The sequence below is a fragment of the Rhipicephalus microplus genome, chromosome 1 (genome assembly GCF_043290135.1).
Source record: "Rhipicephalus microplus isolate Deutch F79 chromosome 1, USDA_Rmic, whole genome shotgun sequence".
Classification (NCBI taxonomy): domain Eukaryota; kingdom Metazoa; phylum Arthropoda; class Arachnida; order Ixodida; family Ixodidae; genus Rhipicephalus; species Rhipicephalus microplus.
The window spans coordinates 271,357,572-271,414,456 of record NC_134700.1 but is presented as its reverse complement, the minus strand read 5'-3'; the positions used below and the strand labels follow the sequence as shown (position 1 = coordinate 271,414,456).

Sequence of the window (56,885 nt, the reverse complement as noted above, 5' to 3'; positions counted from 1 at the left end):
GCCAGGCAATAAACTATGCAGGCTAACATCTTACAATGTTATCATTGCTATTTTTGCGGGAGTTCTATAGGGGCAGACAGTCAATAAATGTCCAATGATTCACAAAAATTTGGTGGGTCTCCTATGAACCCATTATCGGCCTATGCTCTTCCGGTAAGCAAGCCAATTTATCAAGGAATTCTAAAAGTAACTTGTGCAACATGTATTTGCCCAATTCACGAGGGGGTGCAGCCAGAATGAAATTTTAGGGGGGGGGGGGGGACAACTGCACATTAAGTATGTTTGTGCATATGCATGCATATATATACATAATCAAATGCAAAATTGAGTTTTCCTGGGGAGGAGGAGGAAGGGAGGAGGGATGTTAAATGGAACTTCCAACACACTACCTGGCTACCCTAGCACAGGTCACGTGACCGTTTTGAAATGGTGATAATTATTGTATATGCCACAGCGAGCGATCTGAATTTCGTAAGCATAGTGGAAGAAGTTGTGCACACAGGATCTGGCTTGGGGAGACATTTGCACATCAAAGAACCCACCTGAAACCAAACACACTGGGCCGAACCAACTGAGCGCAGGTTCAAGACTTGGACATAATTTATGTTTCCAGTTGTCAAAGGTCTCCGCAGCAGCAGTGATGGTTTACACCGTATAGGACACTACGAAATCCCACAAGCGAGGTCGAAAGTGAGCTCTGCATGCTGCTTAGTTGCTGTGACAAAGGCACTATCGGGAACAAATTCATTCAGATCTGGTGACCCTCAACATAAACAAACCTTTTGTAAGAGTTTGACACTGTGTCAAAAAGATATTGTGACAAACAATGTCATGTGTAGCTACTTAATTCAGAGAGTCGGGCGAGTTTTCTTGTGCCCCCACTTTTTCTGACACAGTGCAATAGCATTGATAGAGTGCACGTAAGAGCAGCACTGTTTCTACAGCCTTCCTGTGACACCGAGTTAATCACCGAGGAGAATATGGGAAACAGAGGATGTCAATGTTTTGCTTGTTGCAACCAGTCACTTACGTAAACAATTATGTGTAGTTGATTGCTTACAACCAACCACACGTCGGCAGTATTGTAGCCATCAATTTTTTAGTTGGGAACAGTCACTGTAACTTAGTTACATTGTTGAGTAACGTAACCGACTACATGTAATGTGTACCTTACCGACCAGGCAATGTGGTTCTGTTTAGTAGAACTTGGAAGGAACGACGGAAGACCAGTACCTGCAGAGCCATGAGCAGCTTTGTTTTTGCAACTGCATGCTGGAATAGGCGAACCCGGGTTCTCATTATTCGCTTTCTCACCCACCATCACCACTAGACATTGAACAAATAATTGCACCAGTGCTAATGTGACCAAACAGCAATGTTCACTTCACATTTTATATATATAATTATTTATATCCATTGGCACCTACAGAAAGCACCTACTCAGATGGAGTTCGATCACAAGCAAATGCAACGCACAGCACCTCGCAGAGGACCAGGACAAATCGTGGCAGTGTAGCCCCAATCTTGTACACTGCATTTTTATATGCATCATAACACAGCCCTTTCCTTGGGCTACATTTTACATTCTGTAAAATTTAGAATTTAAATATTTTATCTTTGTGCACTATTTTTTAATTTTATTTATTTTGTTGGATGGACACGGCACATTGGATACGGCTGCCTCTTGGATCCCCAGTCTTAGCAGTCATTTTCTTTTTTTTTTTTTTGAGCCTTTATTTTGCACATCTTTCATTTTAGATAGGAAATGATTCTCTATGAATTTTTACGGTTTGAATTTCATTGACAGTTCACAAATTTCCTAGTCTGTTACAGCACATATAAATCTTTCACATCACATTACTGTGGATGCCTTGCGGAAACGAGTGCTAAACCACAGAAACATTTGCTTCACTTGATATTGGATATTAAACTTACGTCTTCATGGGTTTATATGGTCTATCTGTTTACAGATGTCTATATTGTATGAACAAAATGCTCCTTTTAGCCTACGTTCCTGCTAAAGAAGTGGTGAGCACACTGAAGATAAAACAAGTAAACTCTAGGCCTGCAGGGCCGGTGGAAGAATGTCTGTGCAAGTTACCTCAAGCCAAAGGGCAAAAACCATTCTAGCGAACATTAAAGCGTCGTGTACCAGGTCATAATATTGAAGCTGCCAATGAAACATAAGAGAGGTTTGAGAGGTAATTTATCTTTCCAACACGAATTCTAGCGCTCATCTTACACACCGAACCACTTTTATAAAATGGCAACTCTTCTATGTGGATATATATGATATCGTTTCTTGCAGAGATATTCACCGGTGTTTTGGTCTTACTAGTATGCAGTATTCTCCACCGCCCATACATGCCTTGAACAACATGCATGAGAATCGGCAAGTCACATAAAAAGCACACATCACGCTGTAAGACATTAATAGGATGCTCTGCACAAGACAGTTTATTGCATACCTGTGGACAATGTCAAGGTAGAGGTGCAACACGCAATTCCAAAATTTCTCGTTGTACACCAGAGTTCGTGGTGAAAACAACCCGTGACCTGAAAAATCCATCTACAGCCAAAGCGTCTTCGAACAATCTTGTGCCACCTCCAACTCCAAAGTAGCAAGTCTTTGCAGCAACAAGACTTTGTGTTTTGTTAAGGATTACATTGATTGATAAGTGGGATTTGACATCCCAAAAGCACCATAGAAACGCCGTAGTGGAGGACTCCAGAAATTCCGACCACCTGGGGTTCTTTAACGTGCACCCAAATCTGAGCACATGAGCCACAACATTTTCGCCTCCATCAAAAATGCAGCCACTGCAGCCAGGATTCGATTCCGCGATTTGCGGGTCATCAGCCGAGTACTTTAGCCACTAGACCAAGGCGGCGGGGCACAGGATTACATTGAAGGCACTCCCAAATAATGTCAGGAAATCTGCTCCACTGTCACGGAAGTGAAAAGTATACGATCACTGCGTACTGCCGATTATAACATATGGGGCAGGACGTGGAGGATAACAGAGCAACTCGAGAAAAAGTTGATGACTATGCACCGTGCAATAGAACATAAAATGATAGAAGTAACAGTTAGGAGAAACAATAAGAGATCACTGAGCTATTACTTGATGGTGCTGGCAAGAAGGGTAACTTTTGAATTGCATGTGTTTGATTCTTTCAACGTACCCTGTGTCCTAAAATATAAAGGCCTTTTGGCCTTTATATTTTAGCCATAACCAACCAGAAAAGGGTCATGCTTTCAACATTACTTCTATGCTCAATTACCTGATGACAGTGATTGTTTACTGCTGTTGCTTATAACACACAGTAAATTTTGAATGGACCATATTCTTGGTGAGGCCTCATAATGCAGCACCTAATTTAAGGTAGAGAAGCCCTTCGACACAACAAGAAATTCTATGAGAACACAAAACTTATTATTCAGACACTGTTTTTTATGTCTGATGCAAAGCAATGCAGAGAGCAACAAAGACTGATTAGAAAGTAATGTAGCAATTAGAAAAAAATCATTACACAAGCCAATGGGGACAGTAATATAATAATATACAAACATAGCAGCATGCATCAGCATTAGCTATGATTCCAGCTCAATAAAAATATTCTCATTACTTTAGAGTCACTCCTCGTATGTTCTCAATCCACATCTTTGTGTAACTTGTGCTCAATGTTATATGACGCATTTACCTACAGGGCTTACTGCGCTACCCTACGCCTCTTCTTATATGTCTCTATAAACATCAAAATACTGGGATTATAGATATGCATTGTAAAAATTGGGAGGACACTTGCACTTTATCTTCAAGGGCACATCCCTATAGCGAAATCACGCTTCATGTGCATTGTCTTTGAAACTGCTAGCCTGCTTCGATTCTCGGAGCATACCTCAACCGTGCTGTAAGGAAACGGAACTACTGTGCGCGCAGCGCTGGCCATTCCAAAGTATCATTGAATGCCTGTTGCAACCACAGGCATTTTTTAAGGCATTTGTTAGGAGCTCACTACCCCAAAATTATTCCTTTTTTGAATCAGCAAAGGGCCCACTATGCGTTCGTGGGGCGCAACAGGCAAACCAATGCAACTGTTCACTTTGTTGATGGTTATGCTGCTGCTGCTGATTAAATATGTCCGAGTGCTATGTAATGGTTGGGCCTTTAAAACACCCACTCGCTGCTCAATTCACGTGTTTTGATACCTGGTGCAATTCTAAACTTCACCCACGCAATATAGAATGTCTTGGGGAGACTCTTTGTACAACATGACATTAATATATAGTAGTATGTTTTTCAAGAGCAGTATCAGAAAATCACGTGACACTGGTAGAACGCCTGCTTGCCATGCATGTGGCCTGTGTTTGATCCTCACTCAGACCCAAGAATTCTAGCTATTTAATATTTCCTTCGCATCTCTCGATTTTTCAGCCATGGACAAGATGATGATTTTTCACTCAGGACCAACAAAGCTGACAACAATGCAGAAATTTCTGTGAAACGTGCTTTTTAATGCTATTATGTTAAAACAAATCAGTCGTATTAAAGGGGCCCTGCAACATTTTCTCAGCTGCTCAAAAAACGCTGCAGATCAAAACAGTCGAGGCTTCCAAGATCACACATTATGGCAATGCAAGCATCCTGGAATTCACAATTAATACTCAATGTGAACTAGAAATTGTTACCTCTTCTTTTGACAAATGATGCCATGTACTCAAATTCACAGCCACTGGCTGATTTGAGCATTACGACCTGCCTAGTTATTTATTGCAGACGCTTTGGGAGGCAGCCATATGTCCACATCAGCACTCAGGACCCCACTGAAAGTAAGCAGCACATTCAAAGAGAAAAAAAAAAACTGAAAAAGTGCAGAAGGTCACGACGCACGCTTGACCTAACTTCTTCTCTAGTGCCATCTTTCACAGCTTAGCTTCTAGTGCTCGCTGAGATGACAGAAGCATGCGACAAATCTCAGTAACTCCACATTTGCTAGATTTTTCCAAATTCGGCAGATCCCAAGTATTACGGGAATCGATGTTTTGTCAAGCATGAGGATGTTGGGTAAATTTTTATTGAGCAAGACATTACAAAACTACGTTCAAGCTATGTACAAATGTTTTACAGCAACTGATTTGTGAAGCAACAAACTCTTTTAATGATGGACTTCAATGGTTTCTTGGAGAATTGCTGCAGGGCTCCTTTAAAGTCTTTTGATATGTTTCTCTTATGTTTCTTTGATGTTTATACTGTGTAATGCCAGTCCCATTTCAGGCAGTTGTTATCAGACGTTATAATTTCCTGAACTGTGCATTCTTTTTCTGCTGCCCATTAGAAAATGTAACCAAGAAGTTATAGTGTGTGCACTATTAAAAGCTACCAACATTCTTGCCAGGCAAAATATTTCACGTGAGCTAGACAAAGCAGCAAAGGATACACAACACCAGTGTGCTTGATTGCCTTCTTCAGCACTGCAATCAAGGATGGGTAACTGGTGGTGTTGTAAATTGTTTCACTTGTCAAGATGAAATCATATCTGTGAAAGAAAAGAAGAGTTAATACATTTCACTACCTCACTTACACAGAAAGCTCTCAGAATAATGCAAAAATGCTATTACTGAAAAAACTTACATTCAGAAGATTCATGCAGGCCTTGCAACCAGACTAAACATGAAAAAAGATGCCCTCAACCACAATGCACAAAATACCACCTCTCTGGATCTAACAAACTTGAAGTCTGAAGTCTGTTGCTAGGTGCATGGCGTAACTGGCAAAGTTATTATTTTGCAGTAGCACAATCTACTTTGCGGCAGCAACTTGCAACCAATGAATGCTGAGTTCTCCCATTTTGACAGACAGCAAGAGTGTAATGCACGCGAAAAATGTTTGCCTGTTGAGCATAACATAGAAGACAAGGCCACTTTTACCTCACAGGTTGTTGTTGACTTAGTGGTCAAGCACAATGACATGTTGATTAGGCTAAACCGAGTATAACTGAATAGAATATAAGATCAAAGCAAGCTTCACAGCAATTCAGGCTCTGTAACTGGCAATTTTTTAAGCTTTCATTAGCTCTAACAAGCTTCTTAGCAAAAGACATGTAGAGATGTAGCTAGAACCGCGGACGTGTAAAGATGAAAACGTGCAAGATGAGTACTTGGGTATTATTAACCTTATCCAAAAAAGGACCCCGATGTATGCACACATTAAACTCTTGGCTTCTATGCACGAAAATCATTATATGATATTTAGGGCTGCAGTAGTATGGAAATGTCTGACCAAATTTGACCACATTGAATTCCTCGAATGGCCCCTAAACAACCCAGAGGTTGAAATGTAGAGGTGGTGAGGAAGTTGCGTAGAAGTCTAGAACAGACAAGTAGCCGTAAGAATTTTTTGAATTTATGTCATAATAGTGGAGTTAGACATGTTCGATGATAGAAACGCAGCAGTCGCTCCTTTCGCTCTTTCCTTCGCTACTCTCCGCCGGTCTCCTTTCCAAAAGCCTCTTTGCCCTCCTCACTTCTCCCAATCTCGCGCGGCATATGTCAGCGCTGATGTGCTGTTTGAAACACAATCTACTTCTAGTTGTTGCGAGTTCGTCAAAGCCATGCTTGTTGATTAAATATCGTTGCCACACCGGCCTGTGCTCCTACAAATTATGTCGGTATGGGACCTGTGTTAAGCTCAAACCTTCAAGGGACCACCAACATGATGGATCCGCACAGTGACACGCAGCGCCAGAGCACCTGCGCGCAAGATGAGGAGCCCCCTGCCACTGTAACACGGCGAACAACAAAGCATGCGGGCAGCTGCTTGTAGCCTAACCGGAAGTCATAGGTTCTCATTTAAACAATCGCAGCATCACGTGCACTCCGCATCGCAAATTACACTTCACTACATCACACGGAGGCAGGAAGGGCCTGAAGAGGAGGAGGGATTGTTTCATGGAATTAGAGGAGCGCCCACAGCTCACAGCTCTGCCTCTTCAATTGTGATGGCATTCTGCGTACAATGTACATGTTTATAATTGAAATGCTTGAAAAAATATCAGAAGTTGCTTAGGGGCCCTTGTGAACCGAATGCATAGTGCATAAGCATTTTAGCATCTTATTCTCACTGCAATGCAGCTGCATTATGTTTGGAATGCTCCCTCAACAATGAAAGCTGAGCAGTTAATGTCAGTGGCCCGTGCTCTTAAGCGCAGGCTAGCCCCCTTCCGCGGCTTGCTTAACCACTTGCACAGTAACAGTAATAGCACTCTACGTCTCCGACATGCTGCCATGCCATTTACTCCTCACCTTATTCAATTGCTCTCATGTGACACCAAATGTTGACTAAAAATACATTCAAAAGAATAAGTTTTAAAAAATGGAACATAATCTATGTCCTCAAACTCTGCAGGATAATGTGCATCTGTGCAGAGGTACTATGGCAAGTAAACATGCATGCTGTCATGCCCATATGCACAAGCAGGTGATTTTAGTTCACACATACTGTTTCCAATGAGTGGTAATCGTAACTTCTGTACCCTCAGATTCTGCTGCAGAACAGAATGAAGGAGTCATTGATGTCATCTACAGTCTTCTGACCATACATGGTACGTCATGAAAGGAATGTGCATTATCTGGGAAAAATATATTGATAGGACCTGTATAAATTGTTGAAATTCTTGAAAATACTGTACCCCTGCAACAGAAGATTAACGGAGACGAGATTTACATGCCTGGAAGGCACACTAAAAGACCTCTACGAGAATGTCTCTAAGGAACGTTGTAAAATACTTTTGAATGCTTTCACGCTCTCCCATATGCCTTCTTTTCAGCTGTGTCTTCAGTCATAGAGACAAAGAAGAAGTCATGTGGAACCAAACTGCGAAGGGAAAGGCCTGCGAAAGGAAAGGACACTGGGGTATTGCGCCGAGAGAGGAAGTTGGTAACGATAAGGACATGTAGCTGGGGGTATTGTCATAGCGTGGCTTGACGTGGCTTTGGCGTCGGTTCTCAAGTGCATGACCCGGTGTTCCAATTTTGAGTGCCTCCAGTAAAAGGCAGTGTTGACAGTTTTTTCACGCGGTACGAACTCAATTTGCTGGACTGAGATCAGTCGATAATCGAAATGCAAAACTTGGTGCACAGGATCCATATTTTCATTGTTTCTTGTCATTGTTCTGCATCCATAACAGCATTCAGCAGTGACCTCCTCCTGGCCCTCCTTGAACACTTTGAGGCACCTGCCAGACTGTGACCTTGAATTTCAGCGATCCTTGCGGACCTCTTGAAGCATCTGGAATGTTACAGTATCATTCTTTCCTAACTTCACGCAAGATTTGATAGCGTATTGCTGTTTAAGTGGAGGCTCCATCGCGCCATTTTAGTAGAAAGAAAGTAGAAAGAAGCGTTTCATGCAGAGGCATGCCTTTTTGCTCGCACTGCTAGGAGTAAACTATAGACTGGCTGCGTTGGAACAGAAAGTTCCCGAATACATCGCCCGATGTGTTTCGCCACGCTGCCATGGATTGTTCCATCGCAATAAAATCACGCGCACTGCTTTCATTACGGACCCTTTATTACAATGTGCCCAAAGTCCCCCATTCCCCAACATTTCCACTGGCATATACTCACTGTTTATTCGCATGAGGAATTTAGGTGCAAAGATAAGGAAAGTTGGCTAATCATTAGCAGAGTGTATTCCAATGCTTCAAATGCAAGACTGCATGACAAGAATAGAGAGAATGACTGATTGGGCAAGTTGGCAATTCACAATAATGGAAATATAAGCAAATAATCTATGCAGGAACACAGGGACAAGCATTAGTATCAGAAATAGAGAGATACGTATTTTCCCCGCTCCATTTCTCTCCCTTTGCATTCTTGTCAATGTAATGCTGCATCTTTGATTAGCAATAATGCCCTTTTGCCCCTGTTACTATAAGTTTCATCCCTTTTTCTTCCCCACCTTTTGATTTTACATTGGCTTGGTTAGTTTGTGGTAACAACATCCATTAATGCTCTTACTTGGAAGGTGCAATGTTGTCTGCTAATGCACTCCAATCGCCCGCATAGAAATGACACCTTTTCTTCACCCGAATGCCAATGTTGGAAAAGGCGTTAGGTATAGTGATCAGTTCCAGCACCTGCTTGTTCTGAAGTAATAAAAAGAAAATAAGGCACTTTACAGAGCATCATGATGCAATTTGTAGTAGTAATACACCACACATTTCTTGCACTCTGTTAAATAGCTTACAAGAAATGATATTGCTCTCGTTTGTTGTGCCGAATATTAGCCTTGTTTGAGTCGTAATACTACAACAGGCCTCCGCAAATGCCAGCAGCAGCTTCTTGTTGAGGACACCAACTCTCACTTCTTCACACTAAAATTTTGAAAATACGTTACACTGGAAGTAATGAATATTGACTTTTCCCAAGTTACGTATTACTGAAAGTAAAACTAGGTACCTTTATCTTTCAGATTTTTTTTTTGTTTCCTACCACAGTCCTATTTTTTATTGATCAGGAAGCTTGAAAATTCGCTCCAATAGAACTTCGTTCTATTAAAACAACTGCCATAGACAAGAACAGAATCTATAAAAGTGACCTCAGCAGAAAAATGTCATGGCAACTGATCCACTGTGATAGTCTTTCCTCATCAAGCCAGGGAACTAACATGATTAGCACTGCAAACAGTAGATTCTTGTATGTCCAGAGAAGTCAATATTATTTTCAGCAATTTCAAACAATACATCATCAGAAACAATGCTTTCTCATAGAATTTAGAAACTGTATTATTATTGTATTATTAAGAAGCAACTGGCAGTGTTGTGGAACTACCAATGCTGAGGTGAACCTGTTCTTACATGAAAAGCTTGGCCTAAGTTTATTTTTCGCTGTCTATTTTTTAAATTGTTATGGAAGCGCTTGGACACTTTTTTTGCTGTGTAAACAGGAGAGATCCTAGACAGTGTAACAGTAAATTTGGCTGATCTTATAGCAAGCACATCTGATGGTCATATGGATAACTTTTTGTGGTCTTTGAGGTCATGCTGGCAAAGCATGGTTAAGGCTAAGGAAGCAACATCATTGTGGAGGTGTGCGATATCTACTGATATCATATGACCCAAAGGTGTTCCCAAATTAAAACTGCTTCAATCAGAGGCACATTCACGGTACTGCAAAACATGTTGTTTAACAGTCACTGACACAATACAGCAAAGTCAAACAAAGATAGTCTGCAAGACGAGAAAAATTACAATAATTTCTTTGATGTTGTGAAATAAACTGCAGACATCATATCCATTTAAAAAGCATTTAATTATAATAATCCAAGACAATCTGGTGTACATTTCAAAAGCTGCGTTGGATCTATATGATGTTTATGAATGCATAAAATAAATAGAAGCGGTTACAAGACAACTGTCATGCCTGACTCACATAGTCTTGGAAGTCTACAAAAGCTCCTTTGAGGCAGGCCAAGAGGCCTGGAAGGCCAGCACCACAACCAAGCTGGAAAAATATTGCACAAACAGGCAATTAAATCAAAGGCTGTTATTATTTTTAATATAATAAACACAGTGCCATTCACACCATAAGCACTTGAAGTCTCATTTATTGTTGGTTGCAAGATGCGACATTTACCGTTATCCTTAGTTCCACTACCGACTCTTAAATAATAAGACAACACACTACGACAGCATTACGAAAGTTGCAACCAGAAAAAAAATATTTTTCATGAAGCATCTGCGCAGCGTGCACTACTACAGCATATATACACTGATATATAAAATTATACGAGGAAGACGTAGGCACTACGGTGCGTAATTGATCGCTGTTTTGCATTTTTGCACCCTGACCTTACTAGCTAGGCATAACAAAAAGCACTAGAGCACTAGGGCATATTTCAGAAACCTACCTCAAGTACTTTGCTTTCATCATCAATGCTGAGATGATTTTCAATGTATTCCGTCAAATCAATGGAGCATTCCCAAACCTTCATACCACCTTGAACAAGAAATAGTTGCTCATTAGCAGGGCGAAACATTCAAACAGAACCTCATAATAATGCACTTACCTTCGTAAACACTGGGGATTATGTCAAGATTTCCTTCAGCCGCCTCAAGAACATCACCTTTGAGGAGACTTTCCATTTGGCCACCAACTATGAATGTAACCTTGATAGATGTCAAGTCCAACACGCTTTTCTCCAAACTTTCATGGAGCTGAAATTTCAAAGCATACATTGAGCCTCGTGCAGGCGCACAGCGCAAGGTCCACGTCTCACGTTTTCAAGCTCGTGGCTCGGCACGACCTCCTCAAAAGGTGCAACAGGCTTGGTCAAGTGTTTGCACTCTGATTCAGTCGGCTCGCTTTGTTCAAGGTCCGCGTCTTCAGCATCTGGTATATCAAACTTAAACGAGAAAGACATATCGAGGAGCGATTTTCTTCGTCTTACGACGTCGGGAGCTCAGACGCAAACTAAGTTCCGATACGCTATTTACAGTTGACAGCATTAGAATGCGACCCTTATAACATTTGTACGATAACTCGGTGTTGGCGCAAGAGTCTTAAAACAAGGTATCATCGAATAAATAGCGTTAATCTAACAAATGTGTGTTCAAGAAAACGGCACGCCATCACTTATGGAGCGCGCCATGTTTGTACTAGTTGGTAAATTCGCCACATTGCGGCGCGACCAGTAACTGATCAGTTTCGGTTTCGTTGTACAAGAAATTAAGTTTCGGATTCTTCGAGATGCTGAAGTCTGCTGAAGTCATGGTACTCAAGTATAAAAAAAAAATGATAACGACAGACGAATTACTGAGATGAAGTTAACTTTTCGAAAGAGACATGCCTAGTATGGTTTCGAGGTCAGCACCAACATAGTGGAGTGAAATTATTGGCGTAGACTGTGTGCAAGAAAGAGAGGGTAATCTTGGGCTTCTCAGCACGCATTCACCTTTTTAACTTCATCCGCAGACACGCAAGACACTACCAAGCGTTGTACCAAGAAGGGGAAAAAATGCATTAGCAGCTGGATTTTCGAACATGACTCCTAGGGGCAAAGCTCCTAAAGCCGTGGGTTTGTCCCTCATAGCTCGTAGTTGACCGCCTAGTTTGATGACTCATTCAGCAGGTGCGGACGGACAAATGAATGGACAGACAGACAGACAGACAGACAGACAGACAGACAGACAGATAGACAGACAGATAGACAGATAGATAGATAGATAGATAGATAGATAGATAGATAGATAGATAGATAGATAGATAGATAGATAGATAGATAGATAGATAGATAGATAGATAGATAGATAGATAGATAGATAGATAGATAGATTCACACTGTACCGATAAAACCCTCTGAAGCTTCGCCCCACTTATCATATCATTTACTCCGTGGATATGCTGTGATTTTTTTTGGAGCTGCAGACTTTCGGTTACTCAATAGAGCTCGAAGTTGACGTGCATCCACAAGAATTCCGTCAGTTCCCGGCTGGAGGTTCATCCATTTCGAGCTGTATTTCCAGCTGGAAAGATTTATGGTTCAATAATCCAGCTGGAAATGAAATCTTTTTTTGCATCTATGTAGGTTTATTGGGTACAACTAAAATTCTTGGTGTGACGTCCATTCTGCGCACCGTTTACTAATTATGTGCGTGGCCACACATGTGCACGACGGATGTCCGTCGAGCAAGCGGAGTAAAAAAAAGAACGATAACACGCGCGGCTCAAAAAATAAGAGAGTGCGGAAGGCCGAGCATCTGCAAGCGAGCGTGCAATGTACGCCAGCTTGATCTGTTGCCAAGCGCGGCTTGTGTTACGTGGTTGTCCCGCGCGTCGCGCTCCTTTCCGCGTCTTTTCATTGAACGTCCCCGCAATAAACAACCAGACGAGGAAACCAGGCGGACGCCTCGATCGTTTGGCTTGCATACGCGCATTCATGTACACGTCTGGGAAGGCCGGCAGCGACCTGGCTTCAACACTGCCTTTGTTTATTTTCAAAAGTGACCGGGTTATCTGACTGACTTGCGGGCGACGCACTATCAGCTGCGGAGCTGAAAAAGGCCCGACACCTCCTTGTCCAAGGGTCGACAGGCGCCGCTTGAAGGCACTTCTCGGACTTTCTATCTGCGCGTTTCGAGCGTGCCGCCGAGCACGTGAAAGCGCGCGCTCTGTTCCTAAATTGCCGCCCAGCTGGACGACGCGATGTTGAGCGGACGTTTAGCGCTCGTGACCGGTGGCGGCAGCGGAATAGGCCGCGCCGTTTGCCTCGGTCTGGCCCAGGAAGGTTCTCGAGTTGTCATCGCCGACGTCAACAAGGATGCCGCCCGGGACACTCTCCGGATGATGCCCAGTGAGTACCGACTCCGAACCATCTGGCACTGCGGGCCCTCGTCGAAATAACATTCGCACTACTTTCTCGTTGCGTGCACTTATTTGAAATGTGACACATTGATTGCCGCTGAACGCTGTACTAAGGGTCGTAAATTTTTTGTAAAGTTTAGACGTGCGTGCTTTTTGTGTAATTAGGAAACACTGTAATGAGGCCTTCAGTGGGCTGGAGCTCGTACTGCAAATGCAGGCTACAGTGCGCGAGTATAAGGTCATAGTCATATCTATCTATGGCTGTAACGATAAGCAGTCTTCTGCTGAGGTGGATGGTCATGCAAGTGTGAAAATGGAGTAAGAAAACTATAGGTACGTTCAGTGACATGAAAAAAAAATTAAAATCTAAGCATATGATTTATTTCCGCTTTACTAATATGTTTTATAAACATTTTTCAAGGATGCATCTTACTTTGCGAGTGTTTAACCAAGGCACAGTGTTTTTAACACGAAAAAAACCATTTGGCCCATTTTGAGGACACTTCCGGCAAGCGATAAACTTTGCAAATGACACTGCGTGCGTCGAACGTTATAATTTATAGGTCTGAACGTTAAACAGAAAGACGCACTGTCACTTTGAGTGACAGGAACCGTCATATGCGCGTCTGTGGTTTAGATTCTGCCTATTAGACTTCACTCGACTACAGATTGTCCGCAATAGCATGTGCAAGAAAACGAAACGGGGGCAATCTAAAGCACAGGATGAACCTGGCTCTTCCAAAGATAAACGTCAACGACTCTCCGACCTCATGATACCGATTCGCGCTGCCTTGCCTGTTCAGGCAACAAAAGCTTCATATCTAACCAACCCTACACGAATCGTAGATCTTTTTTTATTATTCTTTTTTTTTCACCGCTATTCCCGTTTCATTTTCTCTCCACTTCAAATGAACTACTAAGCTAGATAACGAGGATAAGTGATGAGCCATGATAAGACCATGACCTTCGAGGGTGCGCTGGGGAACACTATAGAATTATATGAAGTAGTTTAATTGCGGGATAAAAAAAACGAAAACAAGAAAACGTTCATAGTACACTATCTTATAATACCAGCCGTGTTGCAAGTTGTCACCATTGCGCATATTTATTCTGAAAGACGTATTGATCAGTACAGGCCCACACTCAGCATTGAATTCCAGATGATTAAGTCAAATAGTATTAGGACAATAAATGAATTCAATAATTAAATTCAAGGCTGCGTCAATAAGATTTGCTCTGGTTTCATGTAGGACTTTTTTTCTTCATTACACATGAAATATCTACGTATGAATGCATTTTAATTAGTGCGCTCCAAAGTTTCCTCCATTTGTAACATGCTTTCGTGATACATGAACCTCTCGTTTTCCAACTTTGACGCCACCCCCGATAATTGAATGCGAACAGAGAGCAAAATGAGCGTCTAACTTGGCGCAGTTGCTAGGGAGAAAAACATTTATTGAACGAAGCTTGTGAGTGAAGGTGGGAGTCAGTGAGTCTGAATGAGCTCTACAAGTATTGCTGACGTGTGGTCACGAGGGGCATCTTCAGAGCGTGTGTTCTAAAGTAGTTCGTCCATAGCTCGGACAGCCTGAAAGTTTGGATTCGATGTCCTGCGTGTAGCGTGCGCAGTTCTTTTTTTTTCTTATTCTGCTTACTTCGTGTGCAACACTGTCTGTCACGCACGAGGTGGAGGTGCTACGTGTCCAAATATTGTACTCCTGTCGTTGCAGACGAGGCGGACCACCAAGCCCTGCAGGTGGACGTGGGCGAGGGCCATTCGGTTCGTGACCTGTTCTCGGCCATCCGGCGGCTGTACAGCTGCGCGCCCACCGTGGTGGTCAACTCGGCCGGATGCCTCACGCACAGCTTTCTCCTCAACACCGACGAGCGGGCCTTCGACGAGATGGTGCGCGTCAACCTCAAGGTACACACGTGGATAGAGAGGCAGCCCATCACCAGCTATACAAATGTGTCCAGGCGTGCATTGCATCACTAATGCCGTCGCTAATGGCTTAATGGGCTCTTCGAAAGTCCCAGCCCCTATAGGGCTGGAGGGAAATGCTTTCGAATACGCGTGAAATTACTGTACGATGTGACCATACCTTAAGAGAGAAGCGATTACAGCCTCTTTAGGAGAACGGTTTTCTTCTCTGTATTTTTGTTTGTTATCTATAGCTTTGGAAAGTAAACGCGGAAATAGCTAGTTCTGTAAGGAGAAGCTGGGAACTTCCTCCAGTCACGGCCGTTACCTTTGAACGCCGATGGAGGCGTACGGCAGCGTGCAACTAACAACATAATCTGTGCTGGGTACTCACGCCTTTGATTTTAGGCGTAATTTTCTGTGATTTCAAGATGAAGTAATCCCATTTTACCGGCTCCACGTCTGAGGTCCGACAACAGTTGGTATAGATGCATGTGTGCGGTATACTTGTTTTACAGCGAAAGCTGTTAATCATGACATCAAAACTCGGGTCACGCGTGGCGCCGTAGTTGTCCACCGCCGCCGCCGCCAGTGGTGTTCGTAACCTCTTTTGCAAACTAAGAAAAAAATGACCGCAGTTTCCCGAGTGGGAACACTGGTTAGCATGCGGAGCATATATGTTGAACTGCGATAAATGTGGTTTGTAATTTGCGACATGCGTGTGTGTTATGAGTGAACAGGAATGAACACGCACGCACGTATGCTGCGAAAGACGATGCGTATTGATGAGACACTTTGCGTATTTTGAGCAAGATGGCTTTATGGTCCGTAAAGTGAAGGGCGAGTTAGCATACATTTTCACCAGCGACATCGGACGTGGAGCGACCGCACAAACCAACCGACGAAGGGCGGTGTGCCCTGGCACTCGGTTATTTATTGCGAGCGCCGGCCCCGGCCTTCGCCTGGGCGCGTTAGCATACAGCTGGCGTACGTAAAACTAAAGGTCGCGCGGCGCGCGGAGGGGAGAAGCGAGCGCAGCGCGCGTTGAGAGGAGGAGGGGAGGCTGCGGACGGCGACGGCGCATGAATAGCCCCTAGTATAACTTGCTCCGAGTGTAGAAGAAAAACTTTGTACGAACAATGCAGAGAGGCTCGAACTCGGGTCCGCTGTGTGCCAGCCCAGAATTCTAACACTGAGCCACGACGGTGCTTAGGACTGACTTGTTCGTAAACTTGCCTTAGGCAGGCTTGATGTCGGGAAATTAATTGCGTTAGTATGTGTAATGAATGGTTTTAAAACAGCAAAAGAACAACGAGGCGTCACACAATGCGAATAGCGTAACGTGTGGGTAGTCCAATGCTTCAACCCATTACAAAATCTTTTTTTTTTGATCATCTATTGACTGTGGCGCATACCCACTTCAGGCACAAATCCTCATCGTCATCAGCCACTGCATGAAGAATATTCACAAAATTCCTTGTAAGTGTTTAGCGGATGCAATGCTTCTCAGAAGAATGATGAAAAATAGCATAGCGAATGCTGCTCTACTATTGAGAAATAATAATAATAATAATAATAATAATAATAATAATAATAATAATAATAATAATAATAATAATAATAATAATAATAATAATAATAATAATAATAATAATTATTATTATTATTATTATTATCAGTAGTAGTAGTAGTAGTAGTAGTAGTATTGCCGTTGTAGGTACCCAGCGAGTGTGCTTGCAGCAGTTACCCAAAGAGTGTTTAGAAAAGGCTCTGATAGGCCGCTCTTATAGCTTTCCTTGACTGTGCTGCACCTTACGTGCAGGCCTGACGTTTTTTCGTCCCAGTTACTCACTGGTTTTTGTTCTTTTCTTTATTTCGGTAGCCAAACCAGATGCCTGCCTTGAACGTGTGTAGCCCTTGCTTTAATTGAAAAAAATGGTGAAGACACCTACGTGACGAGTGCCATTTTCATGACGGGCTACTGTGCGCGTCTGAAGCACTGCATGGCTCCAGAGACAGACAAGTTATTCTACCGCATGTCTTTGTCGCCATTCTAGCTGACAGGGGTTTACTCATTACGTCGATTTTTTTTTTGGGGGGGGGGGGAGAGGACGAGGGGGTTGTTGCCTGAAAGGGCATGGATGGGGGAGGGCATGATGCATTGTCTGAGTGCATATCTTTAAGAGAAGATGGTGTGGAATGATTCTTGGGGGGATGTCAGTATCCACCGGGAATTTTTCAGGTTGGGGGGGGGGGGGAGGGGTATAAGTCTTTGTTAGCTCATTTCCGCGTTCTGAAATCTGATTGCCGATAAGTGTGTGCAGCGCACTAGATAACTCTGGGCGCAAACGTTTGCCGACTTTAGCGAACAGATACAACTTCAGTATGTTTTAGTGAGATTCCATGCATGGTATAATGCAGACGGAATATTTGGGGGTGGTTACTATTCTTTGCCAAAGGTTTCCAAGCCACTTCATGAGAGCAATATACGTTGATAATTTCTGCCTCTCTACTGAATGCTCGATCCTGTAATATATGGGTTCCATTAGTTCTATAGCGTATACCACATGTATATGAGAATGAGTAACACGCTTTCTGATTTCGGCTTTGAAGGATCCAAAATTTGATTCGCTGTCAGTTATGACACTCAACTAGGAGGACCAGTTTCTCGCAAGGCAATCAAGAAACAAGAAAGAATCGGTCGACTATATTTCTTTCCCCTGTGTGACTCAACACCGTAGATCTTCAAAGATACAGATATGAACTTTTCTGGATATTCCCAGAGATGTTAATTAGCCTGATTCTGAGTTTATTAAAGATGCATGTTAACTATATTCTGGAAAGCCATGGGATGCATAACTAATCGAAAACAGAGCTAATATGCGCCTTGAGTTATATGTGTGAGAGTCGTATATATCTGTGGCAAAATAGAGTCAAATGACCTTTCTTTTAACGAGATAGCGTTAAAGAGCTGGTGTCGCAAAAAACCCGCCGCCGGCGTAGTTGTGAGTAAAAAATCGTCTGTGCGTCTGTGACCGAAAAATCAAGTTACCGAGATAGCCGCAGGAGGCCGCTACTTGTCCACGCGGCACGCGCGATCACACTGAAAAGCCACGCATTCGAAGAAAAACAAAGTGCTCAAGTTCACGAGGCGCGGTAGTTTCTTTGCCCTGCCACTCCTCTCTGCTTTTTTTTCTTTTTTCTTTCTTGGAATTCAGCTGGCGTACCCAAAACTCACTTTTAGTTGAACGTCTTTTCGTAACGCTGATCACCTCTAAAAAAAAAAAACGAATTATATTCTCTTACGCAGGGCACCTTCCTCATCACCCAAGCGGCAGCGCGGGAAATGATGGCGGACGACAACACGTCGAAAAAGCAGGACCGGTCGATCGTGAACATATCGACGATTCTGGGCAGCACGGGGTTCCCCAAGATGTCTTGCTACGTGGCTGCCAAATCCGGTGTCATCGGCTTCACCAAGTCAGCCGCCCTGGAGCTCGCCCCTTACGCGATCCGGTGCAACACGGTCCTTCCGGGCGTGACGGACACGCCGCTGCTGTCTCCGTTGGACGAAGAGACGGTGCAGAAGCTCATCCGTCGCTCGGCCATGCGACGCGAAGGAAAGCCCGAGGACATCGCGAGCGTTTGCGTCTTCCTCGCGTCGCCGAAGAGCTCGTACGTTACGGGCGCCGCCATCGAAGTCACCGGAGGTCTTTCCGCATGACAGTCCTGTTGTACTGTCAGCTGAACTCATGGACGTATACCGCAGGCTACATCAACGTTTATATGTTCTATAGAAACGTTGGGCTACGTGGTGGATTCAATTACGCAAGGTTATTTTCTGTATACGAAAAGGCTCCTAATGGAAAAAAGGATTAGTTCTATTTATCTTGCCGTTTGAGAGTGAAGTTGGGACAGATGGGAAAAATGTATACTATAAAGTGAAACAGGGGAGAGCGAGAGCATGGCTGCTTGAACTTCAGTTTTCATTGTAAACTCACCGACAAAACTGATGGCAAAACATGGCTGATTCTATGTTATTTATTTACCTCGTTTTTTTGTTTTCCTTACTGGATCCTTACTACCGGATCCTTACTACCATTGTCACTATTACGCGCCGCCCTGTAATGCGCATTGGTCTTGAAGAGAGGAGAAAGGGGGGTAGTAGTTACATGGTTCATCATGCCCCCCTCCTATCATCTCTCCTTTTAGGGGCGAAGCTCCTTAAGGCGCGGGCTGTGCGTCCCCTGTACGTATCACCTTTCGTTTAGTTCTTGCAGTGTTCACTAGATGGCGTTACCATCCCCTGTATGTAACTACCTCTGGTTTAGTTCTTGCAGTGTTCACTAGATGACAGTACTTGTAGCTGATGATGAAAATATGCAAGATGTTATAAACTAGACGGCGGTACTTGTAGTTGATGAGGAAAGATGCGAGATGTTATAAAATAGAAATGATATCACATATGGCGCGTGTCATTGGAGGAAGGCAATCGTTTGATTTAGTACGACGACGTACGCTAGGGGAAGCGTTGTAATAAAATCGAGTAGGGTGCCTCGATGCGAGCGCCCTCCTAGGGTGAGGACAACCACGTCGTCTGCCAGCGCAACCGCCACTTTCTTGCATCCGCCGGTCGCGGGGAGCGCCTCGATAGCGGTGGCTCCTGCTTGCAGTAGGCGCTTGCATTCTACTTTAACTTCGATATTCATTCGTTTGCCAGAGTAGATGATGAGCGAGAGTGAACATTCAGTGACGCGTCCGCTAGTTCGAGAGGATTAGCGGAGGTATAGAGATTGATATTCTTTCTGTTATAATAAGAGTTGACAACGGCGGGCAACTGCTCGTCTTCGTAGTTGCACCATCGATGCGAGCTTTCTGTCTATGCGCTCACATATGGACATAGCGAAAAGTAAGAGAAATATGCTAAAGCAGATAGCTGCTGTCTATATAAGTATGAATGCCCGGATCCTTACTACCATTGTCACTATTACGCGCCGCCTACACGATTACATAGTGGCAAGCTGTGTCATGCACTAGGTAATGAAAACAAACACACGTGATGGAGTACAATAATTTAATACCATTACGCAAAATATATTATCGACAAGATGATTATGAACTATGTGCTTATTTCCGTCGAGTTTTTTTTTTCTCATGCGTATGTGCATATAGGATACAAAAAGCCTTGCTGTTAAGGTAGACTAACACTAGCACAAGTTTTGCTTCCGTGACCTCCGGCATGTGTGGATGGTTTCTGACTTAAATGTATGCGTAGCCTCAGTCTTGTGTAGGTGGCTGCCAGCATCTTGCCTATTTATTCCTTATGTTCGGCGCAAGTACTCATGCATGGTAATAAGGAACCATGCCTTATTACCATAAGGCATGGTAAGGAGGAACCTTATTACCATGTAATTTAACCTACTAGCCCAAATAGCCTTTCTTACTCAAGCATGGCCAGTCTACCTACACAAGTTATTCTGTCAGAGAGCGTAGTGGCGACTTCATCATGTGTACATTGTTTGTACACCGCGCAATAACGCCCATGAAGTGCTCTTCATAGTTCTTCACAGTGCGGATCACTTCCCTGTTCGCATAAATCAAGTTTCGTCCATCACTCACATATTCCTTGAGAATAGTCAAAGAAGCATATTCATTGCTGGCTGCATCAAATGGGGCATCCTTGCACTAGGAACAGGATATGGACTTCAAAACGCTTTTCAGGATGTAGCCTCCAAGATAATACAAAATGCAGCATTCCGTTGCCGTCAGCTCCCCAATGAGCAAAATCTCGGAGTCGTCTATTACCTCATACAAATTTTCTGAGTGTTGCTTTTTCGCTTGAGAAATGAGTTCGACAAGGTAGTCTCGATCATCAAGCTCATAGCTTATTGTCCGTGGTGTATGTAGAAATTGGCTCACGCTCACAAGCCTCAGAGCACATTTCAAATCATATGCAGTTGGCACTGGCTTCATTAGGCACACAACACAAAACAGATTTTCGAGGCAGTCTTGAAGTAACCTGCTCGTTAGAAAAAACTCGTAGCCTCCATTGCCCAGAAAGACTTCTTGAAGGCGAAGAACAACTGTCATGAAAATGAGAAACCCGGCTTGGGATGGTTTCCTCTGAGCTGTGGCGCCCATCTTCATTCCTTTGATTGTCTCTGCTGCAAGACGCAGGGTGTTCAGAGCAGCAGAATACTTGTCCATAACTCGGTGGCTTAGAGCTAAAGTGGGATGGCGTGACGACATCAAAGAGTACCACTTCGACACAAAGTCCATGAACCACGCTGTCGTTTCGGCAGCTGGGTCAAGCAGCCCTACCTTTACCAGAAATCTAACAGCTGGTGCGGCTTCTTTGAAAAATTGGATAACTACTCCTACCTTCATTTTTGTGAAGTGATCGTAGCTCACATGAACCTCAGACAGGGCAGGTGCGACCTTAAGTTCTCTGCATCGTAGTCCACTACCACCTGGACGTGCTCGTTTCACGTATTGTAACGGGAGCTTGTTGTCACGCACGGTGACATCACTCAGTGTGAAAACTTTGGAGATTAAAGTTGCCCTCTCAGGTTCTTCAAAAAAGCTCTTTGCCTCCCAAACATAGATGCTGTACTGAGCAGACGGTCGTGGAATTTCTGTGGCTTGAAAACCAAAACTCTCGACACATTGCTCGATTTGCTGAGCCCACGTCACATGTGACTGCTCGGACTCTGGGAGAAATCTGGCTACAACGCTGGACGATGTCAAGCACAGCTACAACGCTGGACGATGTCGAGCAGACTTCGAGCAAGGCGCCATTCATGTATCGTCCAGTAAATTCATAGCTGATCACCTGAATCCACCGCTGATTAATTCCGCCCAACATGAAGACCAAACCGTGATTAATGGGTTCTTATTGCTTTGAAGGAAGTCTGATACCTCCAAGGAGAATGTCTTGAGCTCGGTTCAATTCAAAGGCTGTATCCATTTCCATTTCGTCAAGAAACAGCGCGCAGTCTTTCTCCACGTTTTCCATGGTTTCGTCGCCCATGCACTTCATCACATCAAACGTAGGAAGAAATTTCAATCCCTGGATCCTCCGCGCCAACGTCCTGGTAGACGGGAGGGGGTAACCCAACTTCCTCAGGGTCTCGTACCAAATCGTTCCGCAAGCGAATTTAATTTGCAAACCTTGTTTAACACTCTCCACAGACCAAGTGTGACCCATGAGTACTGTTTTTAGAAAGAGCACAAAGCCGATCTGCATTCAAGAATCGTATATTTCTTTCGAATTTCTCAGCCTTACTTTCAAGCTTATGGACTTGCTTTCTGAGGTTCTGGATTGTGTTCGTAGTGATGCTGTGATGTTCTCGAAGCATGGCGCATTTTCTTTCTATGTCTGCCAACTGCTTTTTCAGCTGAGTATAGTATCTTTGCGTGGGAGTTTCATCAGACGAGTTTACTATGCTGACGTTCAAAGCTTCGACACCTTGGCTGTTGACTTCCCTGTTGTCCGTTGACGTTTCTTGTGACACCTCTTCAGACGACCCAGGAAGCATTTCCACTACGTCTGATGCGGTGTGAGGTACATCGGCAGGGTCGCTCACCTCTTTGTGGTTTAACCTGGGCACAGGCAGTGCTCTTTCCCTCGGTGGCTTTCGCTTCCTCGGAGCAACTGGATGCAGAAAAATGTACAAACCAATTGTGACATCAAGCACCAGGTTCAGGGAAAACGCAAGGTTTTAGGGATTCTAAATGAAGAATAGAGATAGGGAGAGAGAGTGCGAAGAATATGGTAAAAAAATGCATGGGGGGGGGGGAATAACAGCAGCCAGGCTTTTCAGCCTGAGTAGGTTGTTATAGGAGCGTTTATGAGAAAGCTTAACGCCGTAAATAGTGGTCTAAAAGTTCTTTGCTCGCGGCTGGTCTGTAGGTGGCACGTGGTTCACATGTGCAGCTCGCACGTGTGAATCAGGGATGGCACCCTGATTCAGAGCACATTTCAAATCATATGCTGTTGGCACTGTCTTCATTAGGCTCACAACACAAAAATGATTTTCGAGACAGTCTTGAAGTAACCTGCTCGTTAGAAAAAACTCGTAGCCTCCATTGCCCAGAAAGACTTCTTGAAGGCGAAGAGCAACTGTCGTGAAAATGAGAAACCCGGCTTGGGATGGTTTCCTCTGAGCTGTGGCGCCCATCTTCATTCCTTTGATTGTCTTTGCTGCAAGGCGCAGGGTGTTCAGAGCAGCAGAATACTTGTCCATATTTCTGTAACTTAGAGCTAAAGTGGGATGGCGTGACCACATCAAAGAGTACCACTTCGACACTAAGTCCATGAACCACGTTGTCGTTTCGGCAGCTGGGTCAAGCAGCCCTTCCTTTACCAGAAATCTAACAGCTGGTGCGGCATTTACAGCGCGCAGTCTTTCTCCACGTTTTCCATGATTTCGTTGGCCATGCACTTCATCACATCAAAAACTTCTTGAAGAATTCCTGGAAGAAATTTCAATCCCTGGATCCTCCGCGCCAACGTCCTGCTAGATGGGAGGGGGTAACCCAACTTCCTCAGGTTCTCGTACCCAATCGTTCCGCAAGCGAATTTAATTTACAAACCTTGTTTAACACTCTCCACAGACCAAGTGTGACCCATGGGTACTGTTTTTAGAAACAGCACAAACCCGATCTGCATTCAAGAATCGTATATTTCTTTCGAAATTCTCAGCCCTACTTTCAAGCTTATGGACTTGCTTTCTGAGGTTCTGGACTGCGTTCGTAGTGATGCTGTGATGTTCTCGAAGCGTGGCGCATTTTCTTTCTATGTCTGCCAACTGTTTTTTCAGCTGAGTATAGTCTCTTTGTGTGGGAGTTTCATCAGTCGAGTTTACTATGCTGACGTTCAAAGCTTCGACACCTTGGCTGTTGACTTCCCCGTTGTCCGTTGACGTTTCTTGTGACACCTCTTCAGATGACCCAGGAAGCATTTCCACTACGTCTGATGCGGTGTGAGGTACATCGGCAGGGTCGCTCACCTCTTTGTGGTTTAACCTGGGCACAGGCAGTGCTCTTTCCGTCGGTGGCTTTCGCTTCCTCGGGGCAACTGGATGCAGAAAAATGTACAAACCAATTGTGACATCAAGCACCAGGTTCAGGGAAAACGCTAGGTTTTAGGGATTCAAAATGAAGAACATAGAGAAAGAGAGAGAGTGCAAAGTATATGGTGAAAAATGCAGGGGGTGAAAATGACAGCAGCCACGCTTTTCAGCCTGAGTAGGTCGTTATAAGTGCGTTTCTGAGAAAGCTTAACGCTGTAAATAGTAGTTTAAATGTTCCTTGCTCGCGGCTGGTCTGTAGGTGGCACGTGGTTCACATGTGCAGCTCGCACGTGTACGTAGAAATATAAGTGCGTAAGGATGAAAGGTGGGGTGTTGGAAGTTTTCTGGGAAAAAACCATTTCGGAAAAAGTGACGTAAGAATGAGGGAGGACGCGTAGAAAGAGTGATTGCTAAAAAAGGATAGATAAAAATAAAAAGGAAATAATTATAGGAACAATAATAATAATCATAAAGGTAAAACAGAGATTAGATCGGAAACAAGACAATGGTGAAATATATCATAATTTCATCGAGGTGACATAACTATTAGTATTTTGTGTGGCTCTGGTTTCAGTAGCAGTGCCATGGAAATGTTAGCTATATATATATATATATATATATATATATATATATATATATATATATATATATATATATATATATATATATATATATATATATATATATATATATATATATATATATATAATGTGTTTTCGAGCGCCAAAGAAGGTGAGCCCTCATACTGAATTAGACACTGCACACGGTGGAAAGTGCCTAACCTTTGAATGGGAAAAGCTTTCGTACAGCATTTGCTACAGCTTCTTTCATCCATCTGCCCGCTTTTGTTCGAAACAGCATTCTTGAAAGTGAGCCTGTACGGAAAATTGACGTTGTTAATATACTTGATTTATTCCTCCGAGCAAATAAAACAAAGTATGACAAATCAATGAAATCAAACAAGCTGTACGCATACGGCACACAAAGGTGCAATGCTCCTAAATTATGTCACCTACTTCCGTTAAAGATAAGATAAGCTAGAAGAACTGTCAATATAGCAAAATAATTTTTCTGCACGACATAACTTATAAAATACCTTTGTAAACAACACTGCGAATCGCAAGCATTCTAAACTTTCCGACAAAACTGGTGGTAGAACATAGCTGATTTTATGCTCTTCATTTACCTCGTTTTTTTTTGTTGTTTTTAGCCCTCTAATGCACAATTGTCTTGAAGAGAGGAGCAAGGGGGTCCCTATTGGAAAAATTGCCATGGTGGATACTGGAAAACATGGTGGGCGTAGTGGAAATAATAGTGGGCATGGTGGAAAATATGATGGCTATGGTGGGACGTAGTGGAAAATATGGTGGTTATGCCGGGACATACTGGGTGGTATGGCGTACAGATGATGGGTAAAGTGGAAATGATGGTGGAAAGCAGAGGCTAGATAGTGGGCAATAATGGGACACTCTTCCCACCATTGCGATAATGCTGGGAAGCACTAAGCAGATGATGGGTGCTGCTTGTTATGGTGGGCCACATGGTGTACCAAGCTAAGAAGCTCTGCCCACCATCGCGATAATGCTAGGAAGCAGTAAGCAGATGATGGGTGGGCCTATAATGGCGGGCAATTTATATAGTGTACCAAGCTGGGATCTCTACACTACATGTTCTACCACCATGATTTCCACCAAAGGTTAGGCCTACTGATCGAGCCCGTACAATTGTGTTATCCGTGCTTCCCAGTTTCAGAATACACGATTACGACAATTAAGTATGACAATACAGCGCAGCCATATGGCATCAATTAACCTAAATAAAGCATTTTTCATTGTGCATAGTGTCCGCTCAAGAAGCAACAAACATCGATGTGACGCGATTAAAGCACTCCCAGAGAACGTAATTAAGTGTCTTCTCACCGACAGCCGCCAATCGCACTCGCCGGCACTTCTCTAGCTTTTGTACGAGAACTCAGACGTGGCAATTCGTGTGCTTGGTGAATCATTATGATAGCGTAATGTTTCCGGTACACTGCATTCGTTTTGGGCAAGCCGTTATGTAGTTGTTGCTTTAGCGAAAGAGCTACAGCATTGCGCTGGCGCGACCGCCCTCTACATTGCGCGAAAAGCATCCCAATACTCAATCAAATAAATTAGGTGGGCGTATCTATGAAATGAACCTAGAAGGGTCATAAAGCCTGAGCAGATGTCGCCCTTTAGAACGAGCGCGAAACGGATATTAAACTTGGCAGACCCCGCCGGTAAACTGTTGCTGCTCCCCAGTCCACTTGGATTTTTTTCCTTGAAGTTGTGAATTGTAAAAAAAAATAGCACTAGTGCCAATAACATAGTGGCAATCGTTACAGGCCGCAGTTGCTTGTGTTTAATAAATGTGCAATTTTTAGTAGCAGGTGTAGATCTTGTCTATGTTGTGTACACGACAAACATAACTCAAGTTGAACCTTAAGTTTGTATGCTAACTAAGTATTTAACACGCAATCACCGTCATGTTGGTGTGGCGCAGTGGTTAGCGTCTTCGAATGGGAATCCGCAGGTTGCTCGTTCGATCCTCCGTGGCACCTTGTTTTTTTTTTACGGGACGGGTGTTTTTTTATCCCGCTTTTATAGAATTCTTTTTTATTTTTTCTGGCAGCTCGTCACGGTGATTCTGACGTCATTTCGTGCTCAAGTGTTGCCGGCACTGCAGCACCCACCATACCGACCATGCGCCATGGTGGGTGTTTCCCATATTCACCCACTACATTAATCCACTATAATGGTGGGTGGTGGTTTCCACCATGCCCACCATTCGTTTTTTTCCGATAGGGGGTGTTACATGGTTCATCATGTCCCCCTTTTATTTGCTCCCCTTTTTGGGGCGAAGCTGCTTAAAGCGTGGGCTGTGCGTCCCCTGTATGTAGCCACCTCTCGTTTAGTTCTTGCAGTGTTCACTAGATGACGGTACTTGTAGCTGATCATGAAAAGATGCAAGGTGTTATTAACTAGACGGCGGTACTTGTGGTTGATGATAAAAGATGCAAGATGTTATAAAATAGAAATGATGTCACATGTGGCGCGTGTCATTAGTGGAAGGCAATCGTTCGATTTAGTGCGGCGACGTACGCTAGGGGAAGCGTTGTAATAAAATCGAGTAGGGTGCCTCGATGCAATGTAGCCTCGTTTTCATGCGATGCGATATAGCGCATCAATGTCATGCGATGCACTACATTTTTTGATGTGATGTAGCGTCCTACATCCTTTTCAGGATGTAGCGTCCAAGATAGCACAAAATGCAGCATTCCGTTGCCGTCAGCTCCTTAATGAACGAAAACTCGGAGTAGTCTATTTCTTCATACAAATTTACTGAGCTTTGCTTCTTCGCTTGAGAAAGGAGTTCGACGAGGTAGTCTCGATTATCAAGCTCATAGCTTGTTGTCCGCGGTGTATGTAGAAATTGGCTCACAATCACAAGCCTCAGAGCACATTTCAAATCATATGCAGTTGGCACTGGCATTTTTAGGCGCGCAACAGAAAACACATTTTCGAGGCAGCCTTGAAGTAACCTGCTCGTTAGAAAAAACTCGTAGCCTCCATTGCCCAGAAAGACTTCTTGAAGGCGAAGAGCAACTGTCATGAAAATGAGAAACCCGGCTTGGGATGGTTTCCTCTGAGCTGTGGCGCGCATCTTCATTCCTTTGATTGTCTTTGCTGCAAGGCGCAGGGTGTTCAGAGCAGCAGAATACTTGTCCATATTTCTGTAACTTAGAGCTAAAGTGGGATGGCGTGACCACATCAAAGAGTACCACTTCGACACTAAGTCCATGAACCACGTTGTCGTTTCGGCAGCTGGGTCAAGCAGCCCTTCCTTAAACCAGAAATCTAACAGCTGGTGTGGCTGTTACAGCGCGCAGTCTTTCTCCACGTTTTCCATGGTTTCGTCGGCCATGCACTTCATCACATCAAAAACTTCACTTCTTGAAGAATTCCTGGAAGAAATTTCAATCCTTGGATCCTCCGCGCCAACGTCCTGCTAGATGGGAGGGGGTAACCCAACTTCCTCCGGGTCTCGTACCCAATCGTTCCGCAAGCGAATTTACTTTGCAAACCTTGTTTAACACTCTCCACAGACCAAGTGTGACCCATGGGTACTGTTTTTAGAAAGAGCACAAAGCCGATCTGCATTCAAGAATCGTACATTTCTTTCGAAATTCTCAGCCTTACTTTCAAGCTTATGGGCTTGCTCTCTGAGGTTCTGGACTGCGTTCGTAGTGATGCTGTGATGTTCTCGAAGCGTGGCGTATTTTCTTTCTATGTCTGCCAACTGCTTTTTCAGCTGAGCATAGTCTCTTTGTGTGGGAGTTTCATCAGTCGAGTTTACTATGCTGACGTTCAAAGCTTCGACACCTTGGCTGTTGACTTCCCTGTTGTCCGTTGACGTTTCTTGTGACACTTCTTCAGATGACCCAGGAAGCATTTCCACTACGTCTGATGCGGTGTGAGGTACATCGGCAGGGTCGCTCACCTCTTTGTGGTTTAACCTGGGCACAGGCAGTGCTCTTTCCCTCGGTGGCTTTCGCTTCCTCGGGGCAACTGGATGCAGAAAAGTGTACAAACCAATTGTGACATCAAGCACTAGGTTCAGGGGAAACGCTAGGTTTTAGGGATTCAAAATGAAGAAGATAGAGAAAGAGAGAGAGTGCGAAGTATATGGTGAAAAATGATGGGGGTGAAAATGACAGCAGCCACGCTTTACAGCCTGAGTAGGTCGTTATAGGTGCGTTTCTGAGAAAGCTTAACGCTGTAAATAGTAGTATAAAAGTTCCTTGCTCGCGGCTGGTCTGTAGATGGCACGTGGTTCACATGTGCAGCTCGCACGTGTACGTAGAAATATAAGTGCGTAAGGATGAAAGGTGGCGTGTTGGAAGTTTTCTGGGAAAAAACATTTGCGGAAAAAGTGACGCAAGTATGAGGGAGGACGCGTAGAAAGAGTGATTGCTAAAAAAGTATAGATAAAAATAAAAAGGAAATAACTATAGGAACAATAATAATAATAAAGGTAAAACGGAGATTGGAACTGAAACAAGACAATGGTGAAATATATCATAATTTCACCGAGGTGACATAACTATTAGTATTTTGTACGGCTCTGGTTTCAATAGCAGTGCTATGGAAATGTTAGCTTTATATATATATATATATATATATATATATATATATATATATATATATATATATATATATATATATATATATATATATATATATATATATAAATATATATATATATATATATATATATATATATATATATATATATATATATATATATATACATATATATATATATATATATATATATATATATATATATATATATATATATATATATATATATATATATATATATATATATATATATATATATATATATATTGTAGCGAAGCCTCCGCACTATGAAATGGGTCGAACCCTTGAGTACCTTCTAGTGGGGCTACCCAACAAGGACGCCGCTCGCGCTGAGAGCCCGTGCTTGGCTGTGACTGTCGCCATTGTATATTCTCGCTCGTTGCCGGCTAATAAACGCCTTAACAATTTGGTGGAGGTGCGGGGTACGTGATCGTAGCTCCAAAGGCATAGAGAGGGATCGCAGCACTCTCCAAGTGCTGCGATCCCAAGTGCGGCAGCTTATGAGCGGGAAAACTAGTCGTCGCAGTCCCTGAGGCAAGGACTGCGACGCTATCGCAATGTGAAAGCCCTCAGAGCAGCCCCTCGAAGGTCATTGACGTACTTGTGGACGGTGTTTGTGCATCGGCTCTTATCGACACTGGAGCTGCCGTATCAGTTATGGACGAAAAACTCTGCCGCTTACTTCGAAAAGTGACGACGCCACTTTCTGGGTTATCCCTCCGTACTGCAAGTTTGCACCGGATTCATCCTACAGCAGGGTGCACAGCTCGCGTTGTCATCCAGGACGTTCTGTATGTCGCCCAGTTCATCATTATTCAGGCATGCTCTCATGACGTCATCCTGGGATGGGACTTTCTCTCCCGCCATGACGGCGTCATCCATTGTGCCGCCGCCGAAATTGAGCTCTCACCTTCTCGCATTTGACGCCAGAAGACAGTCCCCCGACACTGAGCAAGATTCTAACGAAAGACGATACAACAGTGCCTCCAAACTCGACGACAGCTGTGTCTGTCTACTGCGCTGGACTCTCCGACACAATTGCACTCGTTTCGCCATCCGACCGTGCTTGCCGAAGGAAAGGGTTGCTAGTACCATTCGCGACCGTGCAAATCACCCAGAACAACGCCTCTATTTTCGTGACCAACCCGTCCCCGTACGCTGTTACCTTGCTTCGAGGGAAATGTCTCGGCAGAGTGGAACCAGTCGACGACGCACAAGTCCTGGACGTACCCGATGACACGCGCGCTCCCAGGTCGTGTACCATCAATGCTGTTTCCACTTCTGATTTGTCGTCTGCTGATGTATTTGGCCCCTCCATCGCTGAAAACCTTACGGCCGTACAGCGTTCCCAACTTCTGGACCTGTTACAAGAATATCGTTCTTCTTTCGATGTCGGGCGAAGTTCTCTCGGTCGCACGTCCGTTGTTACGCATCGCATCGACACTGGTGCCCATCCACCTTTACGGCAACGTCTATATCGCGTGTCGCCTGCTGAACGTCGAGTAATTAATGATCAGGTTGACGATATGCTCCGACGCGACGTTATTCGGCCCTCCGACAGTCCATGGGCGTCTCCTGTTGTTCTTGTTGCGAAGAAAGACGGTTCTGTGCCGTTCTGTGTGGACTACAGACGGCTCAATAAGATCACTCGCAAGGATGTTTATCCACTGCCACGCATCGATGACGCGATTGACAGCCTTCATGGAGCCGATTTTTTTTTCTTCTCTCGATCTGCGCTCGGGGTACTGGCAAGCACCCATGGCTGACGACGCTCGACCAAAGACCGCCTTCGTCACGCCAGACGGCTTGTACGAGTTCAACGTCATGCCGTTTGGTCTATGTAATGCACCTGCGACCTTTGAGCGCATGATGGACACCGTTCTGCGCAACTTGAAATGGTACACGTGCTTGTGTTACCTCGACGATGTCATTGTCTTTGCTCCGGATTTCTCCACGCATCTCCAACGTCTGAAAGAAGTTTTCGCACGTGTGAGCAATGCCGGCTTACAACTAAATATGAAAAAGTGCCGCTTTGCAGCACGGCAACTCACCATACTGGGGTACGTCGTGTCCAAAGACGGCATTCTTCCTGATCCTGCCAAGCTTCAGGCCGTGGCCGAATTCCCCAAACCTGCATCTGTCAAAGAACTGCATAGTTTCGTGGGCCTGTGCTCATACTTCCGACGCTTCATACGAAATTTCGCCACGATCATATCACCGCTGACGAAGCTCCTTGGAAGCAACGGGCCCTTCAATTCGTGGTCATCCGAGTGCGACGACGCGTTCGCGAAGCTCCGCCATTTGTTGACGTCGCCTCCCATTCTACGCCACTACGACCCTACAGCCCCAACGGAGGTGCACACGGACGCCAGCGGAGTAGGCCTCGGCGCTGTCCTGGCGCAGCAAAAACCCGGATTTCCTGAATACGTCGTAGCATATGCAAGCCGTACGCTCACGAGAGCCGAGAAAAACTACACCGTCACGGAGAAAGAGTGCCTGGCGATCGTCTGGGCTCTTACAAAGTTTCGACCTTATTTGTATGGTCGCCCATTCGATGTCGTCACCGACCATCATGCACTATGCTGGCTTTCATCATTGAAGGATCCCTCAGGCCGTCTCGCCCGTTGGGCTCTTCGCTTACAAGACTACGATATCCGCGTGCTGTACCGCAACGGACGCCAGCATGCTGACGCCGACGCTTTCTCGCGCTCCCCTCTGCCTGAAGGTGATGTGCTCTGCTCAGTATCCTCGGCTGCTGTTTCTGCCATTGATGTTGACATCATCGCTACCGAACAGCGAAAGGATAATTGAATCGGCCCGCTCATCAACATGCTCTCTGATCCATCCGCAACGCCATCCACGCGTGCATTGCGTCGTCAAGCTCGCCATTTCGCCGTTCGTGACGGCCTCCTACACCGACGCAATTACGACGCCGACGGCCGGCAGTGGTTACTCGTGATACCCCACAGTCTGCGGTCAGAGATATGTGAATCCTTCCATTCTGATCCGCAATGCGCGCACTCTGGGGTATTCAAAACCTACCATCGCATTCGACAACGCTACTTCTGGCGCGGGATGTACCGCTATGTGCAGCAGTTCGTTCGCTCTTGCCTCACTTGCCAACGCCGTAAACCGTCAGCCCACATGTCGCACGCCAGTCTACAACCGTTACCTTGCCCTGACCGTCCCTTTGGGCGCGTAGGTATCGATTTGTATGGACCACTTCCTCTGACGTTGGCTGGTAACCGCTGGGCCATCGTTGCCGTTGACAATTTAACGCGATACGCCGAAACCGCCGCTCTCCCTGCGGCTGCTGCGCGCGATGTTGCGTCCTTCCTGCAGCATCGATTTATACTGCGCCACGGACCACCCCAAGAGCTTCTCAGCGATCGAGGCCGTGTCTTCTTGTCGGAAGTCGTCGAAGCCATTCTGACGGAGTGCCATTCTGTCCACCGCAAAACTACTGCTTACCACCCACAGACGAATGGCCTCACCGAACGCTTTAACCGCACCCTCGGCGACATGCTTTCTATGTACGTCGCTGCCAACCACACTAATTGGGATAATATACTGCCCTTCGTCACCTACGCCTACAACACCGCCCCTCAGAGCACGACTGGTTTTTCACCTTTCTACTTGCTGTACGGAAGGCACCCGTCGCACACCATTGACACGATACTCCCGTACACGCCGGATCCATCTGAGTGTACACCTATTTCCGAGACAGCCAGGCTTGCTGAAGAGTGTCGCGAGCTTGCCAAGACTTTTACGACGCAAGAGCAAGAGCGGCCGAAGAGTATCCGTGATGGCTCCACCACTTCTGAGCCCACGTTCCTTCCTGGTGCGCTTGTATGGCTCTCTATCCCGACCTCTGCCGCTGGCCTCTCTTTCAAACTACGTCCCAAATACGAAGGCCCCTACCGTGTCATCGAGCGCACCTCACCCGTCAACTATCTGATCGAACCCGTTGAACAATCTTCGGACATGCGCCGCCGTGGGCGAGACATCGTCAACGTGGAGCGCCTGAAGGCTTATTATGACCCGCTCATAATAACAAGCTGTTAGGTCGCCAGGCGGCTCCCTCTTCGACCCCGGGGTAATTGTAGCGAAGCCCCCGCACTATGAAATGGGTCGAACTCTTGAGTACCTTCTAGTGGGGCTACCCAACAAGGACGCCGCTCGCGCTGAGAGCCCGTGCTTGGCTGTGACTGTCGCCATTGTATATTCTCGCTCGTTGCCGGCTAATAAACACCTTAACAATATATCTCATTAATATTGTGTTATAACACGGAAAAACGAGCCCATAGGTATACACTTCTTTCCCTTATATATATATATATATATATATATATATATATATATATATATATATATATATATATATATATATATATATTTATATATATATATATATATATATATATATATATATATATATATATATATATATATATATATATATATATATAATGTGCTTTCGAGCGCCCTCCATTACATTGGTAAAGAAGGAGAGCCCTCATACTGAATTAGACACTGCACACGGTGGAAAGTGCCTAACCTTTGAATGGGAAAAGCTTTCGTACAGCATTTGGCTACAGCTTCTTTCATCCATCTGCCCGCTTTTGTTCAAAACAGCATTCTTCAAAGTGAGCCTGTACGAAAAATTGATGTTGTTAATATACGTTATTTAATCCTTCGAACAATTAAAACAGTATGACAGTAAATTAAAGTATTAAAGTAAACAGTAAATTAAAGTATGACAAATCAATGAAATCAAACAAGCTGTACGCATACGGCACACAGAGGTGCAATGCTCCTAAATTATGTCACCTGCTTCCGTTAAAAATAAGATAAGCTAGAAGAACTGTCAATATAGCAAAATAATTTTCCTGCACGACATAACTTATAAAATACCTTTATAAACAACACTGCGAATCGCAAGCATTCTAAACTCTCCAACAAAACTGGTGGCAGAACATATCTGATTTTATGCTCTTCATTTTCCTCGTTTTTTTTTGTTGTTTTTAGCCCTCTAATGCACATTTGTCTTGAAGAGAGAAGAAAGGGGGTGTTACATGGTTCATCATGTCCCCCTTTTATTTTCTCCCCTTTTTGGGGCGAAGCTCCTAAAAGCGTGGGCTGTACGTCCCCTGTATGTAGCCACCTCTCGTTTAGTTCTTGCAGTGTTCACTAGATGACGGTACTTGGAGCTGATGATGAAAGGTGCAAGGTGTTATTAACTAGACGGTGGTACTTGTGGTTGATGATAAAAGATGCAAGATGTTATAAAATAGAAATGATGTCACATATGGCGCGTGTCATTAGTGGAAGGCAATCGTTCGATTTAGTGCAATCGTTCGATTTAGTAATGGAGTAGGGTGCCTCGACGCAATGTAGCGTCGTTTTCATGCGATGCGATGTAGCGCATCAATGTGATGCGTTGCACTACATTTTTTGATGTGATGTAGCCTCTAAGATAGTACAAAATACAGCATTATGTTGTCAGTTCCTCAATGAACAGAATCTCGGAGTCGTCTGTTTCTTCACACAAATTTTCTGAGTGTTGCTTCTTTGCTTGAGAAAGGAGTTCGACAAGGTAGTCTCCATCATCAAGCTCATAGCTTATTGTCCGTGGGGTATGCAAAAATTGCCTCACGCTTACAAGCCTCAGAGCACATTTAAAATCATATGCAGTTGGCACTGGCTTCATTGGCGCACAACAGAAAACAGATTTTCGAGGCAGTCTTGAAGTAACCTGCTCGTTAGAAAAAACTCGTAGCCTCCATTGCCCAGAAAGACTTCTTGAAGGCGAAGAACAACTGTGGCGGAAATGAGAAACCCGGCTTGGAATGGTTTCCTCTGAGCTGTAGCGCCCATCTTCATTCCTTTTATTGTCTCATGCTGCAAGGCGCAGGGTGTTCACAGCAGCAGAATACTTGTCCATATTTCGGTAACTTAGAGCTAAAGTGGGATGGCGTGACCACATCAAAGAGTACCACTTCGACACCAAGTACACGAACCACGTTGTCGTTTCGGCAGCTGGGTCAAGCAGCCCTTCCTTTACCAGAAATCTAACAGCTGGTGTGGCTGTTACAGCGCGCAGTCTTTCTCCACGTTTTCCATGGTTTCGTCGGCCATGCACTTCATCACATCAAAAACTTCTTGAAGAATTCCTGGAAGAAATTTCAATCCTTGGATCCTCCGCGCCAACGTCCTGCTAGATGGGAGGGGGTAACCCAACTTCCTCCGGGTCTCGTACGCAGTCGTTCCGCAAGCGAATTTACTTTGCAAACCTTGTTTAACACTCTCCACAGACCAAGTGTGACCCATGGGTACTGTTTTTAGAAAGAGCACAAACCCTATCTGCATTCAAGAATCGTATATTTCTTTCGAAATTCTCAGCCTTACATTCAAGCTTATGGACTTGCTTTCTGAGGTTCTGGACTGCGTTCGTAGTGATGCTCTGATGTTCTCGAAGCGTGGCGGATTTTCTTTCCATGTCTGTCAATTGCTTTTTCAGCTGAGCAGAGTCTCTTTGTGTGGGAGGATCATCAGTCGAGTTTACTATACTGACGTTCAAAGCTTCGACACCTTGGCTGTTGACTTCCCTGTTGTCCGTTGACGTTTCTTGTGACATCTTTTCAGATGACCCAGGAAGCATTTATACGTCTGATGCGGTGTGGGGTACATCGACAGGGTCGCTCACCTCTTTGTGGTTTAACCTGGGCACAGGCAGTGCTCTTTCCCTCGGTGGCTTTCGCTTCCTCGGGGCAACTGGATGCAGAAAAATGTACAAACCGATTGTGACATCAAGCACTAGGTTCAGAGAAAACGCTAGGTTTTAGGGATTCAAAATGAAGAAGATAGAGAAAGAGAGAGAGTGCGAAGTATATGGTGAAAAATGCAGGGGGGGGGGGATGACAGCAGCCACGCTTTTCAGCCTGAGTAGGTCGTTATAGGTGCGTTTCTGAGAAAGCTTAACGCTGTAAATAGTAGTATAAAAGTTCCTTGCTCATGGCTGGTCTGTAGATGGCACGTGGTTCACATGTGCAGCTCGCACGTGTACGTAGAAATATAAGTGCGTAAGGATGAAAGCTGGCGTGTTGGAAGTTTTCTGGGAAAAAACCATTTGCGGAAAAAGTGGCGCAAGTATGAGGGAGGACGCGTAGAAAGAGTGATTGCTAAAAAAGTATAGATAAAAATAAAAAGGAAATAATTATAGGAACAATAATAATAATAAAGGTAAAACAGAGATTGGAATGGAAACAAGACAATGGTGAAATATATTATAATTTCATCGAGGTGACATAACTATTAGTATTTTGTACGGCTCTGGGTTCAGTAGCAGTATATATATATATATATATATATATATATATATATATATATATATATATATATATATATATATATATATATATATATATATATATATATATATATATATATATATATAGTAAGGGAGAGAAGTGTATACCTAAGGGCTCGTATTTCCGTGTTTTAACACAATATTAATGAGATATAACAGACAGTAATGCCAAGGAATGTACAGGGGAAGTTATTAGAATCAATGGAATGTAAATAAGAAGAAAGAAGAAAGAAAAGTGGATGAAAAAATTACCAGCTGTGAGCAGGAATTGAACCTACGACCTTGGAATAACGCGTTCGATGCTCGAACGCGTTCGAGCATGAGCATCGAACGCGTTATTCGAAGGTCATAGGTTCGATTTTTGCTCACAGCTGGTAATTTTTTCATCCACTTTTCTTTCTTCCTTCTTCTTATTTACATTCCATTAATTCTAATAACTTCCCCTGTACATTCCTTGGCATTACTGTCTGTTATATCTCATTATATATATATATATATATATATATATATATATATATATATATATATATATATATATATATATATATATATATATATATATATATATATATATATATAATGTGTTTTCGAGCGCCCTCCATGACATTGGTAAAGAAGGTGAACCCTCACACTGATTTAGACACTGCACACGGTGGAAAGTGCCTATTATTTGAATGGGAAAAGCTTTCGTACAGCATTTGGCTACAGCTTCTTTCATCCATCTACCCGCTTTTGTTCAAAACAGCATTCTTCAAAGTGAGCCTGTACGGAAAATTGACGTTGTTAATATGCGTGATTTATTCCTTCGAGCAATTAAAACAAAGTATGACAAATCAATGAAATCAAACAAGCTGTACGCATACGACACACAGAGGTGCAATGCTCCCAAATTATGTCACCTACTTCCGTTAAAGATAAGATAAGCGAGAAGAACTATCAATATAGCAAAATAATTTTCCTGCACGACATAACTTATAAAATGCCTTTATAAACAACACTGCGAATCGCAAGTATTCTAAACTCTCCGACAAAACTGGTGGCAGAACATAGCTGATTTTATGCACTTCATTTACCTCGTTTTTTTGTTGTTTTTTAGCCCTCTAATGCACATTTGTCTTGAAGAGAGGAGAAAAGGGGTGTTACATGGTTCATCATGTCCCCCTTTTATTTTCTCCCCTTTTTGTGGTGAAGCTCCTTAAAGCATGGGCTGTACGTCCCCTGTATGTAGCCACCTCTCGTTTAGTTCTTGCAGTGTTCACTAGATGACGGTACTTGTAGCTGATGATGAAAAGATGCAAGGTGTTATTAACTATAGACGGCGGTACTTGTGGTTGATGATAAAAGATGCGAGATGTTAATAAATAGAAATGATGTCACATATGGCGCGTGTCATTAGTGGAAGGTAATCGTTCGATTTAGTGCGGCGACTTACGCTAGGGGAAGCGTTGTAATAAAATCGAGTAGGGTGCCTCGATCCAATGTAGCGTCGTTTTCATGCGATGCGATGTAGCGCATCAATGTGATGCGATGCACTACATTTTTTGATGTGATGTAGCGTCCTACATCCTTTTCAGGATATAGCCTCTAAGATAGTACAAAATGCAGCATTCTGTTGCCGTCAGTTCCTTAATGAACAAAATCTCGGAGTCGTATGTTTCTTCATACAAATTTTCTAAGTGTTGCTTCTTTGTTTGAAAAAGGAGCTCGACAAGGTGGTCTCGATCATCAAGCTCATAGCTCATTGTGCGTGGTGTATGTAAAAATTGGCTCACGCTTACAAGCCTCAGAGCACATTTCAAATCATATGCAGTTGGCACTGGCTTCATTAGGCGCACAACAGAAAACAGATTTTCGAGGCAGTCTTGAAGTAACCTGCTCATTAGAAAAAACTCGTAGCCTCCATTGCCCAGAAAGACTTCTTGAAGGCGAAGAGCAACTGTCGTGAAAATGAGAAACCCGGCTTGGGATGGTTTCCGCTGAGCTGTGGCGACAATCTTCATTCCTTTGATTGTCTTTGCTGCAAGGCGCAGGGTGTTCAGAGCAGCAGAATACTTGTCCATATTTCTGTAACTTAGAGCTAAAGTGGGATGGCGTGACCACATCAAAGAGTACCACTTCGACACTAAGTCCATGAACCACGTTGTCGTTTCGGCAGCTGGGTCAAGCAGCCCTTCCTTTACCAGAAATCTAACAGCTGGGGCGGCTGTTACAGCGCGCAGTCTTTCTCCACGTTTTCCATGATTTCGTTGGCCATGCACTTCATCACATCAAAAACTTCTTGAAGAATTCCTGGAAGAAATTTCAATCCCTGGATCCTCCGCGCCAACGTCGTGCTAGATGGGAGGGGGTAACCCAACTTCCTCAGGTTCTCGTACCCAATCGTTCCGCAAGCGAATTTAATTTACAAACCTTGTTTAACACTCTCAACAGACCAAGTGTGACCCATGGGTACTGTTTTCAGAAAGAGCACAAAGCCGATCTGCATTCAAGAATCGTATATTTCTTTCGAAATTCTCAGCCTTACTTTCAAGCTTATGGACTTGCTTTCTGAGGTTCTGGATTGCGTTCGTAGTGATGCTGTGATGTTCTCGAAGCGTGGCGCATTTTCTTTCTATGCCTGCCAACTGCTTTTTCAGCTGAGCATAGTCTCTTTGTGTGGGAGTTTCATCAGTCGAGTTTACTATGCTGACGTTCAAAGCTTCGATACCTTGGCTGTTGACTTCCCTGTTGTCCGTTGACGTTTCTTGTGACACTTCTTCAGATGATCCAGGAAGCATTTCCACTACGTCTGATGCGGTGTGACGTACATCGGCAGGGTCGCTCACCTCTTTGTGGTTTAACCTGGGCGTAGGCAGTGCTCTTTCCCTCGGTGGCTTTCGCTTCCTCGGTGCAACTGGATGCAGAAAAATGTACAAACCGATTGTGACATCAAGCACTAGGTTCAAGGAAAACGCTAGGTTTTAGGGATTCAAAATGAAGAAGATAGAGAAAGAGAGAGAGTGCGAAGTATATGGTGAAAAATGCAGGGGGTGAAAATGACAGCAGCCATGCTTTTCAGCCTGAGTAGGTCGTTATAAGTGTGTTTCTGAGAAAGCTTAACGCTGTAAATAGTAGTATAAAAGTTCCTTGCTCGCGGCTGGTCTGTAGATGGCACGTGGTTCACATGTGCAGCTCGCACGTATACGTAGAAATATAAGTGCGTAAGGATGAAAGGTGGGGTGTTGGAAGTTTTCTGGGAAAAAACCATTTGTGGAAAAAGTGACGCAAGTATGAGGAAGGACGCGTAGAAACAGTGATTGTTAAAAAAATATAGATAAAAATAAAAAGAAAATAATAAGAAGAAGAACAACAACAGTAATAATAACAATAATGATAAAGGTAAAACAGAGATTGGAACGGAAACAAGACAATGGTAAAATATATCATAATTTCGTGAAGGTGACATAACTATTAGTAATTTGTATGGCTCTGGTCTCAGTAGCAGTCCAATGGAAATGCTAGGTTTATATATATATATATATATATATATATATATATATATATATATATATATATATATATATATATATATATATATATATTATGTGTTTTCGAGCGCCCGCCATTACTTTGGCAAAGGAGGTGTGCCCTCATACTGAATTAGACAATGCACACGGTGGAAAGTGCCTAACCTTTGAATGGGAAAAGCGTTGGTACAGCATTTGGCTTCAGCTTCTTCCATCCATCTGCCCGCTTTTGTTCAAAACAGCATCCTTCAAAGTGAGCCGCTGTACGGAAAATTGACGTTGTTAACACACGTGATTTGTTCCTATACGAGCAATTAAAACAAAGTACGGCAAATCAATGAAATCGAACAAACTGCACGAATACGGGACACAGAGGTGCAATGCTCCTAAATTATGTCACCTACTTCTGTTACAGATAAAATAAGCTAGAATAACTGTCAAAATAGCATTATAATTTCCTGCACGACATAACGTATAAAATACCTTTATAATCAACACTGCGAATCACAAGCATAGCGCTTCACATGTATTGAGCTCCATGATTTACTGCTCACATTGCTATGTAGGCGCAAAGATAGCTGGTGAACAATTTTGTTGAAGTAAGTGCGATGCACCTCAGATAGCTACAGTCTTAGTGGTTCAGAAAGGTTGATCCTATTTTCCAAGCCTGTGCCCTAGTTGATTATATCAAGTGAAAAAAAGGAGCTGTAAATGCACTGGAGGTTCCATATGTTGGCCCCCGCTGTAAGGGGCTACGTTTCCATCAATCTGAACACATAAAATATCAAGTCTGCGTCTTAGAAAGAGTGGTGCCGACAAGCTGGCATATGGATTTCACGCGGCTACGAATCAGGTACTCACATTGCATATACAGGTATGGATCGTCGGCTGCCACTTGTCCCGCTTGATTTTAGTGGTCCATAGGAGCCGTCTTTTTGGGTCTCTTGGAAAGGAAAACATTCTGCAGCCATTTTTAGTGCTGTTACCGCATTGCGGAACGCAGCACCCAGTCATTCAGCGCAAAGACGGCGTGAAGAGTGGAGATTTCCATGTAGAGCGGGAGAGTCGGCGCGAGCGAAAAGCAATAAAAATCGGGACACTCATTTCGTTATATTTTCTAACTGTGTATGTGTTGATAGTTATTGAGACATTTGTAAAGTTAAACTGCGCTTAAGGACGAAATACTAAATACAGCCTTAAGCGCAGTTAAACTGCGCTTAAGGCTGTTGGACTATGACGTAAAGCATTTACCTATCGCGCAGCTTGAACTGCTGTGCCCGAACAACAGTAGGCAGATGTCGAATATGCACGTGGTCCCACAGTGTCTGAGAGGATATTCTTAGTCTACGACCACTGGACCTCTTTTTCGCAAAGGTAAGATGCGAGCGTACCACATTTTGAAGAACAAAGCTGGATTAAATACCCACCCCCCTTATTCCTCCCATTATACCTTCAAGAGGGCCTATATATGACGAGGTCTTCCAATAATCTAATCACTTCCCATATTATGACATTCTTCTACCATCTGTCCTTGGACAATGCCACTTGCGCGAGGCACGCCGCAGCTTCCATTCTGACAGAGACGCAAATCATGGGGGTCGGTGGGGCCCTGACCCCCCTGTGTTTAGGCTGGGGGGATGCTCTCGCAAGTGTCCCCCCTCCAGCCTTCAAATGAAAAAGCAGCTGTTTTGCGTTTCGAAATACCGTGTAGAACACGAGCTTTCTGAAATGTTCTGGGTTACTTCTAGCGTGCTTGAAATATTCATTATGCTTGGCTTTGAAATGCGAATCCCTACAGTTATTAATGTCGGCGGCTGGGTGGATGCCACGGTACGAATTCAATTGGTTGGGTTATAATACTGATATATATATATATATATATATATATATATATATATATATATATATATATATATATATATATATATATATATATATATATATATATATATATATATATATATATATATATATAGCGTTGGTACAGCATATATATATATATATATATATATATATATATATATATATATATATATATATATATATATATATATATATATATATATATATATATATATATATATATATATATATATATTTTAGGAATGAAGATCGATGGTCCGGTGTAATAGATGATTGAAGAGAAGGACGCACGTACGAAATGTGGATTTATTAACGTTTCGGCTGGTGGACCAGCCTTCGTCAGCCTGACGAAGGCTGGTCCACCAGCCGAAACGTTAATAAATCCACATTTCGTACGTGCGTCCTTCTCTTCAATCATATATATATATATATATATATATATATATATATATATATATATATATATATATATATATATATATATATATATATATATATATATATATATATATATATATATATATATATATATATATATATATATGATCCCCGTTGAACATAAGAAAACGACAACCAAAAAGCTATCATAACACAATAAAATGATGACAATAAGAAAATGATAACCGAAAAGCTATTACAAATATCTTGGATAAGTATGAAGGGACCACTCTTTTAAGAAGGAAGCAGGAAAAAGAAAACAATGGGTGGATTCGACATTTACCTCATTTAGATTTCCCGGGCAGAGACGTAGTTCTCCCATTTTCACGGGAAGCCTAAGGCAAAGTTAAACTCATGTAACCATTGAAAAAAGTAAATATATTATAAAAGTTTTATATTTGTTCAAATTGGTGAAAAACAACAGCAAACAAGTCATTAAAAGACAGTACACAAACATATGACGTCACACCTTCACATTTCTGTGTTGCCTTTTGCTTCATTTCTACCACGCCGCGCCAGCGATCATCTGGGCTAGCTGCAGGAACCGCTGAAGCAAAGTCGAAGAGTGCAAACTTATCACACTTCGAGCATTTCGTCGACCATTAGCTAGGTGCGTGCACACCGTTCTGCGTCTGATACGTGTTTGCACAGCTGTGCTTTATGTCGCTTTAATCGAACCACTCTGCCACCTGTGGAAGTGAGCCCGTGTTTCGCGCCAGTCGTGGTTTCAGGATCGCCCGGTAGTACGTTCGTTTGCTACTCGCTGTGATGACTGGTATCCAGCAACTGGCAGGACGCTTGGCCCTGGTCACAGGCGGTGGCAGCGGCATCGGTCGCGCTGTGTGCAAGGCCTTGTCAAACGAAGGAGCGCGCGTTGTGGCTGCCGACATAAACAAGGAAGGTGCGGCGACTACGGTCAGCGACTTGCCAGGTAGGCACCATAGGGAAAAGTAACCATTCCCTTATATTTTTCCCGTGTAGTCACGTATTTTTGTTGCTCGTTCGTATTATTCGCCAAGTTTGGATAGTGTTTCTGTGTGACGCTAAAGGAAAACTTCCAATTGGTATCAGGGGATTCTGAGATAAAGCCCGACCTTGGCATGTAACAGAAAACATATATTTATTGAAAGGCTGTAATGGGTGCGATTATCGCAGCATTTTGTTTCGCGACGATAGTATCTTGTAAATGCCCTTATCCGAGCTACATTTCGAAAGATATCCAACATTTCCGAATAGCCGATACATTCGCATAAGTTTTAATTTTCGACCTTGCACATCCCAAGTTTTGAATAGTTGAGATTGCTACAGGTACCGTGATGGAATGAAAACCAAACGAAAATATTTTGGCAGTTGAGCGTGGAAGATAGCTAGAGAATCTCTGATTCAAGATCTGTGTTTGCATTTAGAGATTGACAGTCAGTGTTTCGGTGTTGGAAGAAGTCACATTGTCAAGTCATATTTGCCCTACATCGAAGTTTGGAAGCTAATGCTTGTAGTTAACAGTGATGCATAAGAAGAAAATATGTATTAACCTCGTTGCTAAGAGCTGCATCTTTGCCAGAATGAGTAGCAGATTTAGTTTGGCATGATACGGTGTCATGTACAGTGCTCACTTAGTGAAATGCAATGCTGCCAGTGTTTTTTTATTTACGGCACTGTTGAGCACTGTACACAGTACACTGATAACCTTATGGGTAACTCAATGTGGTAGTTTTATTTGTTTGGGAGGTGTGTCATCAGCTTTGCAATAGCTCACATACTTTTATAAGGCCACATACCATAATTGGCTGTACCATTACATCATATCATTACTGGCTGTTCAGGTAACATCAACGCAACTCTCTTTTGGCCTTACTGCTACGTAGTTCAACCTCACAAACTTCTATGACATGGCCAAGTACTTCGGATAGTAGACATTTTATCAGTGTTTACGAGAGTGGCCACTCTCATTAAGTGACTCAAAATGCTTCCTTTCGTTTACAGGCTCCCATGAACACCGTGCTCTACAAGTGGATGTTGGAAGCTCAGAATCTGTGTCGTCGATGTTTGCTGAAATCAAAAAGACATACTCTGCCCCTGTGAGCATTGTAGTCAACTGTGCTGGTATTGTGCGAGACACCTTCCTTATGGACATGACTGAGGAATCATTCGATGAAGTCATGAAGATAAACCTAAAGGTAATATTGAACTCCACAGCCATACAAGCCATTGCGAAGACACCTGTAGCCTCATAAAGGAGACCAAACGAGTCTGTAACTTCTTACTGTGCGTCACTATATATCCCCGAAAATCAAATTGAAGCTTAAAAGATGCTCAAGTGCATGTAAGTGCATTTTCTATGGTGTCAGATTCATAAACCTTGAAATAAGGTTTGAATGTTTGAAAAACAATCTCATTGCCCCTTTCAATAACTTTATGCTGGAAATAGAGAGAATTGCAGAAGCAAGCTGTAATGCTAACGTTGTCCTGCTCCACTCACTAGAGGCGACTTGCAGGAAATGTCCGTGTAAAATAGATGAGAGTAGGGCTGAAGGTTAATGCGTTGGTGTGCTACTTTTTTTTTTTTTTCATCGGTGGCCTAGAAAAGAGTCCACATTCATGATTAGCAATGAGTCTCTAATGTCTTTCCGAGAGTACGTTCACCGAGGCTAATTAGTCTTTTGGGTGACCCAGAACTTAACGGTAATTCAGAAATAAAAAGTAGTTTGGAACAGATGTATAGCAGGTACCACCAAGTCATAGTCGCTGGCACTCCTGTTCTGTTTCTAACGTACATGACAGAAACGTGGAGGACAACAATAAACCTTGAGATGAAGTTGAAAATTTCCTAAAAGTGATGGAATGAAAAATGGTAGGCATAGCATCAAAGGACAGCAGGGTAGCAACACCAAACAAGGACAGCTAATGTATTGATTGACATTAAGACTACTAAATGAAACATCGCAGGATCTTTATTGTGCTGGTGTGACAAGCAGTGGGGTATCAGATATTGAGTGGGTACAAAATAAAAAATATAAGCACAAACAGCGAACTAGGTAGTTACAAAATTAAAGAAATTTCCAAGTGTAATATTGGGTAAACTGGTGCAAGGGATGGGTAAATTGCAATTTTAGGGAGAGTCTTTCATCCAGCCACATTGAAGATAAATAGGCTAATTATGATGCTGTTGATGCTTACAATAATAATGCAACTTACAACTATTAAAGCGCCTAGCATCCCAGCAGGCCACAGATTGCTTATTGATATGGACTTTGTTATTTTGTGAGTGTACTAAAAAAACTAAATGTTACCTCTTCTTGGTCATAATGGCAACTGCCTGCATTACAGACACTGAAATTAAAACCTTTGAATATAGAGTGCTTTTGAGTTAAGATGAAATGTTCTCAGAGAAGCCGGTGATGTTTCTGCTTTTTTTGAGAGAAAATGAGAAAATTTTAAAACATACAACATTTGTGCAAGAACTAGAAGTATGAGTTGTAAAAGGAAATGTCAAATAATAAAAAATAAAATAAAAAGAACATGCAAAACCTTCTGCATGCGGTAAAAGAGATAGTGTGATGGCACCTCCACATAACATGATGTTATCTGAACCAGGTGTTAAAATAGAAAATCATCTAGGTGTAAGTATTGTGGACATAGGCATGCACAGTGTTCCCTATTATGGTAGGGGGGCAAAGTGGGATAAGTTTTCCCACAACCCCCAACTCTTGGAGCCCCTTGAAACTGTATATATACCCCCCCCCCCCCCCCACCATGCCTTCTCATATGCATGTCTATGCTTGTGGACATATATTTTTCATCTATTCATGCAAAGAAATCTAATGAGAAAACAGATTTAATTGTTGTTAGTAGTACAACATTCCTGTTCATGAATGGCCCAAGTGATGCAACTTTTCATCCTGTACTCTTTCTTCAGGGCACGTACCTTGTGACTCAAGCTGCTGCTCGAGAAATGGTCTCATCCAGTGTGCCAAATGGAGCTATAGTGAACATTTCCAGTATTGTTGGGAAGACTGGGAACATGGGTCAGTGTAACTACGCTGCTTCGAAGGCGGGTGTCGTGGGTTTCACGAAGACAGTTGCCTTGGAACTGGCCAAGCATAATATTCGTTGCAACGCCATCATGCCTGGCTTCATAGAGACGCCTATGGTCGCCAGTGTCCCAGAAAAAGTGCTGGTGAAGATAAAAGAAAGGATTCCTATGGGCCGCTTTGGGAAGCCAGAAGAGCTGGCTGATGCAGTGCTATTCCTCTGTTCTCCAGCCAGCTCATACGTGACTGGTTCAGTACTCGAAGTCACTGGTGGTTTGTATATGTAGACATTTTGTATGGTGTGGTTATTCGTGGTCAACTTTTTTGGTGGATTATGCACAGGACTACGTGCGTTGATGTTATGGTGCCCTTTTATTGTTTTTTGAGAAAGGTGATTTCTAAGAGTTTGTGCACAAGTGTACATGGTGCAGGAATGATTGGCGACCAATATTTGGGAATCTTTTCCCTTGCATTTGACGTGCTGAAAAGCTGCGAAGAACTGCATATGTCTTGGATTTTTTTATTAGTGGCATGAGTCGCGTAGTCAGCTTGACTGCGAAATGATAAAAATACCTTCTTCTGTCATGGTGTAGTGGTGGTTATGATGTTGAGATGCTGACTCGAAGATCTCTGGTTTGATCCCAGCCATGGCGGTTAAATTACGATGGAGGCCAAATGCTGGAGACCAACGTACTGCGCAATGTCAGTGTTCGTTAAAGAACACAAAATGACTGAAATTGCAAGCGCCCCCCATTATGGTACCTCCTATAATTATATTGTGGTTTTGAGACATGAAACTTAGTATATAACATGATTACAAAGAAAGCTCTGCGATTTCTCCGCACAGTCATTTAGTACAGTGCTCAAATGGCTGTGAAGCTGAGCTAGGGCACTGCTCTGTCTTCCACTGCTTGCTGGCAAGTTGGGCGTGTATGTTCTAGTATTTTCACCAAACATTTGTGTGAATATTGCAAAGACACACCGGCATGATTAAAGTGAACTCAGAGGATTGTTCTCTCGATTATTCTCACTTAAAAGTCTTTGTTAAAGGGCTGCCATCAATTATTTACAAAGTATATCAACGAATTTGTAACAAAATCTGTAATATTGTATACTAATGTTCTAAACAGTGACACTTAGAGGAAGGAGCAATAATTACATTTATTATTTACAAAGAAACTATAACCCCGCATCTTTCAGGGGCACTTATTCGTTATTAGTGCGGTCTTTATTTACAGCTTCACAGAGCTGGATAACTCGGAGTAATGCCAACAGTACATTGTTATACTAAAAAAAAAAAAAAGAACATCATGGGAGCATGGATTTTGCTGCAAAAAAGTGAATATTTGTTGAACTATGCAACTTCTCCACAAACATTGTCAAATGTGCATGAAATGTTATGAACGTCTGCACAGTAGACTGTACATATGATAATGTGTACCATTTCTAAGCTTTCTTGTAACATTTTCATGAATTATTGATGTTTTTTTAGGGGACAGCAGAAGCTCTCTGCAGAAGGCAACAGTACAGTACCGGTGAGCTGACTGAGTGAAAAAAAAACATGAAATAGATAAAATACAATGTGAGAAGTGTGCAGGCAGTAGTGGACAACGAATCATGAAAAGTAGATAAAACAACACATGGAGCATAGACACAGCTGCCTTTTAAACTGTACTGTATGCATGTCATAAAAGGAGTAAGATGCAGGTTAAAAAAAGACAACTGTACGAACAAACAATTATACATTTTAGGTCTGTCCATGACTGCGAGGGTTTTATATATTTGTGACAATGCTGTAGAAAGCCTTGTCTGAGCCAGCAGCTATTGGCTTGCCATTTACGCGAGCACGGCTGATGACCAAATTACCTTAACATCACAAGTGCTCCCCAATGTACAGTACAATGTTTTCGAAGAGAACTACTTATATTATGATGTTTTCAAGACTAATATTGCCTGCACCACTGGCTCCTTGCAAATACTTAAGTGTGCATGTTTGAACAATGGGACTACAGGACATTTGTGTCTAGCCACATGTCTGTAGCTTTTTATCTAAGCTCTTTTGGTTGTAGTATCGCATTGCCATGTGCTACAAGTCATCTGTAAGGCTCTTTTTCCTCAGTTTGTCATTTTTGTTGAAGTTTGAAAATTTTGCAAAAGTTATTTACTGGAGGATTAACTTCTTTAATGTCTTTCAGTCAAGTATTTCATCCTTTTTTATTTGTCAAGTGTCGCAGTGCTGAACTTTGTTTATGTAAAATCAGGGGCAAGGTGGTACTTACTTGGAACAAAAATAGAAATAAAATAGTCATTACACTGTAGTTTTTTACTAATCTTGTATTTTCTCCTGCACCTTAGTTCAAACAAAAGTGATGTTTGGCAGTATCGTATGTACTATTTAACCAATGTTCAAATTAATTGTGGTGGAGATGTTTCAATGGTGTGTCATTTTTTTATACACATCCACAAAAAGATAGTCATTGAAAAGAAGAATATTTAATATAGCGGTCACGTTTTTTTGCAAATGCTTGGGTTCAATATCCGCTAGTTCCTCTACGAAGTTTTTCTCGCTGCTTATATGAATTGATATCATTGTGACAGGATTTCCAGTAATAAGACCCATAATATGCTTGCTATAATTTTGTAAACACAGTATTGTTGCCTAAGCAGCTAGCATGGCGTTTTAGAAAAAGGAGACCTCAAGTAGCTCATACAAAATGTGCTTTGTACAGAAGATATGCAGGTGGCATTTTTTAAAACTTTTTAGTGCAAAGAATTTCTTAGTGAATTGCATGTCCTTTGAGTGTCTTTATTAACCTATCTAAATTCTCTTGTGATCGCCGCTTTAACATGGTGTAGACCAAATTGGTATGGAAAGGCAGGAAAGTTTGGGGAATACGTCTGTCTGGCCATGGCATGAATAACATGAAAATTCTGTCACAGCGTTGTTGAACACTTTCCTCAAGACACTTGTAATAGACAGGTGATAGACTTGCGCCACAGGTGATAGACAATTTATATCTGCCCCGGAACGGTGAGGACAGACATTAGTACCTAAAATGTGAGAGTGTTAAGAGAAACTGACCTAGGCAGCTTAAACATGACAAATGCAAATATGAAAAAGAGGATCCCGGCAGGAATTGAACTCAAGTGTGCTGCATGGAAATCGGGCATACTACCACTGAGCCATAATAGGTCTTGAAAGGACTTTGAAAGAGACACTATGCAGGTGTAAGGTTTGTTGCAGCGCTGGCTGTGTAATTATATCATAAAGCCATGAATATTGAATATATGATATAAACCTACAATGCAGGCATCATGCCAGGTTGTAGGTCGACTGTGGTTCCAGTGTGCACTCCTATTTTATAGTAGTTTAATGAACATTACCTATGTTTTCGTATTATTCAACTAACTATGTTCAAGCGTTGCTCAACCCCAGTGTAATACTCTAAGGTAAGCGAAGTGCAATGTTCACATTATCACTTCGTAAAGGGATGATGTGAACATCATGACTTTGTAAAGTGCCCTTCGTTTTGATAATTCTGTACTGAAGGGTGAGTATAGATGTTACGTCAGACCATGATTTATCCAGTGTAGTCACTAGTAGACGCAAATGTAGTGAACGCTGCTATTAAGCCCACGATGTAGACACTAGCACTGCACTTAAAGTTGATCCACTAACACTTGTCTCATTCAGCATATACTTAATGATTACACTTCACATTAACAATATTACGGACTAATGCAAGAACAACATTTCATACTACCACTGCTGGTGCTGATAGTGCACATGTTAGAGATGGTACCATTAGGTAGCTATAAACTACCTGTTCTCAGATTGGAGTGTTTTGTAGATATGCGAATGCATATATAATGTCTACCTAAGTTTACTGAGTACTGCATCCATCCACCTATAGTAATGTTATGCTCACTTTAAAATTGCCACATAGCAAACTTCATGCATGCTTCACATATTATTGATTACAGCGGTACGTGGGATCTGCCAAATTTTTACTGCATTTTGCCGCAGAGAATGAGTACTACAGCTGTCCAGCGTGTACATGATCAATAAAATAGGAGAGAATGAAGCATACAATTGCTGTCGCCGAATTCTAGCTAGTGTCGATAGCCAGGTCTCACAGAGGCAAGAAATGCACACGTTGACAGCTGTCACAACAGAGTAAACTGCCTTTTTATGAACAATGATCACACGCATGTTTGTCTCATTACTCAGACCGTTGTCCATCTAGCAGGAAAAAGCAAGGCCTCTGACAAGCAGATCAATGAGTGCAATCAGTTCCCTTAACCAAATCACATCATGTAACTGTGTTTTAAACAAGTTTCTATGTCTTCATTGTAGAAACCTGCCGTAAACAGTGCAAAATGACTTGAAGAAGCTTATTGTCAAAGCATTTTATCTTCACCACCACCATCATCATTATCATAAGTTCATAATGCTGTAATATCTACCGCAGGAAGATGGCCACTCCCGGTGATCTCCAACGCACCCTGTCCTGTGCAGTCCGAATCCTTGTTACATTTGCGTATTCTTCAATTTCGTCACTCCAACCAACAATCTGTCGTTCACAGAAGTGCTTCCCACCTCTTGCCATTCATTCCTTCATTGTAAATGACCATATCACCTTTTCATGTCGCCAAATTATATGGCCCATTTTTCCCCTTTTCATGTCTACTAAGGCATCAGCTAACCGGTTTTTTTTTTTTAGGGGCGAAGCTTCTCTTGGTCTTACCTTATCACGCGTAACCGAGAGAAGAGACGAGGAAAAAAAGGAAGACAGTATCTCCCGAACAGTATAATAGACGGAGCTGTCTCATAGAAGTACATACAAACTGTAGTTGGGTGAGGATAATATCCTAGATGGCGTTGTACCGCTACTCTCTGATGGCCGGCTGCACGCGTTGTGCCTGTATGCGCGAGGATGTAGGGCATCTCTCGGTCTCCTGGAACGTCGCCGTATACATGGCAGATCGTTGGTGGGGCATGGACGAAGCAGAGCGGCGGGTGCGGATCGCCGTGGCGGCTCGTGCTCGTCGCTTCGTTTTAGTGGGGCGTGGATGAAGCGGAGAGGAGGGCCTCGGCGGCTTATCCATGGAGTGCACGGACGGATAGACGGACAGACGGAGGCATGCACGGACACACAGAAGGACAAACACAAACACACATACAGACAGACTGACGAATGGACGGAAGGACGGACGCTTTGCCCCACATCATCATTCACTCCGTGGATATGATGTGACTTTTTGTGACCAAGTCTGTTAATTGTCTTAATGTGTATTAGAGTCATCCATGCCAGTCTTCGTTCCATCGCTCGCTGGTTGGTGCCTAACAATTTTTAAAAGGCCAGAAATTGGGATGACTTTATTCGGACACGCGGCTGCAGGTTACCTGATGCAAGGGGTGCCCGGGTATAAAGAGACGCGTATAAACACACACACAAACACACAAGCGTTATCTATAGTGTCCCTTTAAGTGGAGGCTGAAAACGCTTCGCACGTCTGTGGGTCGTCAGACGCAAATTAAGAAACACGTGCGATAAAATCAACCGGAAAAGTTTCACTAGGGCTTTCCCCATATCCATGACGTTATATTTGAATGTTCAAACATCGTGTGACAAATATGCCTAAACAATAAACGAAACGCTGCAAAAGTTCACACGTGACTCCAACAAGGACGACCGGCTGAACGATGATGAGCAATAAGCTGTTTTTTCAAAGTTCGTTTTGGAACAAGCTAACAATAACATATGAATCGCAAATATTCAAACTTTGTCTTTGACGTAGCAACGTTTAAACGATGATGAGCAATAAGCTGTTTCTTCAAGGTTTTTTTTTTTGGAACAAGGTAACAGTAATATATAAATCACAAAAATTCAAACTTTGTTTCTGACGTAGCAACGTAAAATACCTCCCCATAAAAACGACGTCATGGAAAACCCACCGTCACGTTTCTGGTATACAGTACGTCCTATAGAAAAGTGCATACATTCGTCAGCCTACCTTTCAAAAGCATGACTTTTAAATATCGGGAGGATATTTGGTCCCGATATTTCATCCGATGCGAGGCTATTTAGCCTCGCATCGGATGAATCACCTTAGTAGGCTTCCCCCGATATTGGGGATCATTCATTGTCATGACCTGATCCATTGTCCACTGACAATGATTTGATAGATTGAATAGTATCGGATCTAAAGGTTAAGTTTAAAGCAACTTCGCTGTGCTTTGAGCTTAGCCTGGAAGTTTAGCCTGGAAGCTTAGCCTGGAAGTGGAAGTTTGAAATGGCAGACGAGACGGTGATGTCGCGAGTGTTTACGTCAGTGTCGCAGAGTGTGAAGACGCGTTCATTGGTTCACGACACCTGAGAGACCGAACTGCGTCACAGTTTTATGACCGTGAGAAAGCTTCAGAGCATGGCTACATGGGGCCCCCTGCGTCGCTGGAATGACCAAATACACTTCTCTCACAGAAAAAAAAAAAGCCACCATTCTGGGCTGCGCGTGGCAGTGGAAAGGGCGAAGTGACAGCTTCGGCAGTACATTTAAGGGGGGGGGGGGGTCATGCAAATTTGCGCAGTCCAGAAAGGACTATGGCGGCGCACAGGGAGCCTTTTTTTTAAATGTCTGTAGGTCCAATCTTGTTCAATTTAAGATCACGCGAATTTGCATATTGTACACTGCTCGACTGCTGAGCCTGAGTGCGATGTGAATGCGGCACTCGCATATGTATAGAGGCGAAACACCATATGTCCGCTCACTGTCTGCCCCACCTCAATGATGACACTGTGCGATGCCAGCGTCCGGCTAATAATCCCATTTCATAGAACTTACACGAAGCCTTCCACTACTGTACAACCCAGCATCTCTCGTAGACTAGGTGAGTTGATCTGTGATGTTTCAGTGGCGGCCAAGTCACTGCGCCGTCATAGAGAACGAACACGCCGATACTGCCGCACAGGCAGCTCTTGAAGGTACACCAGAAGAAGCCATACCACTTACGCGGACCGATGCTGCCAGTAATCTTCGACGGCTTGCGCAGGAAATCACGCTTTCACTATGGTGCCCACTAAGCAACCAGACCACCCAGACGAATCGTCAACACCACCTGTCCTCTTTGATGGCTCTCTGCATGCCCACTGGGCTCGACCAAAGAGAAGCCACCCTTATTCATCGCTTATGGCTAGAAGTGGCATTTACAAAATCTTATTCCTTTGTCATAGGAATGGCCAACAGCGCTCTCTGCGATGCCTGTCGTTGCGAAGAGACGCTACACCACATCCTGTGGGACTGTCCGTTGTATGAAATCCAGAGACAGTCACTGGCGTCCGCTTTTGCGCGCATCGAAAATAGCCCAATGTCTGTGGACACTATTCTGTCAAGTGCCTGATAGAAGACATTGCAACAGAAGGCGACAAAAGCACTGTTGAAATTCCTACGCGACATGGACTTGAACAAGTGGCTGTAACAGCAATGTCACATACCACGAAAGACAAGACTGGACTATGACTGAATGTGCGCGCGTGTGCTGCTTAATGTGCTGTGTTTATCTCACTTTCCTCTCTCCTCTATCTTTCATCGCCCACATTCCCCTCCCATGCACAGGGTAGCAAACCGGCTGCCTATAGCCTGGTTAACCTCCCTGCCGTTCTTTTCCTCCTATTTTCCTTCCTTGGGACATTGACTTCTACGAGTCCATCCATCTATGAATCAATCAATTTGTCCGTCGATCCACCCGTCTGTCCGTGCGTCCATCCAACCATCCATGAAAACGAACTACTTCATGCCGCCAGCTCAGTAAACTCAAGTGAAGGTCTCCCTGTGGCTTCAGTAATGACAACGAAACCATCCTGCAGATACAGCCTTCTGCCAACCTGGTAAATAAGAAAGAGCATTATGAATTTATACCTACTGAATTTAGTACAGCCTCAGTTAAACCCACTGGTGTTACGTTAATCTGTCACGTGATTGACTGCTATCAGTTCACAAGCATATTTCTGAATTTCTACCCAGTTATGAGTCCACGCTCATCAACTGCCCATTTCAACATTTATTCAAATTTAGTTTCAACCAGCTCAAAGGGGAGATCGTGCTCAAGATCATGATCTCGGTAGGGATGCAAGAGTAACGCGGGACGAACATTAATCAATGCGTCGATATTCGGTGCCTATCTAATCTTTGGACCCATTCAATGAACATTTCTTCTACCTGCCCAAATGGGCTGTTTAGCGCTGTCATAAGGGCCCTGAAGCACTTTTCCAAGCAATCGTCTAATGGCTTTACTTTAAGCACGTATTGCCTCACAAATTTACTGGCGTAAACAAACAAACAAAAAAGAATTCGTCAAGTGCTAGCCAGGGGCGGATCCAGCCACTCATTTTGGAGGGAGGGGGGTGATGGCTAAAGTAAAAGCAGAGAGGGAGCGTGGTCATGACTATTTTTTTACTAGCAAAAAAACCCCTTCGCAGCATAAATACTCTTAATGTGTGCTTACAGCGATTTCACTCATTTGTCCTTATTGGTGGTAGGAGGGCGACTGCGAGCACTGAATCGAGGGGGGGGGGGTGCTGACAGAAGGTTTAAAGGAGCGATCACCCCCCCCCCCCCTCTGGATCCGCCACTGGAACGAGCGCAGTTACAGAGATTTGTCGCATGCTTCGAATGCTTTCTCTTTTCTATAAAGATGACGAGGGGGAAAGAAGATAAGTCCCTCCGTCAGCATGCGTCCTGACCTTTAGCTCTTTTTTTTTGTGTGTGTGTGTGAGTAACGCGTGGCTTACTTTCTGGGTGATCGTCAGCACCCGGCACGGACGTGGCGGCGTTCCGTGGTGGCCACGGTACGCAGGTCCCGATGGTGAAATCAGCCAATGGCCGTTGACTTTGGGTTCACGGCGTGGTCATTTGGGTTATTCGCATCGTTTGTAGCGAGGTGACAGAACAATGTCTAGCTGACTTTGAGAATTCTTCGTAAATTCCCGGTCGTCTGCTGCGCTGTAATCTCTGGCTGACGTGTTCTCAGGAGCCTCGACTACTAATCGACAATTACCAACCATGCTGAAAAAGTGTTGCAGGGCGCCTTTAAATTGTTTCAATAACGAGCCCAACGACACCGATTTCAGCGTTCTTCTTCCCTTCCTTGTTTACTGTTCTTCAAGAACGACAGATAATCGATGTCCTATTGTCCCAGGCACTGCGCACTAAAAGTGGCTGAAGTAATTAGGCCTTCTTTTCTCGGATCTGGTCTTGTCCATGCATTGATCCGCGTTTGTTGTCGTCTCACGACAACGTAGAACGTATCTTTTGATTCCGATCTAAGGTGAGGCCATGCCACAACAAAGTCAATAGTGAAATAAAGGACATCACGATATAGACACGCAGAACTGTGATGAGTGCAGTGCTTCAGAAAAGCGCGCAAAACGAATACCGCGGGTGAAGACGAAGATAGAACATCGGTGCGAGGCGCTACGTCAGCCTCTATGCTACATGTTTCAGATGTTTTAGGGGCCAATGACTTGTAAACGCGGCAACTCAGAAAGCACCAATGGGAAGCCAATGACTCGGCCCGAGGAATGCCAGGGAGTTGCTAAGGCAGCGGTCGTTCGGGGATAATCATGGTATACTATAGATGCAATTCACCAGTGTCATGGTTTGCCTGGCAGAGCTCAAGAGTCGAAGCAGTCTGCATCGCTTGACCTCAACCTTCGACAGCCCAAAGAGCCACCGGGAAGATACCGCAGCCACCAAGTCACGGTTTGTCCCGAGTGCTTGGCTGTGGTCCCTGGTCTGCGCGTCTTAGAAGAAGACTGCCTGACTCCGTCGGCCCCGTCGTAGGCACCCACCTACTTCATCACGCCTGGCTGCATCTAAACGTCGCCTTGCTCTTCGTCGAATCCCTCCGACAACAGCATCCTCGTATCTGCTCACCATGTAAATCCCCGACATCTCAGTAGTATATACCACTCACCGGTGAGACTGTTTCGGTGAAGTTTGGACTAGACTTGTCTTTGCGTCTGCTAAGAGCTCTTTGCATAGGTTGTAGGGTGTTTTAACGCGACAGCGTTAAAGGGCCCGTCAACAGGCTCCGAAACGCGCAGGAAATGCTCGCGCATCCTTGGTACG

General features: G+C 43.5%; 3 protein-coding genes and 1 long non-coding RNA gene across 4 annotated transcripts; 2 read left to right on the top strand and 2 right to left on the bottom strand.

Moving 5' to 3' along the window:
- Positions 1-2,468: 2,468 nt before the first annotated feature.
- LOC119188172 (histidine protein methyltransferase 1 homolog) lies at positions 2,469-11,627 on the bottom strand. Its single transcript, XM_037436093.2, has 7 exons — positions 11,283-11,627; positions 11,073-11,220; positions 10,914-11,002; positions 10,436-10,507; positions 9,023-9,150; positions 5,443-5,541; positions 2,469-2,643 (listed from the first exon to the last, which is right to left on the bottom strand). The coding sequence occupies exons 1-7, from the start codon at positions 11,424-11,426 to the stop codon at positions 2,481-2,483; spliced, it is 843 nt and encodes a 280-aa protein (XP_037291990.2). The 5' UTR covers positions 11,427-11,627; the 3' UTR covers positions 2,469-2,480.
- Positions 11,628-12,892: 1,265 nt separating this feature from the next.
- On the top strand, positions 12,893-19,331 carry LOC119188171 ((3R)-3-hydroxyacyl-CoA dehydrogenase). The gene is made up of 3 exons (XM_037436092.2): positions 12,893-13,355; positions 15,097-15,290; positions 18,598-19,331. The coding sequence occupies exons 1-3, from the start codon at positions 13,208-13,210 to the stop codon at positions 19,009-19,011; spliced, it is 756 nt and encodes a 251-aa protein (XP_037291989.2). The 5' UTR covers positions 12,893-13,207; the 3' UTR covers positions 19,012-19,331.
- Positions 19,332-20,347: 1,016 nt separating this feature from the next.
- LOC142817557 (uncharacterized) lies at positions 20,348-25,238 on the bottom strand. Its single transcript, XR_012895255.1, has 2 exons — positions 25,144-25,238; positions 20,348-24,366 (listed from the first exon to the last, which is right to left on the bottom strand). It is a non-coding gene; the product is annotated as an uncharacterized LOC142817557 (long non-coding RNA).
- Positions 25,239-43,311: 18,073 nt separating this feature from the next.
- Positions 43,312-47,381, top strand: LOC142817535 (estradiol 17-beta-dehydrogenase 8-like). The gene is made up of 3 exons (XM_075894571.1): positions 43,312-43,654; positions 44,707-44,900; positions 46,640-47,381. The coding sequence occupies exons 1-3, from the start codon at positions 43,492-43,494 to the stop codon at positions 47,039-47,041; spliced, it is 759 nt and encodes a 252-aa protein (XP_075750686.1). The 5' UTR covers positions 43,312-43,491; the 3' UTR covers positions 47,042-47,381.
- Positions 47,382-56,885: the final 9,504 nt, after the last annotated feature.

Coding starts and splice junctions, on each gene's coding strand:
- LOC119188172 (XM_037436093.2), bottom strand. CDS start 11,426: ATGTCTTTCTCGTTTAAGTTTGATATACCAGATGCTGAAGACGCGGAC. Junction 11,003..11,072: donor AATCCCCAGTGTTTACGAAG/GTAAGTGCATTA, acceptor TTCTTGTTCAAG/GTGGTATGAAGGTTTGGGAA. Junction 10,508..10,913: donor ATGAAAGCAAAGTACTTGAG/GTAGGTTTCTGA, acceptor ATATTTTTCCAG/CTTGGTTGTGGTGCTGGCCT.
- LOC119188171 (XM_037436092.2), top strand. CDS start 13,208: ATGTTGAGCGGACGTTTAGCGCTCGTGACCGGTGGCGGCAGCGGAATA. Junction 13,356..15,096: donor CACTCTCCGGATGATGCCCA/GTGAGTACCGAC, acceptor CTGTCGTTGCAG/ACGAGGCGGACCACCAAGCC. Junction 15,291..18,597: donor TGGTGCGCGTCAACCTCAAG/GTACACACGTGG, acceptor TCTCTTACGCAG/GGCACCTTCCTCATCACCCA.
- LOC142817535 (XM_075894571.1), top strand. CDS start 43,492: ATGACTGGTATCCAGCAACTGGCAGGACGCTTGGCCCTGGTCACAGGC. Junction 43,655..44,706: donor TACGGTCAGCGACTTGCCAG/GTAGGCACCATA, acceptor TTTCGTTTACAG/GCTCCCATGAACACCGTGCT. Junction 44,901..46,639: donor TCATGAAGATAAACCTAAAG/GTAATATTGAAC, acceptor CTCTTTCTTCAG/GGCACGTACCTTGTGACTCA.